Source organism: Heterodontus francisci, chromosome 25 (assembly GCF_036365525.1).
Source record: "Heterodontus francisci isolate sHetFra1 chromosome 25, sHetFra1.hap1, whole genome shotgun sequence".
NCBI lineage: Eukaryota > Metazoa > Chordata > Chondrichthyes > Heterodontiformes > Heterodontidae > Heterodontus > Heterodontus francisci.
This window is the reverse complement of record NC_090395.1, coordinates 55,333,540-55,405,628: the sequence shown is the minus strand read 5'-3', so window position 1 is coordinate 55,405,628 and position 72,089 is coordinate 55,333,540. Positions and strand designations below refer to the sequence as shown.

Sequence of the window (72,089 nt, the reverse complement as noted above, 5' to 3'; positions counted from 1 at the left end):
GACCCTGCATGGGGCAGGCAAGGCCTAAAATACCAGCGTCAGCCAGCGTTTCGGGTTGGAGACACCATTCCCAGTGCCGAAAATGTTTACCGGGCAGGGGGGAGGGTGGGACAACGTTCCCATCTGCTTCCCGATTAAAGCCAATTAAAATTTTAAAGAGCACATAATGAACTCATTAAAGGGGGAGGTGGAAATTTTCACAGGGGTGCATGGGTTACACACACTGTTTGTTGCTGATAAGCTGAAGGGAGGTAGATACAGAGTGGGGAGCCAGTCATAGCCATCCCAGGGAATTACACTGGCCCCATAGAGGGCCAGCGGGGCAGAGGGGGACTTGGCCCTTTGCAAAGGAGATTTCCTTGGCGCTGTGCAGGTGGGGTGAGTGGGCATTCAGCACTCAGGCACTGAACGGGCTTGTCACCCCTGGCATTATGTGGGCAGAAGAGTAGGGGGCAATGCTGCCAATCAGAACAGGCCAGCCACCCATCCATAAGGAAGGTTACAGCTGGCAATGGGAGCACTACTGTCAGACAACACCCTCCACAGGACGGGCAGAATCCTGAGCAGCAGGAGGGCACAGGAGAGGAAAGAGAGGCAGGAAGGCAAGGGAGGCCATATTCTCAACATGGGATCTACCTCGAGATGACCAAGACCCAGTGCTGCAGGAGACTGTGACCCTCCAGGCACAGACATGCGTGACCTCGTCGCTGAAGACCTTGGACCACTGGTTTCCGTGCCCTGCCAATAGCCGTCAAATTCACTGTGGCATTGAACGTCTTCGCTTCTGGCCCCTTTCAAGGATCAGCTGCGGACCTTAGTAACATCGTGCAAACCTCACCATCTCACAGGTTACTGATGCCCTATTTGCTACAGCTGGACAGTACATTCATTTAATGACAGATACGGCCTTGCAGACACAGAGGGCATTGGGTTTCAGTGCCATCACTGGCAGGGTATCATCCCCAGCTGCAGGGTATCATCGATTGCACCCACGTGGCCATCAAGGCACCCAGCAAACATTCAGTCAGATTCATCAATGCGAAGTGCTTCCTCTCCCTCAATGTTCAACTGGCCTGCAGCCAGAAGAGTTTTCTCCATGTGCGCTTTCTTACCTAGTAGCTGCCATGGCTCCTTCATCCTCCATCAGTCCATGCTGCCACAGATCTTCAACCCCTAAAATCTGTGGATGTATCTGAGAGGATAAAGGATCCCTTGAAGAGATGGCTACTGACCCCTCGACGAGAGCCCCAGTCAAAGTCACAAAGGCGATACAACCAATGCCACCTGCTCAATAGGACAATCATTGAGCAGGCCATCGGGCTTCTGAAAATGCGATTCCAATACCTATTCAGGTCGGGCGGTGCCCTCCAATACCCTCCTTCATCCTCTGTCCAAGCATCTCCTGCTGCTGTTGAAGGAAGAAACTCCTTTCCAGTGACTCCTGAAGCCCTGTACCTGTGCCCAGCTGAGTAAGGCTGTGTTTGTCCTCCCATGTCCAAGGCGAACTGACTGCACCTCCCTCTGCCTCAGGCACCTCCTCTTGCCCGCTAATGCCATGATTCTCACCCTGTGCCATCCCACGTACATGTGAGCGAGGCCCCACCGAGGTCAGTGTATCTGCGCTGGTGGACGCTCTGCCGGTAAGGTGTGACGGTGCTTCTTCATCTCCTCCTTGCTCCTCTGGGTCAGCAGAGGGTGGGGAAGGGGATGCCTTGGGTTGGATTTCTGCACATGGGAGACACAGGAAGAGATGATGAGAGATGACCTTGGATAATAGAAGCTGCTGCAGTGCTGAGGCTACCCAATGTTGCTCAGTGCACGACATGCTATCAGATGAGGTGAAGTGCACTGCACCTCCTATAATCACCAGACCCTCCATGAGCTCCCGACTCGCCAGGCCCAACTGCCTCCTCTTTCACTACCCTGGCAATCGCCATTGCTGTCTGCTTCATTAGGGGTATGCAGTACAAGAACAGCACCCCACCTCCCACATGGACCCTCTCCTGGACATTGTGTGACAGATAAGACACTGAATAGCTGTAAGCCATTCTGAGGGGTCAGTATGTGGCCTGGGCACACACCCCTCCTATGTTCAGGAGCAGCATGCACCTCGATGCTTCTTAGTTGATGTGTCTGCTGGAGGGTGCAAGCCCGGAGACCTATCGAAGGATTGGGTGTTTCACTCACCTTGCCAGAAGGTGTGAGGTTGTTGCACCTTTTACGGCATTAAATCCAGGTTCTTCTACATTGGGGAGACCAAACGCAGATTGGGTGACCACTTTGCGGAACACCGCCGCTCAGTCTGAAAGCATGACCCCGAGCTTCCGGTTGCTGGCCATTTCAACACATCCCCCTGCTTTCATGCCCACATCTCTGTCCTGGGATTGCTGCAGTGTTCCAGCGAACATCAACATGAGCTCGAGGAACAGCATCTTATTTACCGATTAGGCACACTAGAGCCTGCCGGACTGAACATTGAGTTCAACAATTTCAGAGCAAGACAGGCCCCCCTTTTTATTTTTATTTTTAGTTATTTTTTCTTTTTTATTTGTTATGTTTGTTTTATTTTAGTTTGTTTCGACTGTGCCTACCCACTTTTTTTTTCATGTTTGTGCTTGGGGCTAGGGCTATTCATTTTTTTGTCAATTAACACCCTCTCTGCACTAACGTTTTGTTCTTCAGTACACAATTAACATACCGTTTGCCTTTGCTCCATGACCTTCTGGTCAGTTATTCTCTGTGACCTTGTCCTATCAACATCTTCCCTTTTGTTAGCTCTTACCCCACCCCCACTTTACTTGCTTAAAACCTTTTACATTTCTAATATTTGCCAGTTCTGATGAAGGGTCACCGATCTGAAACGTTAACTCTGCTTCTCTCTCCACAGATACTGCTAGACCTGCTGAGTATTTCCAGCATTTCTTGTTTGTGATCCATTCTGGCTCCTCTTGCTGGGTGCAGTCCTATCAGTGGCCACCATGCCTGGTGGTGCTGATCGGACTGAGGAGCTGGCGGCCCACTGATTGGCCGGCAGCTCTTGGAGGCGTGACTTCTAGTTTGGCACTGCCTGCCTCAGAGAGGCGGAAGTCCCGACCTAGGCCAATTAAGGGCCTGGGCCATGTAAAATTACAACATCGCTTCCGGGCCCAGTGAAGACAGGCTTGCCCCCAATAGTTTTTGCTGGTGGTCGCAGATGCTCATCAGTCTGCGAACGGACAGCAGATCTGAGCCGAAGATGGCGGCATCTTCCTTGTACAGGGAGGCTTTCACCTGAGTGCCTCCGCTGCCTGGGATTTTCACTCCTCTTATGCCTGCATCGTTCCTAATGGACTCAGTAAAAGGTTCGATACAGCAAACAAACAAGACAGGGGAGAGAGGACAGTCCTGTCTGACTCCAGATTGGATCGGGAAACTTTCTGATTCCCACCCATTGATTGAGACTGCTCTACTGATGTTTGTGTAGAGCAGTTTAATCCAATTGCGGATTCCCTCCCCAAACCCCATTTTGGAGAGCACGTCCATCATGTATGTGTGCGATATCCTGTCAAAAGCCTTCTCCTGATCCTAGCTGATGAGGCAGGTGTCCACCCCCTGTCCCGTACATAGACGATCATATCCCTGAGTAGCGCAAGACTATCAGAGATCTTCCTGCTGGGTACAGTACAGATCTAGTCAGGGTGACTCACCAACTCCAGAGCAGACTTGACCCGACTGGCGATGACTTTGGATAGAATCTTGTAGTCCACATTAAGCAGTGAGATGGGCCGCCAATTTCTGATTTTCACCCTCTCCCCCTTCTGCTTGTAGATGATGCCTTTCCTCATGGATTCTGACATGCTGCCTGCCAGAAGCATACTCTCGTATACTTCCAGCAGGTCTGGGCTGATCCATTCCCACAGAGCCGAAAACAATTCAGCTGGTAAGCCATCACTTCCGCGAGTTTTACCCGTCTCGAAGGACCTGACAACCTTTGTCAAATCGTCCAGAGTTAGTGATTTATCCAGACTGTCCCACATGCTGTCATCTAAGACCTCAGTGATAGATGACAGGAAGGACTGGGAAGCCGTGCTGTCCATGGGCTTCACGTCGTACAGCCCGGCATAAAAGGATTTGCTAATCCTTAGTATGTCAGACTGTGAAGACGTTACCGAGCCCTCCTTTTCCTTCAGGCTGCTGATCACAGAGCTCTCTCTGTGTACCTTTTGGAAGACGAAACACGAGCACGTCTCTTCCTGCTCAACGGAGCAGATTCTGGACTGGAAGATGATCTTGGAGGCCTTCGTGGTAAAGAGTGAGGCCTGCTGGCTCTTCAACTCTTGGAGATCCTCCTTGACCTCGACACCCATCGACTGCAGCTGGAGCAGATTCTGCATTCTTTTCTGGAGTCGGAACATTTCCCTCTGTTTCTCACTTGCCCTCTGAACACCTTTGAGGATAAGAACCTCTTGGTGTTCATCTTGATCGCTTCCCACCAGCGCTCCAGAGACTCAAAGTGTGGGTTCACGGTTCTCCAGCCTTTGTAATCCCTTTTGTGTTCCTCAATGTTCCCTGGGGTTAGCAGTGTAACATTCAGCTTCCATGTCCCTCTGCCAATCCGCAGATCATCCTGCAAGTGACAGTCGGCCAGTAAGAGGCAGTGGTCAGAGAAGAATACCAGCTTGATGTCAGTGGATCTGACCATGAAAGCACGGGACACAAACAGGAAGTCAATCCTGGAATGGCCAGACCCGTCCGGTCTTGACCAGGTGTATCTACGCTGCGCTCCATCTGCAGGTTTGCTGAAGATGTTGTGCAGCTTGGCATCTTTTACTGTTTCTTTAGGAATTTGGACGTAGCATCCAGTTTGCTGTCATCACTGCCAGATCGTCCAGCTGCATCAATGATGCAGTTGAAGTCACCACCTAGAATGACCAGCCTGGATGTCGCTAGCAGCAGTGGGAGCTGCTGGGGGATGGTCAGCCGCTCGCTGCATTGAGCCAGGGCGTACACATCGATTAACCAGAGCAGAGCATTGTTGTACATTACATCTGCTATGAGGAGACGACCGCCCACCACCTCCTTAACTTCGGAGATGGTGAAGTTGCCTCCCCGCAGCAGAATACCCAGGCCAGAGAAATGGGAATCATTTCCCCTTGACCAGATCGATGGCTCATGGGACCACCATCGTGACCATTACCTGTAGGTGCTGAGGCGTGGTATTCCACACTCCTGCAGAAACTGCAGGTCGGTTTTGACTTTGGCAAGGTAGTCCAAGGTCGAAACACATCGCGTAGTGGATTTAATGCTACACACGTTAATCGAAGCAATCTTTATACCCATTTTAAAGTTGGGTTTTGCTTACCACACCAGGTGTCCTTGCCAGTCCCAGTCCTTGGGTACGTGCCTGCATACCCATAGCGTACACAAGCTGTTTCACATTTGTTGTGCTCAGAAACATCTCCTGGTTACTCATGAGGGTGACATCGGGGGGGTGGGGGTTGCTGGTGGTGTCTTTCCCCTTTGTCCCTCCTCGAAAACATCACTGCTCCCAACTTCCCGGAGCTGGAGTGCGCCAGACGCTTCGCGGTCTCCCGAACCTGCGGTGCACTGAGATTGGCTCTTTGGGGTTGGGGTGCACTGTGCCCGTCACAGCTTCCAGTGCCCAGAGCTTCGGGGCTTGCCCTTCCAGCTCATTTGAGTTCTGCTGATTATTTTGCAGTTGCCGTCTTTCCAGCCCTTCCTCGTCCAATGAGGAGGAGCTGCTGTAGTCAGTCTCAGTCGGTAGCCACCTCTTGCCACTGGTTTGGGTGGTGACTTGTTCCTTTTTTGGAGGCTTCTTCTTTGTGGTTTTCATTTTTACCACTTGCCACTGACCTGTTTGTCGATCTGCTGACTCCTCCTCCATTGATTCTGTCTGTAGAGGATTGGTTTCCGGGCATGGGGTAGGTGTTGGGTCACTGGTTGCAGCTACCTCCCCTTTCTTCTCCTTCTCAGATAGACTTTCCTCTCTGCGGGAGGATTGCTTGTCTCCGTCCCAGCACCAGACGCGATCACCGTTCCTTCTCCTGGCCTTTACTTGGACCTTGCCACCTGTGCATGACTGAGGCAGTGTTTGGGGCAGGTTTTGTACAGGTGGCCTGCCTCACCACACAGGTTGCAGCACTTACTCTGTTTAAAGTCCTTGGTCTGATGGCCTTCCTTCTTGCAGTTCTTGCAGACGACTGTGTTGCAGTTGGCCGTCATATGACCAGATTTGCCACAGGTACAACAAACTCTGGGCTGCCCTGCATAGACCAAGAAGCCTCGACTTCTCCCGATAGCGAAGCTGGAAGAGGGATGGATGATGGCTCTGTTGGCATCGACCTTCAAGGTCACCTTGACCCGACGCTTGCTAGTCCAAATCCCAAATGGGTCCTTGACATCAGTACTGCTGCCAGCCACCTCGACGTACCTGGCAAGGAAGGTGAGTACATCCACAATAGGAACATGGGGGTTGTAGAGGTGGATTGTCACTACCTGGTCGCATTGCAACGGCAGCGTCAAAGAGTGGCTCCACTGTGAGGATCGACAGCGGCACCTAGTTTCCCCTCTCGTTGAACACCTTCAGGAACCTGATGCATCCCGCCACATTCTTGAACGTCACGTCAAAATATCCGCTGCTGGCGAAGTCCTGCAGACAGAGGATATCTGCAGCTTGGAATTCACAGCAATCAATATGGATTTTCTTAATGAAGAAGGTATGGTCAGCAGGTGCACCTCCTTCATTATCCTTCACCACCACCTGAACGGTGTTACGCACTCCCTGGCCTGAAGCTCTAGAATTGGTTACAGCCATTTTACACAAAACCTACCTGGAACAGGATCAAAGGCCACTGATCATGGCCTCTCCTCGGCCAGGTAGATCTGGAAAATTCCTCTCAGATCCCTCTAGGTGATCAAAACTAATTCAGGAGATTGCACTGTAGGGAACGAATTCGAGGCATGATGAGTTACATTTACGTACTCATTATCCAAGGAACAAAATGTTAAACCTCAGCCACACAATATTATCTTTCATATTTTGGAATGACTGAAATAATCACAATATACATATAATAAAGCAATAGTTAGAGGCAAGGTTATGCATGCAGAAGGTAACCTCACTTTCCAGTGTAAATGCTGTTGGTTTTATATTGTCTGAGGAGGGTCCATGCCGGATGGATTATCTATGGCAGGGAGAGGCACAAATTTAGTGTGGGAATAGTAGGCAGAAACCCAGAGATCAGGTGGATTGCTGATTTAAAAAAAAGTACAGTCCTCTTCAGCTTGCTTCCAGGCCCTCTCAGACCTTCCAATTTGGTGGAGGGAGGAATCCCAGTGCAAAATCCAGTGCCAGATTCTTGTGCTGTCAATGAAAGTTAAGACCCTTTTAAAATAGAGTAGGGAAAATGAGGTAGGTGGCATGGGAACACCCTTCTCACCACCACCACCCCCCCCAACCACTCAAATGCATTACAACTGGGCCTGCGTATTGTAAGCCTGCTCATTGAGATAAATCCCAGAAATCCTGGGGAAATGAAAAGGGGTCAGAGAACTGATGCAACAGGCCCCCACCATTTTTTCTCGTCATAGTGCCTGGGAAATAAGCTGGACACTACAAAGAGGAAAATTGCTACCATTACAATTACCAACGGTCAAGTCAATCTTTTGCTCAGCACAGTCTGCATAGAGCAGTTGCAGTGATATGGTTTACTGTTTATCTTCTCTTTGATTGTAATACAACTCTGACTTATCACAATTCCAGACTTTTATGGTCTAATTTTCTGTCTTTTGATCCTGACCATAGCAACTTTCATAAAAGCTGTAAATATTGATGACAAATAGAGCTGCTGTGAATACGGTAAAGGAACGTCATGAAATAACACAGGGTGGTTAAGGTTCGGGAAGGAATCCCTGCAACTTTTTCAACATGCTGAGATAAAGGGGTTGTGTCAAAGCAATCCTGAGCTACTGCTCTCTGGGTCTTTAATAAGACCCTACAATGCTAAATAAGGTTAGCTCAAGCCTAAGAGGCACAGGGTTCACTATAAGTCACTGTCAGACAGGAATAAAAATTTGAGGTAGGTTGGTATCATAAATAATGCAAAGGAAATAAAATCCTTCCGTGCATAAATATAAAATTTCAACATTATAGATCACTTATGAATAATAGGCCTTGAAAGTGCAGAGAGATCTGTACAAGCAAGCACTTTCTGAACAGGTGATGGCAAAGCCCCAACCCATAAATGTAATGTTTTAAGTTTTTATTTTAATTTAGGGAGCTCAGGAACTGTCTCTTCAGCAGAGCTGCTGGAACAAAACTCTGACCCCAAACTGGGGACAACACCCAAAGTAGCCTGGGGATCTGCATATAAGTGATCCCTGGGTCAACATTATGGCAGAAGTTAGGTTTGGATGGGGACATTTCCAAGTCAGTCAGAAATATCACTGGTGAATAAAACAATGTTCAGTTGATTAGTTAGCTTGACTCTTTCCCGATCATTATGATTTGTTTATTAATTGAGGTTTGACAGTGTTGAATGGGATGTTTGCATGCTTGATAGCAGGGAAAAGGCCTCCTAAATTACAGAAAATTTTAAAAATTCATTCATTGTAAATAAAGGTAAATGGTTTGGCAGCTCAAGTCAATCTACCCAAAGCACAATGCTTCTGGATCTCACAACCAGTCTGCAAAACTTCCCAAACATATGACCTGTCAGTCAATATTTTCAAATGGATGTCAATTGAATGAGAAAGCAATTTTGCAAGATGTTATTTCAAAGAGCAAAACTGAACTTAAAAAGCAGAATTTAGTTTGATGATATATAAATAGTGCAATGTTATGAGTCCTTTAACTAAGGACTAACTAAACTAGTGGACCCAGGTCCACATTTTCTCACTAATTTATCAACTGTTAAAGAGTTTGTCACGACATTTGTATTGCCAGCTATATAGAGTTCCAGTTTACTCAGCAGTCTGCTATATTCTCGAGCTTAATCTTAGGTTGAATTTTTACCAACATGGTTAGGAAGTTCACATTCTAATTAAATGTCAGCCTCTTGGGCTCAATAACAGAAAATCTAGGGGGTTACTCTATGTTGCTGAATAGGGGCTAAAGGAACATGAATAAAATAACAATATGGATTCATTATGGAGAGTGATATATTATTGTTTAGTTGTTTGACCAGCTCCAAGTGCAGTGCCTTTTAAACAAACTTAATGGGCTGGATATTTTCCCAGATGCAGGAGGTGGTGTTTTTTTGATGCCAGGAAACCCAGAAGAATGGGTTTTATCTGCAGATTTCCAGCCCACTCCCTGTCGGGCAGGAAATCCTTCGCCACAAAGCTGCAATCAAATCGTGTTAAAAGTATGTGGATCTAGTCAGGGGTTGGGCTAGTAGGAGAGCTCATTGTGGGGGAGGAGGGGGGTCTGATCATGGGGGAGTCCAATTGCGTGGCATCACGGGGGTGTTGGATGGAAGAGGTTCGATGGCGGTGTGTGAAAATGGCTGTCAGGGGGTCTGATCCTGGTGGTGGGGGTTGATCCCCAACCCTCAGGGTCTTTGTATGTGGTGGTGGTCTAATGGGAGGAACTTGGAGGGCCGGGGCGGGGAAGCACCTTCTCCTCCTGGCCCACAGTCTTTTCTTTGGAGGCACTTAGCTGCTCCCTGAAGCTATCCTTGCCTCTCTTCAGCTGTTAATTTTCCCTGAAAAGGCAGTCTTACCACTGTTAAACTGCAAAGCAGGAAGCCAGAAGTGCATAGATTGGAGGCAGTTTGGTGTCATGTTTGAGTTTTTTTTTTATTTTATCCTCGGACCCAACAAAAAACCATCTATTTTGGTTGTGAAAATGCACCCACAAATTTCAGGAAATCTTTTTTTACTTGCAGGTCACAAATAAATAAAAAGATTGAACTTTGTTTAGATGTGCAAAATTTGGAGAAGCATTAACAAAATGCAATCTTTACATGATCAAACAGCCCAATGAATGCCCTTCGGTCATTCTTAATATTGCATTGTCCATATGAATGAGATTTGTTTCAGCAAATTGTGGTCACTAATTAGATTGCTTTTTGATGAGATGAGTGATTAATTGGCAGGATGCTTACCATCCTCCTGCCGATTTGTTTATAACAATCCCATTCAGGAAACCTACAACTTCTTGCTCCAAATGATATCATGTCTCCCTTAAAGTCTATATTATCGGAATCTTATGCTGAGCTACAAAACCATAGAATCAAAATAGAATGAACTCATGATCCATATTGCCTTGTATGTTTTAGAGCATGGCTACCCGACCTGAACCCGACTGGGCAAGACGACATGAGTCGGGTTCGGTTTGGGTCGGGTCGGGTCGCTCTTCCGGGTCCGGCATTCAGGCTCGGGTCAGGTCGGGCCGGGTCGGACACAGTGACAGCCAGGATGTCAAGGCGGGAAACGTGCATCCGACTGTGCACTAGTCTGCAGTGAGTGATTCTATCCAAGGAAGAGCACAACCTCTTTAATATAATCAACTTCATTCCGGTGGTCGGGTCGGGTTGGGCTGGGTCGGGTCGGGCACAGGAAAAAAATCAAAGGACTCAGGCCGGGTCGGGCTCCGGTCGGATGTGGTTCTGTCGGGTTCCGGTCAGGTTTCAATTGCAGACCCGAGCAGGCCTTTAATATGTTTTATTTTATTCCAACTGAAAATTCTCTAGAGGATGAAATACAAATAATTACCAATTTTACCCATTTTTTTATCCTGGTTTGACCAACTTGTGCTGAATTATCTCAGTAGACAATATAGAGTGGCACAAAAGGCAAACATGAATTAAAATATCAATGCCATTAGTAGACTACACAAGCTGCCAAGCTGAAGGGAGTGTTGCTAAAGAATGATCACATTGTATGCCGTTGTGTAACTTGTGAGTACAAGAAACCACTTGCCATTTTAAAATAAGTTTGTGGTTTACGTGGCTTTTATCCCTTTTGGCATCAGGAATCCATTTACCAAATTTCAGTTCTTTCATGGTACAAAAGCTGGTCAAGAGCTCCAAAAGCAGAATCTTATCAGAATGAAAGTCTCACACCCCCCAAAAATTCTGCTTGTGATGGTAGTAAATCATTCTGGCAGGAGGCTTCTAATATATCGTAACACAGTTCAAGGTGCAAATAAAAATCATCGATTTGACACTGGAACAGAGTCTTACTTAGAGACGGATGCGTAATGGGATTTATATTGGTAAAAACATAACCAATATGTTGAGGCTTATTTTTATTAATGTGAACCATATTGAAAATGTACAAAGCATACCGGTGAAAATATCCTTCTGGTTAAAATTTTGATAGCGGTTACCATTTTTCTCGCTGCCTTTCTATGATTACTTTTGTAATGAGTAAATAGATCTCCAAAGCAGCAGGAAATTAAATAAAAACTGGGTAAAGGCGATCAATTGGAACATGCTGTTAGGTCCATAATGTTATTAAGGTTAGGATTCTAAAATTCCTTCCTCTGAAATGTTTATCATTTTAGTTTTCTACAGCTGGTGAAAAAAATCCACCCAGGTGCAAGGTCACTGATGAAACCAACCTTTCATGTACATGATCAAAGAGATGAAATTACTTTGGAAATCTGCAAATCATAGGCTCTATTCCAATTAGTGGCTTTACTACTATTCCTGGGGGTGGTCTCCAGTCATTGCATTGAGGTAGCACCAAGTTACAGCAAGCTCCTCAGTATTAATAAATTATTCTATGAATCTACTCAAAATGTATTTTTTATATTTTCACCCAGGGTAATCAGATTCTGTATAATTTATATGAACATTGAACATAAAGCATGAAATATGATTTGAGAAATGCAAAAAAAAATCCCTGATTCACTTCCAGCACTGATTTTAAACTCACTGAAAGAAATTTAGTGAGTAGTTGATGTCTTTAGCATGTCAAAAGATTGCCTTGGTTATTTTCACGAGTCATTGTAATGAAAAGTCGAGTTATTCCAGAATGTAAGAAACTTTAACCACTGTGAGTTTTTTTTAATTGTCTTTTATTATATTATAGCTTAATTAAAAGAGACCTGTCTTCAGAAAAGTTCATTTACAAACAGTCAAAGAACATGAATATTTTTACTATCCACTGTCAATATTGTAGATTGTATTTATACCATGCAGCGTCTAGTAGCATAAAATTATGATATTAATATTTAAAAATATCAGTTTCTGCCACGCATCTCAGAAGCTTGAAATGTATTAGCCCCTCTAAGGTTTCACAATATGAATCTACTACTTTGATATTATCCAAAATCAAGTACAAACTCACTTTCATTTGGTATACAGTTAGAGTAAGATTAAATCCTGTTTAAGGCTAAAACGTCATTCATACCTCTTAGTTTTTTATATATTCAGTTTCTGAGCTATAACTATTTTCATATACAGACCTAATAAAGGATACAATAGACATTTTCAAACATTTGTGCAATATAACATGCATGAATTTAACTGCGAGTTCAAGAGGTTCAATGTTACACAAATCAATATAAAATAATTTGCAAAGCACTATACAATAGTAAAACTAGAATTTTTAACACATTATATTTCATACTTCAATAAAATATCGGCTTCAATTTATAACAACATTTTCTCAAACTTTTGTTTATCCATTTTTGAAATTTTTCGAAAAACATATGTTACAATGGACTCCAAAGCAATTGTTATAAGCTATTGGGTGTAACGCATTATAGAAGATAAAATGAGGCAGTTAGAACATGGCACCCATTATGTAAGGGTGTGGAGATAGGAAGGAGTAATCCAATCTGAAAATTGGAAGAGTGAATTTACAGTGTTTCAAAAACACCTAAGGGCTGAATTTTAACAGCGCGCCGCTCTCTGTAGCGGCATGCTTTGAAGTCGGTGGCCTTCCGACACGGAGGCGCCGCCATAGAGCCCCCACGATATTACACATGGGGGCTCATTTAAATGCAGTGGGTGGAACCGCCATCCCCAATGACGTAGAGGGGGTAGTCCCCGTATCTCCAGCAACGGCGTTACGCGCCACCGCGCAGGCGCCTGCGCCATTTTTAAAGGGCTTCAAGCCCTTAGAAGAAATTTACATGTTTAAAGGTACCTCTTTGTTTCAGGAATGTAGTAATAATCAGTGCACACCTGCAATCGCCTCTCCCATCCCCCCAATGAATGAACATTTGAATTTATACCCCAGCCCCCCCAAAAAATTAGTTCTCACGATCTCTCCCCACCGAACTTTATTTCCTTTGACCCTAGACCCCTTCCCACCATCCCCACAGCCAATAAGGATTGTTTTGCCCGCTCCCCCCATCCTGATAATTTGACTCCTCCCCCGTCCCCACCAGTTACTCGCCTCGGAACTCCATATGGTAAGTTCATTTCAATATTTATTCAACTCATTTTAATATTGAGATGAAGGCCCCGTCGTTTGGCGATAGGGGGGGGGGGGGAGGGGTGGTGGCTGCACCGAGGCCTCGTCGCCACTGGCAATATGCGCCAGAGCCTTCCCGGCGTCGTGGGTCATGGCAGGCCTCTCCCATAAGTATTTTACAGGCCTCCTCACCAAGATCCACGACGTCGAGGCACTGGTAAAGTCCAGCCCCTGGTCCCTGTGTTAGGAAGAAGCAGTTAACCTCTTCAAGATACTAGATAATGGAGGGAGGGAAAGAGAGGTGAATCTTAACAGTGATAGGTTGCGTATATTCAAACTGGGGACAGCGTAAGTGCTGATGTATGTCAACTTTGATGATTAAAGCAAATAAGACTTTATTTAAACAAAGTATTGCTATAATGTGATTTTTGAGTAGATCGTATAAGGTTATGTTATCATAAATTCGCAATTCAGATATTTATTGTCAGTGCAAAGTCTAAACACTTCACAACAATAATAGACTTTCAGCATAAATTGAGGCTGACCAGTCAGACTAATTCTGAAACAAAGTGAAGTGAGACTTCTTGCTCCAAAGTGTTTCCACCTTGCATCATACTGGTGTTGGGATCATTATAGGACCATTAAGAGACCTTTATCCCAATTCGCCAATGTTTCTTCAACAGCACCTCCTGAAAGTGTGACCTCTACCAACTAGAAGGGCAAGGGCAGCAGGCACAAGGGAACACCACTACCTCCAAGTCATACACCATTCTGACTTGGAAATATATCACAATTCCTTTATCATTGCTGGGTCAAAATCCTGGAACTCCCTATCTAGTTGTATTGTGAGAGTACTGTAACCTCATGTGCTGCAGCGGTTCAAGAAGGCAGCTTACCACCACCTTCTCAAAGGCAATTAGTGATATACAATAAATGCTAGTTTTGCCAGCAACACCACATCTCGTGAATGACAAATTTTGAAAAAAAGTTACCAACTGGACTATTTTGCATGAAACTATTTGATTCAGTTGAATTTCTGCAATCCTGAATGCAGCATGGCAACTTTCAATGCTATGCCTTTCTAAGTGATATCCGGTATACTTAAATATTGTTTTGAATTGTACAATGAGTAAGATCTTTAATATTAATTTCAATCCAGAAATATGTTCAATGTTGCATTGTTTACAGAGGTCTTTTTAGCTAATCAAGCCTTGTACTTTCAAATAGGTGAAGGAACAGTTTCTGATAGCATTGCTTCTGGTTTTGCTAGTGCGCATTTTAATTTGTTGTGGACTTTTCTGTTGGAAAAAATAATTACGATAGCACTGACTGATGCATACAGTGAGGAAAAGAAAACTCGGAGGTCTGAGATGAGAGAGGTCTGCATGGTTTTAGCGACAGTCAGGGTGTAAATCCACAGAGTGCTATCAACTCCGAAGAAAAGAACATAAAGAGTAACCAATGTGACCACCGCTTTGGCTGCTCGGGTCTCAACTGTGGAACCCTGGTTTTTGTTTGAGCTCCGAATCCCTTTTACTTGCTGCCTGTGTCTATACAGAACTAGCAAAATGAAAGCACTAGCTAGTACCATAAGGACAATGGGTATAACATCTCTGGAGGTCTGCAGTGCACCATTAGCAAGCTTTACTGTCTGCGATGGGAATTTCACAAAGCAGTACTCAAGATTCACAGCATGTTTATTGCCAGTTGAGTTATTTGCTGAGGAAATAGAAAATAATACAGCTGGGGTACTTAAGGACATATTCAGCAGCCATAGAAAGACAAGAACGGCGCCAAGGTATTTTGCTGCTTGTCGTTTGACAGTGGACCAAGTTGAAGTGACTGGCGCCAAACTAATACATTGAAAACCACTCAGTAAAAATGTCAGCCAGATTGACAAAGATCTGGTGGTTCTGTAAATGAAAATTACAATTTTGCAACCATAATCATCAAACAGTTGCTTTAGCCCAAATGCTGCTGTGGTTTCTGGGATGCACCTTACCAAAACCACTAGTAAATTTACAATGGCTAAGTTGGACACAATTGTATCTGCTGGGAGGAGCTTGTGTTCACAGTAGGCAATGTGGATGAACGTTGCAATGATAGTCAGATTACCTGGAATTCCAATCACTGTTAACAGGAGGTAGAGTGTACCTTTCACAACACTCCTTCCTTCCATAATATCCTTTTCTTTAAATTATTTGTACTTATTAAAAATGTTGTTCTGGTGCCTGTGTTAAACAAAAAGAAATCCATATTATCTTGACAGAAATAATTAAACAAATACAAGCGATCACTTTAACAACTAAATTAGCTATTTAATGCATTTGGCCATTGAATACAATTTATAAGTATGCCTTAAACTTAATTAATATACTATTTTAAGGAGAAGTCTTTGTTTTATTAGCTGTGACCAGATGGTTGCATAATCCATGTGCTGCCTGGTTTAACAAAATTAAAATCCTTTTTAATGTCAAGAAAAGATAATTACTTTTTAAATTAAGAGCTGTTTCAATCAAGATGAACATACTAATACATTTCATTATATTTAAAGGTCAAAATTCTCAGGTAGCATATGCATTTTCATAGGTCACACCTATACACCACTCTTTTTTTTTTACTATATTTCAATTTGTGTTTAACTCTAGATAAGATTTGGAAAAGGTTTTATGAGCCACGTTATATATAATATTATCCACATTTCCAGTTATATGTTCTTAAGAAAACCAGGAAATATTTTGTGATGATGTGAAAGTGGTGGTGATCATAGATGATAGTGAAAATACTTAAGCCCCAAAAACAGAGCTGGCAATGGCACCAAAACCCTTGTTGTGAGGGGAATTCACTGGGTGTCTCCAATGACACTGGTGTTGGCTCTTTTGCCATTAGAGGCAATGCTGTAAAGTAAATGATGTATTTGTTCATGCTATCATAGATTATAGTCACCATGATCGTTTTTCCAATGATGCTGTTGCTTGGGGATCCAAGAATTGAATCTACCTACAAAATAGGGCGGCACAGTGGCGCAGTGGTTAGCACCGCAGCCTCACAGCTCCAGGGACCCCGGTTCGATTCCGGGAACTGCCTGTGTGGAGTTTGCAAGTTCTCCCTGTGTCTGCGTGGGTTTTCTCCGGGTGCTCCGGTTTCCTCCCACAAGCCAAAAGACTTGCAGGTTGATAGGTAAATTGACCATTATAAATTGTCACTAGTATAGGTAGCTGGTAGGGAAATATAGGGACAGGTGGGGATGTTTGTTGGGAATATGGGATTAGTGTAGGATTAGTATAAAATGGGTGGTTGATGTTCGGCACAGACTCGGTGGGCCGAAGGGCCTGTTTCAGTGCTGTATCTCTAATCTAATAAAAAAAAATCTAATAAAAAAAAAATCTAACAACCAGGTGAGAATATTTCCTTACAGAAAAATGGAAAAGATAAATGAACTATTTGCGGAAGGGACCTCAGTACATGATCATAAGTAATGCCAAAGACTATGCTGAGGCATAGGAGTCAAACCTGATGTGCAAAATCTGATGCCAGTTTGTTGCTCCACAGTGATATTTATGTCAGTGTAAAAGAACATATTTCTGTCCTATATTTGTAAATAGGTATAGAACAATGAGAATTTGCAAGAAACATAGAAGAAACAACTGAAAATAGTATGCTCTTGGAAAATTTTCTTTCTGAGTTTTTGTGAGTGATCTGCAAACCTCGTCATAAATTTAAAATGTGCTGTTTTTAATTAAGATGCGTACATTATATTTTGATCTGAGAGCAGTTCAAATGAGAACTGTTGTGAAAAAATTGAAGAAAGTAGTTATAGAAAATTATTATTCACCTAAACCTTTTACTGCATTAAAGCTGCTCTGTAGTGTTGTGCATAGATATATGGATGTGGTTATATTAATGCTCAAATGGTGTCTCAAGATTGGATAATTGTATCAGAGCTATGGCTTTAAGGGATACCCAAAGCTTTCCAAAATCCAGCCTGCTGTTGGGTATCTTGAACAAATAAGAAATAATGAACAAAGAAACACATGATCAATTCAGGAGAAATGTTCATGTTTTGACCCTAGGAATTTGACTTTGATCAAGAGGATAATTTATTCAAAACCAAACCAAATTCACATTGAAGAATTGTAAGCCCTAGGGTGTGATGTATCATTTAACTGATGTTGTTTGCACCATTACATGACTGCAGTCAAGCACTCTATGGGGAAGCCAACAGCAGGATTAAACTTTTGTTGTATTGCCAATTGAATGTCAAGATTTCTGCAAAAATGCATCAGCCTACCAGTCTTTTGTAACTTTGCATCAGGTCCATCCTAATTTGGGAAAAAAGAAAAACTTTTTGTATGGCAATATGGCAGGAGGTCAGGGTAAGAATTAAAAACACTTTGAAAATGGGATCATAAGTCCAAAAGCACTATTAGTAATCCAGCAAGAGAAGGCATATACTTGCAAGTTCTAGCCAAATTACACCAAAGATCATGATACCAGAACTACCATCTCTTCCATTGTCATCTAATTACCTCCAAAAATATATATGTTTGGTTCAGGGCTCAGGTTTTATGTCTTCAACTCCTAGTTTTTTTTTGTTAGTATCAAATCATTTCTTCTGCATTGTCAATTTAGGAGGCTCTGAAACATATACAGAATAAAGTATCATAGAATGGTTATAGCACAGAAGGAGGCCATTTGGCCCATCGTGTCTGTGCCAACTCTTTAAGAGCAATTCAGCTAGTCCCACTCACCCACCTTTTTTCCAGTAGCCCTGGAAATTTTCTCTCTTCAGATAATTATCCAATCACCTTAAATCGGTGTCCTCTGGTTCTCGGTCCTTCGCCAATAGGAATAACTTCTCCCTTTCTACTCCATCCAGACCCCTCATGATTTTGAATACCTTTATCAAATATTCTCTCAACAACAGCTTTGCCAATCTATCCACATAAGTCTCTCATCCCTGCACTATTCTCATGATTCTTTTCTGCACCCTCTCCAATGTCTTCACATCCTTCCTAAAGTGTGGAGCCCAGAATCAGATTTTTCATAGAATCACTGAATTATAGAATGGTTACAGCACCGATGGAGGCCATTTGGCCTGTCATGTCTGTGCTGGCTCTCTGAAGGAACAATTCACCTAGTTCCACTGTCCCGCCTTTTCCCTGTAGCTCTACGTATTCTTCTTTTTCAGATAATAATCCAATTGCCTCTTGAATGCCTCAATTGAACCTGTCTCCACCACACTCTCAGGCAATGCATTCCGGATCCTTACCACTCATCGTCCTCATGTCACCATTGCTTCCTTTGCCAATTACCTTAAATCTGTGCCGTCTGGCTCTCGATCCTTCCGCTAATGGGAACAGTTTCTTCCTATCTACTCTGTCCAGATGTCTAATGATTTTGAATACCTCTATCTCCTCTCAACCTTCTCTTCTCCAAAGAAAACATTACCAACTTCTCCAATCCATCTATGTAACTGAAGTTCCTCGTCCCTGGAACCATTCTTGCAAATCTTTTCTGCACCCTTTCTAATGCTTTCACATCCTTCCTAAAGTTTGGTGCCCAGAACTGGATGCAATACTCCAGTTGAGTCCGAACTATTGTACAAGTTTAACATAACTTCCTTGCTTTTGTACTCCATGCTCCTATTGATAAAGCCTAGGATGCTGCCAAGTTTTGTATTGTCTGCAAATTTTGAAATTGTGCCCTGTACGTCAAGGTCTAGGTCATTAGTTTATATCAGGAAAAGCAGGGGTCCTAACAGTGACTGCTGGAGAACTCCACTATAAACCGTCCTCCAGTCTGAAAAACAACTGTTCACCACTACTGTTTCCTGTCACTCAGCCGATTTAGTATCCATGTTGCTATTGTCCCATTTATTCCATCACTCTAACTTTGCTGGCAAGCCAGTTGTGTGGCACTTGATCAAATGCCTTTTTGAAGTACATGTACACCACATCAACAGGATTTCCCTCATCAACCCTCCCTGTTGCCTTATCAAAAAACTCAAGCAAATTAGTTAAACATGATTCGCCCTTAACAAATCCGTGCTGCCTTTCCTTAATTAACCCACATTTGTCCAAAGATATTAAAAAATGTCATTTAAATAAATATTTTCATGAATCCATAAGCAATATAAACTTGGTTTAAATACATAACCAACCATGTATATCATAAATGCTTCTGTATAGCATATATACTCTGCTGAAGCACCGTAGGAGTTTGTAACACAGAAGGCCATTCAAGCCCACTAAGTCTGTGCTAACTGTGCTAGAGCAATCCAAAACTAATCCTCCTGCATTATTCCTAGTCCTGTATTTTCCTCCGATTCAAATATTTATTCAAATGTCCCTTGAAATTCTGCCTTTCTAAGGATTAATGATGTACTTAAGATAATTTACTGTACAATAATGATATTCATCATGACACTATTTACAGGATTTCAACTAATTAAATATTAAGTGTCCAGATGCCCAATAGCTAGTTTGGTGCATTTATTTTAGTCAAAACAAAGCTTAGATAAGTTTAGCAAGAAATATAAACAGGCATATAGAGTCTTCAACTTTTTTTAAAATCCTGACATTACAACTTAAGACTGGCCTGATCATAACTTACAGCTCTATTCCAACCCTGCCTTCAATGACTGTCTGCTTTCTCAGACTGCAACTCCTTGTGGCACTTGGTGCCTTAACACTTGTCAATATCTCAGAGAATTATATAACTCAGAAGGCGACCATTTATTCAATCGTACCTTGATGGCTCGTTGAAAGATCTATCCAATTAGTCACACTTTTTCCCAATAGCCCATGCGTTTCTTTTTCCCTTTTCAAGTATATATTCAATTCCCATTTGAAAATTACTTTTGAATCTGCTTCCACCACCCTTTCAGGCAGTACATTCCAGATCATAAGTCACTGCGTGGAAAATCTTCTCATCACTCCTCTGGTTCTTTTGTTAATTATTTTAAATTTGTGCTGCCAGTGGAAACAATTTCTCCCTATTCACTATACCAAAACCCTTCATAATTTTGAACACCTCTATTAAATCTCCCCTTAACCTTCTCTTCTCCAAGAAGAACAATTCCAGCTTCTCTAGTCTCGCCACATAACAGAAGTCCCTCATCCCTGTTATCCATGCCACCCTGGTGCCACTCCAGTTCTCCTCCTGAGTCTCATTTGACAGAGCTACAAATCTCACCTTCCATTGTGGTTAGTGTCAAATTCTGTTCTGTCTGTGGGCAGTTTTATACATAACCATACTCTTAATTCCTGAGGCAAAAATTGCAGTTTTTAGGTGCTTTAAACCACCTTTGTCTCCTATCGCCTCATTCTCTTGTTTCATTTCTCTTTGTTTCTTACTTTATATTCAGTACTTTGCTTATAACTTATACTACTTCATAATTAAATATAATTTCTCCTTTTACATAAAATTATTAATGTTCAATTACTTAAATATATTTTAAATACAATTGCAGCCTTTCTGAAATGAAATTATAATCCCTCTGTTTTTAAGAGTAACATACTAGCTTCACTCCTTTCTTTATTAATGTCAGAATTTGGTTTTAAGATATAATTTGAAATATTATCTTTTATATCTTTAATAACTGTAAAATTCACAGACCTTCATTAAAATGCATCACTACATGTACCTATAACTGATATCCAAAGTGAAACATTGATTGCTTTGAAAGAGAATAAAAATAATGCTTACCATTGTTTGTTAGAATGTGATTGAAGGGCTCTTGAATTGTATATATACTCCATTAAAATACATTGGAGAATAGGGGCTCAAGGAAAATAGTTGTATTTAAAATCAGATATATACTACAGGGAATAGGACTCTAGCACCTGCCAGTTAGCCCATGTACCTAAAAACAGGAATATTATTAACTGAACAGAACATCTTAATTAAACAATCAGACAGAAATGAAGGACATATATTCTTCTTCTCCAAATTGTGAGTCTTCACAGTAACTAGATCAGTGGAGATCTTTTGCAGATATTTTCTCCAATCTCATTTTTCAACTAATTTTCCAAAAGTTTAAAAATAATCCATTACTGGCCCACCAACAGTTTCCCCTTTCAAGTGTTGTTCAGTTTTCTACCTTTCTGATGGATATTTTCCATCAGTGAAGATTGTGAACGAGAAAAGTATGCTTCCTTGCTGACCTGGAAAATATCAACAGTGGACAACAGAAATGTACAACTGGCTGTTTGTAGGATGCAGTTATTGATAATATTGCAATGAATGTTAGGACATTATCACACAGGTCTTGTTATATGTCGCTGTGTATGAATCATTCTGTAGGAGGAAGAAAGTAACAAACATCAGGATGTTAACCACTATCTTTTTCAGTAGTCTAATGAGAAATGTTTTCGTTACCTTTCTGTAAAGTTGCTAGCATGTTGTTAAAATGAAAACACTTGTGTTATTTGATCTTCTGCTTCCTAAAATAGAACAGCAACAAGGCAATGCTGTCCCAAAAGAATATTCTATCTTCAAAATGTTACTTAGGTCGCTGCTTAGAACATGGAAAACATTATGCCTGAAATGTCTAAGTATGATAATATAAACAGCTCCACGCTAATTATCACAGTTTTAAATTACAGATGATCTTCCAACAGTCAAAACAAATAATCTAAATAAAGTAAATTGGAATAATTATCCTGTGGAAGATGATCAGGGAGTCCAAATGCAGAAAACAGAGTTTGTTTGTAAAAAATTAATTTGAAACACTATGAAACCTGAAGTAAGTCTTCTTTGCACTCAGATTGCACCATTTTCCACTGCTTCATCAATGATCTTCCCTCCATCATCAGGTCAGAAGTGGGGATGTTCGCTGATGATTGTACTATGTTCAGCACCATTTGCAACTCCTCAGGTACTGAAGCAGACCATGTGCATCTGCAACATGATCTGGACAACATTCAGGCTTGGGCTGATAAGCGACAAGTAACATTCGTGCCACAAAAGTGCGAGGCAATGACTATCTTCAACAATACAGAATCTAACCATCTTCCCTTGACATTCAACAGCATTACCATTGCTGAATCCTCCACTATCAACATCCTAGGGCTTACCATTGACCAGAAACTGAACTGGAGCAGATACATAATACCGTGGCTACAAGAGCAGGTCAGAAGCTAGGAAGTCTGCAGCAAATAACTCACCTCCTCACTCCCCAAAGCCTGTCTACACCATCTACAAGGCACAAGTCATGAGTGTGATGGAATACCCCCCACTTGCCCGGATGACTGCATCTCCAACAACACGCAGGAAGCTCGACACCATCCAGAGCAAAGCAGCCCGCTTGATCGGCACCCCCATCCACCACTTTAAACATTCACTCCTTCCACCACTGATGCACAGTGACAGCAATGTATACCATCTACAAGATGCACTGCCACAACTTACCAAGGCTCCTTCGATAGCACCTTCCAAGCCCACAAGCCCTTCCACCTAGAAGGACAAGGGCAGCAGATGTGTGGGAACACCACCACCTGCAAGTTCTCCTCCAAGCTACACACCATTCTAACTTGGAAATATATCACCGTTCCTTCACTGGCACTGGATCAAAATCCAGGAACTCCCTCCCTAACAGCACTGTGGGTGTGCCCGCACCAGATGGACTGCAACGGTTCAAGAAGGCAGCTCACCACCACCTTCTCAAGGGCAATTAAAGATGGGCAACAAATGCTGGTCTTGCCAATGACATACAGAACACATGAAACAAAGTTATCTGCCAAAGACAGCTTTCAAAGCAAGTTACAATTTCATTAACCCCTTTAATAGACATGTAAAATTTGTGAATTGTGTACATTTCCATGATGCAGAGTGATGAGTTCTTTCATATAGTTTTTCTTTATTCAGTAGAATTACAATATTAAATAAAAGGTAGCTCAATGCTATTACATTAATATAAAATAATTTCATTTTCATAAAATTATATAATTACATGTTTGATTTGTGTCATTCATAGAATATAAAGAGTCTGACTTCTTTTGTTTGGTACTGATCATACCTATACAATCAGTTAGACAATCTCCAAAAATCTCCTGTCTCTGCACTGTTACCTCAGGAGTCAGTACTGATGGCATCCAGCAAACCAGGCAGACAGCTGCGATCCACTGCTACCCATCCCCTGCCAGAACCCCCATGACACAGTCACTCTTTATTGGTAAGAGTTCTCAGGGTTATGGTAAAGAAACATCATAAATATGTCATAATCATAAATATTGCTTTATAACGTTTTGGATTATGTGGCATTTCAGATGAATGCTAGTGCCCTCTAATTGCTACTGTGGCACATTACCTAGTCTGGAGCTAAATGCTACAAATATCACTTGGCAGGCAAGTAAGATCAGTTGTGCAAGAGAATGGTCTCATTTTTATTCTTCAATTTTACCCCCTCCATCTTCTACTAGAATACTGGCTGAGTACAAAATCTCCCACCAAGTTAAAAAATGATTTTAAAAAATTCTCTGCAACTGCAAACAGTTGGTTGTCGGCCAACCATCCCTGGAACTTGAACTCCTTAAACATCTGTGGTCTGATTCTAATAATGGCATAGAGGGAATGTATTTTGATCCATCTCTTTATAGTTGGCACAGGATGAATATGTATCCTCCTCTGAGCGATTCAATTTCCAGTGCATCAAAATGCATCTAATGAAGCTATCCTGATATGCTGCACAGATGCTGTGTCTGGCTTAGAATGGGGCTCTGTACAATTAAAACTCATGAGAACTCAATAGATAAAGAAGTGCTTTAAAGTATTGCACATGCACCTTGCTCTGTAGATCCCGAACCACAGTCAATAGTGATGAACAGGATTAAAGGATAGACATTTCAAATTGTGTTTGGTGCTTAAAATGGAATGAGTACCCTCAACGTTGAAATAAATATTGTTCAAGGAAAAATGTTTTGTTTTAATAACTTTCAGAAGTTTGGGTATACAGTCTTGGGGGAAAATGTAATTAGGCATATTAGCGAGCATGGGGATTGCGATGCACAATTACCCGATTCCCGGTCCAGTTGAGGCAAGCGGCACGCAAACTTTGTGCTGCGTGCCTCATCAACATGATTGTAGTGTGCAGCCTGGCACAAATGTGTTGCTGACTGGCTGCATGTTCAGCAGGAGGCCCAGGTGTGTACGTGCCTAGCACAATATACAGCTAGCTTGCACTTCTTAAAGGCAACCTGCCCCTCTTAAAGGGGAGGTGTACTCAGGCTACAACAGCTGGTGGAACAGTCTCAGAAAGTCTTTGATGGAGACAAGAAGAGTGGTAATGAAGCAACAGGCCAAAGAGAGAAATCCTAGATTTTCTGATGCGGCACTGGAGGCCTTAATCGAGGAAGTCAAAAGGAGGAAAGAGATCATGTTTCCACAGGGGGCCAAGAGGCCTCCCAGACATACCCTGTGAAGGGAATGTGAGCAGGTGGTCAGGGAGGTGAATTGCTGGTGTCTGGTCCTGAGGACCTTCTGCAGTGCCACAAAAAAGTTCAATGACCTCACACGAGTGGTCAAAGTCAGTGAATGCAACTTCAAATGACATCTCCTACCCAACACATCACCAATCTCTCACCCTGCTCAATGCACTGCAGCCCCATCATTCTCCTATCAGCAATGAGGATTCATGTCGAACATTCAGATGCTCTGGGCTGGATTTTATAACCACCGATCTCCGTGACAAGCTTCCAAATGGCGGCCCACACGCCAAAGAGCTGCCAAGAAATCCAAGCGCGCCAGCTCACCCATGAAGTTAATTTGACCCAGCTCCCCCGCCCACACCTCTCCCACGACCCCCCCCCCCCCACCCCCCGCTGCACTGATAAACTTACGTCCTCCCTGCTCCCCACCAGTGTTGCGCCTCATTCCCCCGGATGGGGATTCGAAGGTGTGGGAATGCCAGCTGCCAGGCCGAAGATCGCAGCGGGACATCAGGAGTTTATTTAAACAAATTATTTTAATTGATTTAAATATTCAAATTATGATCCCGTCGCCCAGCAGCGGGATGCCACCACTGTGACTCGATGCCGCCATGAGGATCAGGCTGGGCCCTGCAGCCGCGGGCCTCATCCAGGGCCATCTTCAGGCCCTACTACCACGGATCCTGACATCGAGGACTGTTTGTAATCCAGCCCTATATTTCACCCACAAACAATTACCAAAGATGTAAGTATCCGGCTTTTGCCCAGTGGCTGAGGGCTCTTAAAGTACAGTTCAGCTGTGAGACACTCAGAGAAGTAATTCTGTTGGAGGAATTTAAAAACTCTCTCCCATTCTCAATAAAGACTCATGCAGAGGAGCGGCGGGTCCAGAGAATCCGGCAAGTGGCCGTCCTGAGTTTGTTTTAATTTATGAGTTGGTTTCCCAGGGGAGAACATTTCCTAATCACCGCCACAAATCCGAAAAGGACAAAGGGTGGGAAGGTGATAGAAGCCCAGGCAGTCCTGGGAGAGAAAGGAAAGCAAGAGACACTGGGGGCCCTCCTCCAGCCATAAAGGAAGGTGCTGTGAACAAGACTCAGAGACATGTGTGCTTCCATTGTAATAAGGCAGGGCATTTGAAAGCTGACTGCTAGAAACTAAAGGGGAAACCAGTAGCTTTAATCAGGGCACAACCGCTCAGTGAAGGCGGGGACCTGATGGAAAGCCCAGAAGAACAAGCTGTGGCTTTAACTGCAGTAAGACTGCAACCCAGGAAGCTTACTACAGCCAGTGCAGGAAATTTTAATAGGATTCCTGAAGGTTATCAGGGTTTTGTGTTTGAAGGGAAAGTAACCCCATACCCCTCAAGTGGGGCAAGCAAGCCCATAGTGATTCTCAGGGACACAGGGGCCACTAGATCCCTTTACTGGGAAAAGGCCTGACCTTTCCTCCAGAGAGTACAGTGAACACCAAAATGGTGGTGAATGGTACTGGAGGGCAGTGTATACCTGTACACTGGGTGCACCTGGAGTGCGACCTAGTTTCGGGACCAGTGACCGTAGGGATTGTCCCTAGTTTGCCTGTGGACAGGGTTGACCTGCTCCTAGGTAATAATCTGACGGGGGTGAAGGCCCCTCCAGTAGTGAAAGAAAGACTGTAGGAGGTCAAAAAGACAGAGCAGTGGCAGGAGATGGACCCCTGTAGAGTCCCTGAATGTGCTCAGGCCAAGATCAAACCAGCTCCCGCAGAGGAGACTGCATTGGCACAGCAGGTGAATGACCATGAAGTCTGCCTATCCAAGACTTTCTTTGGAAAGTTAGGAGACCCAGGGAATGAATTAAATGGATTTTCCCTAGCTGAGGTCAGCGAGCCGACCCAGTATTGCGTGAATTAGCACAGGCTGCCCAGTCTGAAAGTGAAGCAGAGGAAGTCCTTGATTGCTGCTATTTAAAAGAATGAGGTACTGATGAGGAAATGGAGTTCTCCTCACAGACCTGAGAGCAAGGAATGGACAGTAGTTCACCAGTTAGTGGTGCCGCAGAGGTATTGGGGAGTAATGTTAAGAAAGGCCCACAAGACTACAGTGGCTGTACCTGCCAGTATAGGAAAGACCAAAGCTCACATAAGAGAGCTGTTTGAACATAGAACATAGAACATAGAACAGTACAGCACAGTACAGGCCCTTCGGCCCACGATGTTGTGCCGAACCTTTAACCTACTCTAAGATCAAACTAACTACCTACCCTTCATTCTACTATCATCCATGTACCTATCCAAGAGTCGCTTAAATGTCCCTAATGTATCTGCTTCTACCACCACCGCTGGCAGCGCATTCCACGCACCCACCACTCTCTGTGTAAAGAAACTACCTCTGACATCTCCCCGAAACCTTCCTCCAATCACCTTAAAATTATGCCCCCTGGTGATAGCCCTTTCCACCCTGGGAAAAAGTCTCTGGCTATCCACTCTATCTATGCCTCTCATCATCTTGTACCCCTCTATCAAGTCACCTCTCATCCTTCTTCGCTCCAATGAGAAAAGCCCTAGCTCCCTCAATCTTTCTTCGTAAGACATGCCCTCCAGTCCAGGCAGCATCCTGTTTGACTGGCCAAAACTCCACAAAGATGTGGTGGAGTACTGCAGGAGTTGCCACATGTGCCAGGTTGAGGGGAAATCCTAACCTACAGTGAAACCTACACCCCTAAGCCCTGTACCGGTGTTAGGAGGACCCTCCAGCAGAGGGCTGGGGAACTGTAAGGGACCCCCACCAAGAACAAAAGGGGACAGGCAGGCACATGGCTGGCAAAAGTTTAGAAAGAGAAGGGGAAAAAGTGACCAAGAGGGCAGGTTAAAGGAAGTCCGGGAGGAATCCCGGATGAAAACCCCTACTATCCCGTCAACCAATCCCAAAATATGTGAAAAGGTAGACCCCACATCCTCCTATGTAAATGCAAGCTCTAGAAGCACTCCGCCAGAGTTGCTAACAGCATCTACAGGAACCTGCAGAGACAAAGAAAGACCTCTAAGGGGCTCAGAAACCATTAGGGTGATGCCTCACCTAGTCAAAGTGCCAAAGGAGCGTGCAGTCAAGTCTGCACGCATACTGCAGGCAGGAATGTCGCAGAGAACAAAGGGGAGATTAACAAAGAATCCTCCCCCACAGGCAGAGAAAAAGGGAACCACCCATCCCCTGAAGTCAAAAGACTTTGCATGACTCAGCAAAGCACTAAAAGAGAATTCAAAATAGACCCTCCCACCACTAACTCTCCTGGAAAAAACATTATCTCAACAAAAACAAAACCCTGTTACAGTAAGACCAGGTGAAGGCTGAAAGGGACCCATAGACACCTTTCTCACCTGGTCGTAACATGTGGAATAGGCTGTTCTGTGCATGGTGGCCCACCAACTGCACAGTCATGGAGTGCTAGCCCTTGGGGTTGCAGTGCATTTCCCCATTAATGTATGGGGTCTGCAGAGCCATGCACGTGCTGTCAGTGACTCCGCACACATTTGGGAATCCCACTAGCCTGGCAAAGTCACATGCCCACTCTTCCTGCTTCTCTCCAGTAATAGAGAAGACTATAAAGTCCCTTTCCTTCTGTACAAGGCCTCTAGCACACCTCTCTAATGCAGCGATGCACGGCGGGCTGCTATATGTTGGCAATGTCACCTACTCCCACCTGCATGGATCCACTGGCATAGAAATTGAGGGCCATGGTGCTCTTCATGGCCACATGAGGTGCTCATCCTCACCTACTGTTTGGCTGTAGGTCTGGTTGGAGGAGGTGACACAGTTCAGTGACCACCTCCTTGGTGAAACGTAACCACCTCAGACATTGCTCCTGGCTGAGATGGAGGTAGGAGAAGTGCTCCCTAAGGACCCTTGGCGGGGAGGGCCTTCTATTGAGTGCCCTGTTGCTCCTCCTCCCCCTGCACCCATCTTTCCCTCTTTGCTGCTGATGATCCATGACCCCATCGTGTTGCAGCCCAAGAGGGACTGCAACTAAAGTCCCCGTTATTTAAAGCAGGCTTTCACCTGAAAGGCCTTCCAACTTTTCTGACCTCCTTGTCGAAGTCCAGCACCACTCCCATGTGAATCCAAAAACTTTACCAAACTTCTTCAGTAACACTCAACACAGTACTTCCCTCACTTTGCAGCAGCGAAAGAAAGTCAAAAGCACCTCACCTGGATGTTCTATGGTGATCCCTTTAAAATAGTACTGATGGAGAGTCTGCAGTGTGGGGGGGTGGGGGGTGGGTGGAGGGTTGGCATTGCAGCCCCCATGCAGCTGGGAGTGCTTAAGAGAGATGTTAACATTACCTGGAAGCTCCCAACAGGGGCCATGTGCCAAATCAGCATTAGACACTAAATACAACAGCAAAGTAGTCCGGATGCTGGAAAACTGAAATAATAAGAGAAAATGCTGGAAATACTGTGGTATGTGATGGGGAGAGGGCAGGATTCTGCCTACCCATTTACACCTCCTCTAGACTCATCTTTTGTTTCTTTATTTGTTCCATTACTATCTCTCTGCCTTTCACTATCATCCCTTTTGTCATTTAATCTCTCCTGCCCTCCAACCTATCATAGGCCTTCCCGTCTGTACTTTCCACCCCTCCCCACTTTCGCTGCCTGGTTTTAAAAACTATTCCATCTCTAAGCACTCCCAGTTCCGACAAAGCTTCACTGACTTGAAAGGTTAACTCTAGTTCTCCCTTCAGCGATGCTGCCAGACGTGCTGAATATTTCCAGCATTTTGTTTTATTTCAGCATTAGATACTGTTCGACATTATGATCCATCCACTCTGCCTGCTTCTGTCAGACTGCATGGCACGCCCGCATTAGCGCCTTACAATCAAGGGTGCGCCACATGGGCCATGCCACATGTGGCCGGAAGCCATCTAGTCAACAGTTTTGGAGCTCCAGTGGCACTACAGAACCGAATTTTGTGATCATCATAGAATCATGGAATAGTACAGCACAGAAGGAGGCCATTTGGCCCACTCAGTCTGCGCCAGCTCTTTTGAAGAGCAATCCAGTTCGTCTCATACCCCCGGTTTTTTCCCCATGTCCCTTGCAAATATTTTTCTAATTCCCTTTTAAAGTCCGTCATTGAATCTGTATCCACCACCCTATCAGGCAGTGCGTTTCAAATCCTAACCACTCGTCGCACAAAAAGGTTTTTCCTCATGTCGTCGCTGTTCTTTGACCAATCACCTTAAATCTGTGCTCTCTGGTTATCGGCCCCTCAGTCATTGGAAACAATTTCTCTTTATTTACCCTATCTAAACCCCTCATGATATTAACAACCTCTATCAAATCTCCTCTTAGCATTCTCTGCTCTAAGGAGAACAACCCCAGAATCTCCAATCTATCCACATTCCGGAAATCCCTCATCTCGGAAGCCATTCTTTAATATGACTTTGATGCTGCTTTTTCCTTTTTAATAATGGCTGTAGCCTTATAATGACCTCATCGCTTATTCGTAAATAACAAATACTTGGAAGTGCCTGAGATCAGGCGTATTGTTCGAAGAGTCTCAAATATGAATACATTTTAAATGCACCTCCAGAGATTCATTCAGCACTAGATTATGTGCTCAAGTCTCTGAAGTGGGGCTTGAATCTACAACCTTCTGACTCGCAGCACTAAGCCAAGACTGAATTATTCAAGATCTTTGCTACTGTCTTGCACAAGGTCTGACTAACAGTCAACATCAAGTGATACTATATTCATGTACAAGCCAGTACTTTCAGAACAAGCAGGCATGAAGAAAGCAGGGTTCCGAAGAAGGGTCACTGACCCGAAACGTTAACTCTGCTTCTCTTTCCACAGATACTGCCAGACCTGCTGAGTGGTTCCAGCATTTCTTGTTTTTATTTTATATTATATATTATGAAGAAAGCATGTTGATTTAATCAATTAACTGTCAGAGCAGTTGCTTTCCAGTTTCAAATTTGTTTTGTTAGAAGAAACAACACTTAAAATCCAATGTAAACATACTTTGTTAACTCTGAGACTTGAACTTATTTCTGTTTTGAAGAATCAGGTAAGTTTTCTTAACATATTTTTCACATTCTTCAGATACCAATGGGCCGACTAAGGTCCCAATATGTCAGACAAGTGTGCCGCCCACCACACTGGTGAAGGAAAACACATAGGCCCACACTTGAAATGGGCATCAGCTCCTTTGTGAATGGCATAACCCGTGTTTGAGGTCCCCACTGCAAGATTGGTTTGCCCTGAGGCAGCCGGCGCTGGTAAAAGCAATCCTGCAACCCTTGGGATCATCTGCTCCAAAAAGGTAAGTTTTTAAAATCTACTTAGATGAATGTTGGATCAAGGGGAACAGGAATGCCCAGGCCAGCACTCAAAGGTTCACCAAACTATTTCCTGGAATGGAGGGATTGTCCTATGAGGAAAGATTAAATAGACTGGGTCTTTATTCTCTAGAGTTTAGAAGAATGAGAGGTGATCTCATTCAAACATACAAAATTCTTACAGGGCTCGGCAGGGTTGATGCAAGAAGGATGCTTCCCCTGGCTGGGGAGTCTAGAACCAGGGGACACAGACTCAGAATAAGAGGCAGGCCATTTAGGACTGAGATGAGGAGGAATTTCTTCACTTAGAGGTTGGTGTATCTTTGGAATTCTCCGCCCCAGAGGCCTGTGGAGGATCAGTTGTTGAGTATGTTCAAGACTGAGATCGATAGATTTCTACATATTGAAAACATCAAGGGTTACAGGGATAATGCAGGAAAATGGTGTTGAAGTAGAAGATCAGTCATGATCTCGTTGAATGGCAGAGCGGGCTACAAAGACTGAATGGCCAACTCCTCTCCTATTTCTTATGTTCCCTCACTCCTGATGGTTGCCTCTCCCTGCCCTGATTGCTGCAGCTCCATGTAATCCCACTGCCAGTACATTCCCCCATCCTTTCGTGACCTCCTGTTTCCTCCTACCTGCCCTCCAAACACCCACCAATCCCCAGCCTCCTATTCCAACCACCAACGCTCTCTTACCTCAGGTACAATAGCCAGATATTGGATTACTCTTGGCCAGCTGGCTGCTCATACCATGAATTCCTCCATGAAATGAGATCTGAGGGCCAATATCAGGAGTGCCTCAGGCCTCAGCAATCAGGCACAGGGAATGTACCCTTCACCACACCCGCAACCACTCCTCCCTCCCAGCCCCTGCACAGCCAAAGAAGGACACGGCCGCATTCCTGCTACTCAGTTATTTCAATAGTACACAAACATGCTGAGACGAACAGTATCTGTGTGTAACCCCAGCTTTATGGTAAGTGAAAGTTTGGGGCACAATGCACCATTTTACTGCCACCCTTTGATACGCTTGGTCCTTTTCTAACACAAGTTTTTAACTTTATATTTACACAAAGCAGGCTTGAAAAAAGTCAAATTTACATATCACAAAGTTCCCAAATGGCATAGTTTCCATCTGACAATTTTTCAGAAAAACACAGAGATAATGTCCATGAAGAATTCACATGCCAATAAAAGCAGCCTTAAAACAGCATTTCTTTAATATTGATGCTTCCTCTAAAATATTTATAATGGTTGTCTCAGCTGTTTATATTGAACTGATGCTTCTTCAGGGACTCAAATTGGCCAGTTCCTGTTCCCATGATATTCTGTTGCTAATTTTCCCTTAGACCTAATTAACAACTGAGGGTGAATGTGGAGATTAGATCACTAATTAACACACAGGGAACTGCATTAATGGACAACTGGGGAAATCCAGTTTACTGCAGCACGGAAAAACACTCAATGATTGAATTTGGAAATATTATGTTTTAATTGTTGCCCACTTCACTGGTAAGAACACCTGCTATATTTTCCTTTGTTCAACATTCATGTTAAATTGCAATGAAGATTTATTTTGCATATTGGCCACCCTCTCCAGCACCTTTAACCTTATGTTCACAGGGAAAAAAGGGCAGCTTTCATAAACAAACCAAGTCCCCAATGAACTGAAGCTTATCTACTTGTTTGTCATAAACAGGATAGCATTCCACTGGACTAACAATTACCCTCACATGATGTGCCAGAACCAACATGGGTTGATGACCACACTTTCCTGACCCTAACAAAACAAGTAAGTACCACACTGACAAAGCATTACATTTCGGCTAAGACTAAATAAGGATAAAAACACAGCAAGAATTCGGCTGCACACTACTTGGTTTGAACGACATAGAATGGGGTAGAAATTAGCCATCATTTCGAGCCAGAAAATGGATGCAAAATTGTCCAATATCATAGGGCCATGCTCTGCACCCCAAGGACACCTGAAAAGCATCTAATTCCATATTGGCCTTGAACGAATTTCAGGCAGCCAGCATATGCTAGTGAGGGGCCTAATGCCTGCCCCTCGGGGAATTTGGGCTGCCCTGAGTAGAGCAGGCATCAGCACTGGCTCTGCTTACCTTTTCCAGACGTAGATGCAGCCAAGCAAGAGGCCAACATCAAAAAGGTAAGATTAAATTTTTTTTTAATTGTATGGAGCCAAAAAGAACAGGAGTGATCCTCCTGACTCCACATCATTCCTGTTGGCTGCTGTCAACTGTGATTGGCCCCCTTCCCATATCCTTCACCCCTATGGCCCTCCCCATCCCCCTAGCCCGGTATATGACCTGAGGGCCACTACTAGTAAGGCAAATGTTCAGACCACAGACAGGTAAGTACATATGGTAGTGCTGCACTCTTTTGCTTATCTATGTGGTCTATTCCAATAAGTAAATTGAAACTGAATTGGAGTTCCTTCTTTTGAATTGAAAAAATAGCTAATTATTGCTGAAAACAGAGACATTTTGTCGAAGCTTTTCATTTTGCACTCATCAGGACAATTCGCAAGAATATCAATGTAAGTGACGCAACAAATTTATACTGTATGAGAAGAGAGTGCTGATTGGTTGGCAAGTGGACTCTGATTGGTAGAGGTGTTGCCATGGACAATGCACCAGTTTATGGTGCCTGACAGTTAACTGTCAAGCTTTGTTTGAAATTTTGAACCAGGCAACTTGACTCTGATTGGTCAAGTCATTCATTCTCTATACTATGTTTTTAGCTCCCCCTTGGTGAATCCTTATTCACCACTTTCCAATTATAAGGCAAAGAAACCAGCACAAACAGGCTTTCTGAGGTTTAAAGAAGAAAAGTTGAAATTTATTAAATTTAAACTCTAATCCAGTTAACGCCTATGGATACACGCCACACCCCATGCTAGCATGCATGTGCGATACACACATGCAAATAGAGACAGAAAAGAGCAGAAGAAAAATAAAGTGGAAAGGTTTGAGGCAATATCTGAAGAGTTGTTGTTACAATTCTTCGAGCTCACTGTAGAGTCCTTTGATTGTAGTTAGATCTTGCTTTTCGTTGGGGCCCAGTATTCTCCTTAAACCTTGTTGTCTGTAGGAGACTTTTCTATCTTGGGGTTCATGTGTCTTCAGTGGATTCAGAGGCTTGTGAGAAAGATATGGGAGCAGACAGGAGAGAGATCTTCTCAGTCCAGGAGCAAACAGCTTTCCCCAAACTGTTTGTATAAATTCAAAATTCAGGTTGCCCAGCAGGTTAGTCATATGACTAGCTGGTTTGACCATGTCCGTTTGTGTATTCAGCCATCTTAGCAGTCAACCTGGAATGCGAGCTCCCCCTTCAATGTCTGGAGATCAAAAGTCCATTGTGGGTTGAATGTCAGAGAATGGCTGCTTTGTCCTTCCAAACACCGTCAGTTAATATGCAAATGCCTTTTCCAGCCATGGCTGATCTGTTTAACAAGTCCTCCCTTCACTCCAGTAACAGTTTAAAATCAATGTTTATGACAAAATTAATGTGCCTTATTCTTGGCAGGTGGGGGCCTAGCTTGACACCTCCACAACCAGCAGAATGAAATGTGACTTGAGAAAAGGCACATTTCATTAAAAGGGTTGAGAAAAATGTAAGATACAGAAAAAAAATATGCATTACTCTCATTCATTCGCATTTATTCATAAATCCTAAAACTTCTCTTGATGCCAGTGCTGCTTTAATTGCCCCCTTTTTGGCATCCCAATAAACATGTGGTTCTTTTTTTTTAAAAAGTCAGTAGTGGGTGAGTCAATCCTGAACTCTCTTTCAGTGCTTTGTTGAGTCATACAAAGGCTTTTGACTTAAAGGGATGGATGATTCGCTTTTTTTCTGACTGTGGGGAAGGATTCTTTGCTAATCTCCCCATTGTCCCAGAGGACACTCCTACCTGCAGGTATTTATGCAGACTCTACTACACACCCTGGTGGCACTTCAACTTGGTGAACCATCAGCCTTACAGTTTCTCTGCCACCTAGAGGTATTTCTTTGCCTCTGCAGGTTCCTGTAAGTGCTGTTAGCAACTCTGGTGGGGTGCTTCTAGTGTCTGCATTTACGTAGGAGTATGTGGGATCTACCTTTTCACATTTTCTGGGTTGGTTGACTGGACAGTAAGGGTTTTCATCTGGGATTCCTCCCGGACTTTCTTTAACCTGCCCTCTTGGTCACTTTTTTCCCTTTTCTGTCTAACCTTCTGCCAGCCTTGTGCCTGCCTGTTCCTTTTTGTTCTCGGTGGGGGTCCCTTACAGTTTACCGGCCCTCTGCTGGAGAGTCCTCCTAACACTTAGGGGTGAGGTTTCACTGTAGGTTGGGGTTTCCCCTCAATCTGGCACATGTGCCAACTCCTGTAGTACTCCGCCACATCTTTGACTCTTATATCAGAACTCTAACATTTATAGTAAATCAATATACTGTCATGCAGGCCCCCACCTGCCAAGAATGAGGCACATTAATTTCACCACATGGACATTAAATTTCAAATTGTTGCTAGGAAGAAGAGAAGACCTGTGACAAGGGGTTGCCAGGCCCCTGGCTGGAAAGACATTTTTGCATATTAACAGACAGTACTTGGAACAAAGGAGCTATCCCCTGCTCCAATACAATCCACAAACAGACGTGGTCAAACCAGTTAGTCACATGACAAACCTGCTTGGCAATCTGTTTTTTTTTTTCTGAATTGTACAGTTTTGAACTGAGAGTCTGCAGAGAGACCTCTTCTGGCTGGCTCACCACAGCCTCTCCTGTCAGTCTGCTCCCATCTCTTTCTCATGGAACACCAAAACCCACTGAAGGCACATGAACCAAGAGAGAAAAGTCTCCTACATTGAACAAGGTTTAAGAAGAAGACTGGGCCCCAACAAAAAGCAAGACCTACCTACAATCAAGGGCTCTATAGCGAGCTCGAAGCACAGTAACAAAAAAACTCTTCAGATATTGCCTCAACCATTTTCACTTTATTTTTTTCTGCTCTTTTCTGTTTCTATCTGCATGTGTGTATTGCATGTGCATGCTAGAGTGGGTATGTTGTGTATCCGTAGGCGTTAACCGAATTGGAGTTTAAGTTTAATAAAATTTCACTTTTCTTCTTTAAACCTGTGAAAGCTTGTTGTGCTGGTTTCTTTGCCTTATAATTGGAAAGCAGTGAACAAGGATACACCAAAGGGGGAAGCTAAAAACACAGTGTGTTTAAAATTAAACCCCGTTACAGTATGACTAGGTGAAGGTTGAAAAGGAACCCCAGACCTCTTTCTCACCTGGTCTTAACAATACCAGAAAGAAAATGAACATTAAATTTGCTTGTAGACATATTAAAGCACAGCAAACAAAGTGACTATCACCCATTAATTATTTGTCACTTAGATAGTGAGGAAAGTGGGATGACACTTATATTGAGATGACATCTGGCTTGGTGTACAGAATCAGTTAAATTATCAGATAAGCTTTGACCAACACAGAATTAAACTGGTGAAAAATAATTTCAGGAAATAATTAATGGCAAATGATTTGTAGACAGACATTAATTTGATTGCTATGCACCAACCATTACATTTCTTAATGTCGCGGATTTAACTATAACAATATAGTACTGACCAAGTATAATTACAATTAAAAGTTTGAAAAGCAACCAATTGTTATAGTTTCACATGTGGTACTTATGCAGACACTGGTAATTACTCCCACAGTGTACTGCAGATTGCAAAAGGTTTCATTAGTGTCCATAAAATGACTATATTTTTGGCACATTGCTAAACCTAGGAATTGCGTGAGGTTGTGTTAATGACTCAAAGCTGCTGATTACTGTGAATAGCATTCCATCATCATATGTTATAAAAGTCCAGCTTAAGACATTAAATTAAAAATTTGTTGCACAGAAAATTAATTTGGAATAATCTAATTCTGCCAGCTGAGACACTGAATGTCACTGTGATGTAAAATGCATTGCAGCAATATTTAAATCTGCAAAAAAAACTGGAATATATGCTGTACATGCATGCCCTCAGGACACAATTATTGAAAATCTTCCAACTAACATTTAAACAAAGTAATAAGATCATTAGTGCTGTTCAGCCTTAATTACATATTAGCTAATTTCAATATGAAGTGCAATTTGATTGAAAATGAATCAATCTGGACTGGATGAAATATCGCTAAATTCATCAAACACTTGAATTTTACCATAATTGGATACTAACGCTGTGATATATATCCGCTTAAAAACAGATGGTGGCACATGTGTACAGAGAGATCATTTCTGGTGGTTTGTAAGGCGAATACATTTGTGTTTCTTTATAGTTTAATGCAATCTTATGCAGCAGACTTTGTTTTTTGGGACTGGGTTTCAAATCTGTTCATGCCTGAATCTAACAAATCAAAAGCCAGGAATAAATGCCCACCTCTGACTTGCACGCTATTTTTCCAGGGCTTGCAAACTCTTGTAATCATTTCGGTTTGATGTATTAGCATAATCTGCACGCAGATTAAATTGTTCAGCAGCTTGGCATAGAAATATTGGAGAGTTCGAAAACTTGGCTGGACATAACCGTCAAATCATAGCTTCAGCTTTTCCCCCGTATCTGTCATCCAGAAAAACAAAAGGGAACAGAATTTCCTCCAGATGCGCAATTCACCCAAATCAGCCGAACCAGAGCAAAAGATCAAGGAGGTTCAAGTGCAGGTTAAGTTCTGCACAAATCGAGTTTCCCAATCTTTTGCACTGGTTTAAAAAACACTGCGCTTTAAGCCAAGCCAGCCCACAAAAATAGCCATACTCTCAGATCGAATGAATCACATGGTGAGTTTCTGCTAATAGCACCCCTTTTCCAACTTTCAAGGAGGCTCTAAAAGTTGAGCTTTTTTTACGTGCAAGGATACTCATAATTTTTTTTAAATAATTAATTTACTAAGGAGCTGACTATTTAAAATTAGGCTACTCACAAGACCTGGACACCCTTCTTAAAAATGCTTATTTTTTGTGATAAATCCATTTTCAACTAGTAATAAAACTGCACTGGGTTACCTCTCTTAATCATATCAAAACATATTTTAATGCAAGAAAATAAACCAATTATGTTCTAAAATGCTGCCTGATTGCATTGGTTCATAGATGAATTTACGCGAAATGCATGTGAGTTTGAGAGGAAAATTGAGAAAAATTCAATTCAGAAAATTTGTGCATTTCTGAGCACAATTTTCACCTGGATTACTGATTGCACATGAACCAGAAACTCTTGCCAAAGCTTTCATCTATCTGCAATCCAGGAGCACCTCATATTTGTATCTGACTTCACGGGTGTCTAAAGCTCTTGAATATTGCTGGAGTAGCCATTCTACGGACTGAACTTTATTAGCGTGCTGCACATTGCAGCGGCACGCTTTGATCATAAGATCATAAGATCATAAGAACTAGGAGCAGGAGTAGGCCGTCCGGCCCCTCGAGCCTGCTCCACCATTCAATAAGATCATGGCTGATCTTTTCGTGGACTCAGATCCACTTACCCGCGCTCTCACTGTATCCCTTAATTCCTTTATTGTTCAAAAAGATATCTACCTTAGCTTTAAAAACGTTTACTGAAGAAGCGTCAACTACTTCACTGGGCAAGGAATTCCATAGATTAACAACCCTCTGGGTGAAGAAGTTCCTTCTTAATTCAGTCCTAAATCTGCTCCCTCTAATCTTGAGGCTATGCCCTCTTGTCCTAGCTTCACCTGCCAGTGGAAACATCCTCTCTACTTGTATCTTATCCATTCCCTTCATAATTTTATATGTTTCCATAAGATCCCCCCTCATTCTTCTGAATTCCAATGAATATAATCCCAATCTACTCAGTCTCTCCTCATAAGCCAACCCCCTCAACTCCGGAATCAACCTAGTGAACCTCTTCTGCACCCTCTCCAGTGCCTTCAGAAACGGAAGTGCCGCTGCTGAGGCCCTGCGATATTTTGCGGGACTCATTTAAATGGAGGGGGCGGAGTGGCTGCCCCCGATGACATAGAGGGGGCGGCCTCTCCTTCCCCGGCAACGGCATCCGGCGACAACACACAGGCACCGATGCCATTTTTAAAGGGCTTCAAGCCCTTAGGAAAAGATTTAATTTTTAATGTCATATTATCATACATTTTCATTTAAAAATAATTAAAAGCTGGGGGCCCTTTTCCAACCCCCACCCCCAATGTTTTTTTTAATTGGCATATATGTAGAAAATGTACTTTATTACCAACCCGAACTTCTCCCGACAACCTCGTCACATTTGCCCTTTAACCCCTTCCCACCATCCCTACAGCCAATAAAAAGTGATTTTTCAGTTCTCCCCCCACCCCCCCACCCGACCTGAAAATTAAACTCCTCCCCCCTCCCCATCAGCGCCTCGCCTTGAATCCCCAAACGGGGATCGGAAGGCACAGGACTTCCGGCCACAGGCCAAAATATCGCTGTGGGACGGCCGCTCAGTCTAGGCAAGTTGTTTACCATTTATTTGCTTTCATCACAATATGCAAATGAAGGCCCCGTCGCTGTCTGGCGGGGGGTGGGGCGCACAGAGGCCTCGCTGCCACCGGTAAAATGCAGCGGGGCCTTCCCAGCGTTGGGGGTCATGGCGGGTCCCTCCCACAAGTATTTTACGGGCCCCCGCCACAACGTCTGACATCAAGGGGCTGGTAAAATTCAGCCCTACATGTGTGAATTTGAACAGGGAATACTCAAAGCTTCTGTCAGTCAGAAAGTGAATGCTCACCAGGTTTATATAAAAATGCACTTAACATTGCTCAACACAAAATGACTAACTTACCTCCCGTTACTCTAATCAAGTCTTTTCTCATCATATACATAGACTATTTCTCCTCCTTTATCTGTAGTACCCGACTTTTTTTTTATAAAATCCTGTTTTCTTCATCATGGGGCATTTGAGATGTCCAGCATTGGCTATGGATGGGATTTCAGATTTTGCTTTTTCCCCTAATGCCCTGGAGATGGTAGCTAACCACACAGTAGACAGCGTTAAACCTGTAAAAAAAAGATTATATCTGAGGCTGCTAACCTTGTTAAAATATTTAAATGACCAACCTGCCTCCTGGGAGCGGGTTGGCTGCCTGTCTCTTGTCCTGCCTCCGTTAAACCCGGAAGTGGCGGGTAGGAGGAGACTTGGGGTGAGGCTTGAGTTTTTAAAAATTTTAACATCTTACCTGAGCCCAACCTACCCATTTCAGGGAGTAGAAATTCACCCCAATGCTTCTTCAGGCCAGCTGCAACTTCATATGCAGAGAGCCAGCTTAAACAGCTTGTGTGAATATTATGCTGGCTGTCAGATTTGTTGAGCAACCTCATGAGTAACTTGAATCTGCTCCTTCATCACTGGCTTCAAGTCCTCCTGCAATTTCCCAAACAGAGCAGTTTGTTGGACTTCAGCCTCAGCAACTTTCCAATAAATCCACACATCTCCTGCCTTCTTGATAAATGACTGAAAATTCAGCTGTGAATTGTGGTAGAGTCCTGCAACTCCAAAGCTGCCTTGAGCTGGAAAAAAAAACAAATCCTCAAAATTCAAGCCAGATGATAATTTCTAAAAATATCAAAATAGCTCGTGGGTCCTACTTCTACCTCAGAATGTTTATCTAATTTGCCCATGGCGAACAATATACTTCATTTGAAATTAAAATGTTGTCAAGAAATTGTGGGCTAATCAGAAAATATGGTGATTATTTTGAGAAAGAATTGTTACAGGCTACCGTGAGCCCTCACTAATCATTCCATCAGTTATTTTTTAGAAAATTTTAAATGGGCTTGCAGTGTAAAAAGATAATGTTACTATTAATTGTACCAATGCAGACATAAAAGCCCTTTCCTCCACCCTAAAACAGAATGTTAAAAAAAACTCCATATATACTGCTATAGTCTTTTCTATGTTTCTAGCTATCCATTGCGGGGATGAGGGGGATTAATCCATTTCAGCATTTCTTTTCTCATTCTGAAGCAATTGGGCAGGCGAGATAGAAATAGAAAATGTGCACTGATTGAGAGGTCCTGTGATTTTCACTTGCAAGAGGACCAGCTGGTCCAGTGGATTTCAAATGGTTAAAAACCATTGACCTCCTTTATAAGGAAGCATAAAAGGCCAAATATTTCAGGGATTACCTGTAAGTAAGCACAGTGACAATGAAACTTCCCTGTGTACTGTTTATTAGAGTTTGCAGATCAACTTTTACACTGTGGGGATTTATAATTTTGCTGCAGGCTCTAATATCAAATGTATACTTACAGTTTAATTAATGTTAAAATTCTGCTCAACTCCTGCTGCTTTTTCTCCTGGCAGCAAAAATAGGCCCCTGGATCCCTCTCAGCTGACAGAACTCTATTTGCAGGAAATGAGCATGAAGTTCTGCACAGTTAATTTCTGTGTACTTGCAAGTTACAGTGAACTGATATTATCAACAAAATGTAAGGTTCAAATCACAGTAAGTCATAAAAATAGCAAATGTAAAGAATATTTATTCTGTTAAAAGAATAAAGGATGCAAAATAAAGGAGGTACTAGACCACTAGAGATTGTAGTTTATCCCAATTTCAGGTCCTGATTTCAAAGTTTCCATGAGATTGTAGAAGGATTTGTAATATATACTTTTAATCAGTCTTACAGAGTTCCATTTGGCGAGCTTTTATGTTTGATGCGCTGCGCTGTGGGACTTCATTGTCTCAGAAATTTTATTTTCAAATAAAGGTTTCATGTTTTGCAAATTTATTTTTTGGATGTTCAACTTTTCTTTCGACAATTTCCTTCCACTATAAGGCATGTTACAGAGGCAGCACAGATATTGAACTTGCCCATATTGCTTGCCAAAATACCTTTCAACTTCCTCAATCCATTCTGATGGTGGTTCTCTGGTTTTAGATTCAGTCTGTGCTGAGATTTACTAAACCACATTGGCTTCCTGAATGAAATGATTTACATCAGAGGCATAAACAATTCAACTCTTTTCAGCCGAAAGATCTTTACAATCTTTGAGCATAAAAATAAAAAAGGCTACAAAACAGTTTCATATATCTTTGATCATACGGGACATATCAGTCTGAATTTTATTGGGGCGCCACGCTCCACAGCAGTGCCCTTTGAACTCGGCAGCACACCCGCATTCGCCGACCGCCGCCGAGCCCCTGTGATATTAATCGTGGGGGCTCATTTCCATAGAGGCTGTGCGCTGCCACACCCCCCCCCCCACAAATATTACGTGGGGAGAGGCGGGACATTCGGGGCAGCGAGGGTTTTGACAGTTTTGCAGCAGGTGCTCAGGCCCTATTTTAAGCGCTCCAGCGCCTGCTTCCTGACAGCTGTCAAAGAAATAATTACCTGACTGCCGAAGATGGGGGCTGCTGTCAATCTGGCAGCAAAGCAGAAAGTGCTGCAGAAATCCAGCAGGTCAGGCAGCATCTGTGGAGAGAGAAGCAGAGTTAACCTGTCCAAGTTCACAGACCTGAAAGTTAACTCTGCTTCACTCTCCACAGATGCTGCCTGACCTGCTGAGTGACCCCAGCACTTTCCACTTTGCTGCCACATACTTACCCTGCTGTGTCCCAGTGTCCTGTGAAGTTGTGATCCTCTTCTCCCACTCAAGTGTAACATTCCTTCTTGTAGGCATGCTGCACCTGGGTGAATAATCATAAATTTGCACATTCCAGGACATGAGACTTAATAGACTACAAAAGGTATTACAGTGGTTTACAGAGAACACACTGACACAAATGGGAGTGCACAGATGTCACAGCAATGTAAATACATCTTTCACTAAATGTCCCTCACCAATATGTGTGTCCTTTTCTCTGTGCGAATGATGTGTGCCAGCATGTAGCGCCAATATCACATCCCTTTGCACTGTTGGCCCTTCAGGAGAACCAACATATACATTAACATCATTACCATGCCACCATTACTCATGAGCATCTCTACGGATGCAGTGTCATGGACATTGGCTCGGTCGGCTGCTTCCTCTAATGGTTTACACAAGGGTGTTGCAGATGTGGACTGGTGCACAGCAGGTGAGCAAGGGTGATGTGTGGCTTGCAGAGCTCATGTCGGTTCCTATGCAGACAGCTTTTGTCTGATAAGCCACTTCCGTACATCCCTAGCTCACTGCGTGCGGAGCCTGGTGCCATCTGCCCACACATGCATCTTTCATGTTGTAGGTCCTCAGCGTCATTATAGTCCGAGGAAGCATCCTGTTAACGTCTCCCCTCAACATGCCAGGCCTGGCCCCTATTGGGTGTGTAGTTGTGCATAGCAGCAAAGAAAGGAGCTGTCCTTTTCGGCCAGTAGTACAGGGCATCACCCTATCCATATAGGCATTGGAGGCGCTCTTTTAGCATGCCAATCTCCTGCTCAATGGTGGTTCTTGTAGCTCAGTGGCTAGTGTTGTATCTCTCCTTTGCAGCAGTGGTGGGGTCTCTCACTGGTGTCGGGAGCCATGTCTGCAAAGGATAGTCCTTATCTCCAAGAAGCCACCCCTCCATCTGAGCCAGTTCAGTGCACAGCGGTGGCAGCCGGGACTGGCACAACCCAGGTGTCATGGCAACTCCCTGAGAAGCAGTCACACATTCGCAGCAAGCATCAGTGGTGATCACATACCAGCTTCACCTAGATTGAGAGGGCTCCTTTAATGGTGACGTCTGCAGGTGGTAGCCTGGCAGGAGGCCTGATGGCCACATGGATGCAGTCTATGAACATTAAAACCTATGGTTCTCTGGCAATGGTGCCAAAACCAATGGCCCTCTGGGCCTGGCTGTGAGAGTCTGTCCTGAAGCGGACATCCTCATTGGCCCTCTGGTGCAGGCCATTGGTGACCTCCCTTATGCAGCGGTGCACTGCTGACTGTGTGACCCAACGAAGGTTACTAGTGGGCCCCTAAAAAAGTGCATAGGCGTCAAGCTTGAGAACCACTGCCACTATGATGAACAAAGACATGGGATGTCCATCGGAGCCCATGGGCTGCAGGTCATCTTTGAGCAGGGCACCTTCTCTACACACGCAATCGCCTCTGACACTGGTGCTCTGATGTCCGATGGTATGTCATGTGGGGCCTGTACATGCATGGCAAACATCATGGCGAGCTCCTCTTGGGGGCTGCTGCTCATGACTGGGGGCCTCTACGTGGATTGCATCTGCCTGTTGATATTGCATCTAGCGCATACCGATCCTCACGAGCAGAGGATCACACAATGTAGGATGAGCCATACCTATTTCCATGTGATAAATAAAGTTGAACCCTTCATGTATTCGAAGGTTCCTAACAGGGCAGGGATTGGTGTTGATGGGTACATCAGTTGCTTTCCTGGATCACCTATGTGGTGTGCCATGTCATTGCCCATCTTGGCCAACACTCAGAGTGGCACAACATGACCATATCAAGAATCTACCAGCTGAATCAATTGCCCCCACCATCCATACAACCTTAATGCTCCTGCCCTTTCTGGCACCCTTCTCCACATACAGGGTGTCTAGTGTGCCATTGCTCCCTCACAAACACAAACAAATACAGAGTATACACTGTTAACGGTGGGATGGTACGCAGTACCTCCCTTCATGCCAGCACAGCATTCCCACCAGTAATCCCAGACTCCCTCCCTTTAAAAATGCAATGTGAGATCCCTGTAATGTCCCTCTCCCTCCTCCCTTTAAGAATGCAGTGTGAGATCCATGTAATGTCCCTCTCCCTCCTCCCTTTAAGAATGCAGTGTGAGATCCCTGTAATGTCCCTCTCCCTCCTCCCTTTAAGAATGCAATGTGAGATCCCTGTAATGTCCCTCTCCCTCCTCCCTTTAAGAATGCAGTGTGAGATCCCTGTAATGTCCCTCTCCCTCCTCCCTTTAAGAACGCAGTGTGAGATCCATGTAATGTCCCTCTCCCTCCTCCCTTTAAGAATGCAGAGTGAGATCCCTGTAATGCCCCACTCCCTCCTCCCTTTAAGAATGCAGAGTGAGACCCCTGTAATGCCCCACTCCCTCCTCCCTTTAAGAATGCAGTGTGAGATCCCTGTAATGTCCCTCTCCCTCCTCCCTTTAAAAATGTAATATGAGATCCCTGTAATGTCCCACTCCCTCCTCCCTTTAAGAATGCAGAGTGAGACCCCTGTAATGCCCCACTCCCTCATACCTTTAAGAATGCAGTGTGAGATTCCTGTAATGTCCCTCTCCCTCCTCCCTTTAAGAATGCAGAGTGAGATCCCTGTAATGTCCCTCTCCCTCCTCTTTTTAGGTATGCAGAGTGAGATCCCTGAAAAGAAACTTACTTTCTGCCGCAATACATTCTGCCTCTGAGGACCCGCCGGCTTTTCCAATCGCGAACAGGACGGCTCGTGATGGCCACCCATTCATCGAAAAATCAGGAAGTGTCAATGGAGAGGCGGCGGGCTGCATAATCAGCAAAGGTACGTACCGTTTACCATATGCTAATTGTGGTGCCGCCACCATGCGGCAGTGGGGGGGGTGGGGGTCGCACAGTGGTCCCACTGCCCCCGGTAATATGCAGCGGGCCCTTCTTGACATCGCGGGTCGAGGCGGGCCTCTCCCCGCAGCATTTTACTGGCCCCCACACCGCAATCCGCAGTGTTGAGGGGCCGATAAAATTCAACCCATCAAGTTTATTGGAGAAAATGTACCTTTACCGACATTTACAAACTATATTCAATTCTTGATTTGGCACTTACCCTTACTCAACAATAGTATCTACTGATCAAGACACACTTACTTGAACATGCCTTACAAGATTTGCCTTCACCTCTTATTCCTCACCAGGGAGACAGTTTCAGAATTATGCCACCTCCTCGAACTTTTTCTTCAGACAGGTGGCAATTTGCCAGTGACTGTCAAAGTGACCACAGTCATGAAGTTTTCATTATTAGATCCTTTCCAGTAAAAGCAGGGATATATGCCAAGTATTTCAATCAGCAGTGCACCATTGTATAAAACAGGTAATGGATGCCTTGTATTTTTTGCCCTGCTAAACAACAATAACCATTGGTGTAGCATCTACAATACAGTAAAATATTACATAGGTTTCACAAAGGGAAAAGGAGCAGGTTAAGATCCTTTATTAGAGAGATAGAGGAAGCTTTTAAAATATAGATAGGGAGATAGATAGAAAGGAGGTGGTTTGGGGAGAGAATTCCAGAGAGTTGGTCCAAAGAGCTGAAAGTCCGGAGGATGCAAGGTGGGGCAGGGGGAGAGGGTTGAACAAGGGATCAGAGTCAGAAGCCAAAGGTCACGGGAGGAGACTTAAGGCTAGAGAAGACTGCAGAGCATAAGGTGGATTTGCAAGTGAGAATTTAAAATTTGGTCCATAAGGGAGTGAATTTAAAATAGTTTTCTGGAGTAATAGATTCGAGAACCAACATGAGAGAAGACCATACTACATTTAGTAATGGCTAATGAGAGAAACTAGTTAATAATCGAACTTTAAGGGAACACCTATCTAATGGTAATCATAAAATGATCAAATTCAAAGTTAGGTTTGAAAAAGGAGAAACTTAAAACAATTACTAAAATTCTAGATCTTGATAAGGCTAACATTAATGGATTGAGACAGAAGTGGCGAACAGCAAACTGGTCAAAATTGTTATTGTGAAAATTATTGTTAACTATTGTTAAAACTACAGATAAATAGTGGGAGGTGTTCAGGGAAGAATTTAGCTTAATACAAGACCAGTATATACACTTCTTAGAGGCAAGAGCTCTACTTACTAAATAAAATAGCCTTACTCAACAAAAGAGATGAGAGATCACATAAAACTAAAGGACAGAGCATGCAAAAATGCAAAGAATAGTGTAGATTAAGGGGCAGGGGGGAGATATAAAGATCAGCAAAGGAAGACAAAAAAGATAGTAACAGCTGCAAGATTAAATACCAAAAAAGAAACTTGCAAGGGATATCAAGATTAACACAAAAAGTCTTTATAGTTATTTTAGAAGAAAAGGGGGTAGTCAGGGCACTTCAAAGAGCAGTCAAGAAGTCAACCACATTGCTGTGGGACTAGAGTTAAGGCAGTGATTTGATTGAGGGTTTTCGGATTTTGAAAATTGATATGGTACATAGAGAGAAACTCTTTCCGCTGATGAGCAGTCTAACCAAGTGGACATAACATTAGAATCAGAGTCAGGTCATTCAGGAGAGAAGTTAAGAAACACTTTGTTATGCAAAGAGTATAACTGTGGAACTCACCTCTACAAAAAGCAGAAGATGCTAGCTCAATCAATAATTTTAAATCTGAGATCAATAGACATTTGTATCAAGGTGGGTCGAAGGTGTTAGGATACAGATCAGCCATGATCTCATTGAGTGGTAAAATAAGATCAAGGGGCTGAATGGATTACTCCTGTTCCTATGCTCCTAAAAGTTGTCAGTCATAAGATATAATAAATCATTTAAAAATGTTTCATTACCTCACATATGTGTGACACCATTGTGATGAAAATGGCAATCCTTTTTTCAGCTCTTCTTCCTCACCAAGAAAAGAAATGCAATGCAATTATAGAGTAGGTCTTTAATATGCAAATAAATATTCCATTCAGCTCTTGTTCGTCTTTCTGATAACTAACTGCAGGATGTAGGCTTGCTATCCAATTATACTTTACAATTAGACAGTAAAAATCTAAACCTACAGATGATTTCATATTTATTAGTGAACACACATAATTGCTTTTGCTATAATTACTCGTTCTCTCCAATTAAAGGATTCTGGAACATTCAGCACATTTGCAATTGCGAACATTAATCATTTTATTTTACAGAATTAATGAACTTTTATTGGGAGAAATGTTAATTGGTGGTTCTTGATGAATTAATGGATAAAGTATAGAATTACTTCACACAATTAAAAAATGTAAGTCATAAGCCGTGAGAGGAGTCACAGTGGTGTGTTCTACTGTCTACATTGATAGTACTTTTGGTTGGGAACAGCAGATTTGTTACACGTGCGAAGGATATTTATGGCACCGACAGTAATGACTCACTACAGACAGTCTGTCAGAAGATAAGGTGAATGACAAAGCCTTTTCTAAATAATGAAGCCTTAAAGATATACATGAGGTACAACAACAACAATCTATATTTATATAGCACCTTTAATGTAATAAAATGTTCCAAGGTGCTTCACAGGTGCATTAAAAAGCAAAATATGACACCAAGCCATTTAAGAAGAAATTAGATCAATGACCAAAAGCTTGGTCAAAAAGGCAGGTTTTAAGAAGTGTCTCAAAGGAGTAAAGTGAGATAGAGAGGTGGAGAGATGGAGAGGTAGTACTAGGCAATTGAAGGCGCTACCACCAATGGTGGAGCAATTAAACTCGGGGATGCTCAAAAGGCCGGCATTAGAGGAGCACAGATAACTCAGGGAGTTGTGGGGCTAGAGGAGATTACAGAGATAAGGAGGGGCGAGGCCATGGAAGGATTTGAAAATAAGGAAGAGAATTTTAAAATCAAGACGCTGCTGGACCAGGAGCCAATGTGGGTCAGCGAGCACAGCGGAAATAGGGGAATGGGACTTGGTGTGAGTTAATAGACAGACAGCAGAGTTTTGGATAATCACGTTTACGGAGAGTAGAATGGGGGAGACCAGCCAGGAGTGTGTTGGAATAGTCAAGTTTAGAGGTAATAAAGGCATGAATGAGAGTTTCAGCAGCAGATGAGCTGAGACAGGGGCTAAGTTGGGTGATGTTATGGAGGTGGAAATAGGTGGTCTTAGTGATGGCATGAATATAAGGTTAGAAGCTCCTCTCGGGGTCATATGTGACACCAAGGTTGTGAACATACTGGCTTAAGCTAAGATGGTTGCCAGGGTGAGGGATGGAGTCAGTAGCTAGGGAATGGAGTTTAGAGTGGGGACCGAAAATGATAATTTCAGTCTTCCAGTGTTTAATTGGAGGAAATCTCTGCTCATCCAGAACTGGATGTTGGATAACAGTCTGATAGTTTAGCAACAGTGGAGGAGTTGAGAGAAGTGGTGGTGAGGTAGAGCTGGGTATCATCAGTGCACATGTGAAAACTAACAGTGTGCTTTCAGATGATGTCATCAAGGGGTAGCATGCAGATGAGAAATAGGAGGGGGCCAACAATCTATCCTTGGGGGACACCCGAAGTAACAGATGTTCAATTGATGTGAAAAAATGGGTGAAAATATGGGGTATACTATGCTAGGGAAAGGGCCAATGAAGCAATAGCATTGAGTGCCACTTTTCAAACCTCCAGCTTCATAAAATTCAAACAGGACAAAATGGTGCAGATAAAATAACTGTAAATAGGACTCTGTTACACCTGGCCATCAGTTAGAGTACCTTTGCTATAGGTTCATACATACATCACATGATACAGGGCCAGAACAGTTTGATTGAGGGTTGAAGGGATTGGGTGCATGAGACTTTTAGGCCTATTTGCTTTTGCTTCCTACCACTACTATTTTTGCACAGTCACTAACCCATTTAAAATACATTCATAAATGCCATTTTCAGGTTCATTAAAACTAATGTGTAAAGCAAATTATCAAGGCAAATCTTCCCTCACATTGTAAACTCGGTTTTTCCAGCAAGTTGTGCATGCTTAAATAAACTACTTTGATTTATTATCAAATGCCCTTAAAATCTATCTCAATGACACAGCCCCAACTGCTTATAGTTGGTGTTAACATGATTAAGTGGAGGGGACTGTACCAACATCACATTCAACAGTCATTTAGCAATTTGTTATGAATTACATCCATTTCTTTTCCCTTTCTACCTTTACTAATCGATGCATATTCCTTGTGTGTTCATGTTTCATATCTGCCTGCATATTTCATGTGTCAGTGTATATTGCTTTAGATTGTTCACATTAAAATCCTTCTGCCATTGGTGAGTCTATCAATTTAATTAGCCTAAATCCTTTGGAATGTCATTAATCTCCTTTCCAATTATTGAAAATAACTCTATGTTGTTTCTTGTCAGAAATAGTCACCATCATAATCATTCATGAATAGTGTAAATAGGAGATGTAGACTATGGGTATGTAGAATTCTACAAGTCATTGCCCCAGCCATAAAATATTTTCAATTTATCATTGTCTTCTGTTTATTTTAAATAGGCCAATTTTCACTCCAGCCAGCTAAGTTGCCATTAATTCCATAACACTTTATTGCCTGTATGAGCCTCAAATGCCAAGCATCTTCTGAAAAGGAGAAAGAAAGGATTGAATTTAATGACCACAGCAGTGGCCCCGGGAGCAGGCCGGAAGCTGGGGGCAACCCCAATGCATCCATTTCTGGAAGCCCGGATGCAATTAGAGTCATTGAATCAGAGAGTTATACAGCACAGAAACAGGCCCTTCGGCCCATCGTGTCTGTGTTTGCCATCAAGCACCTAACTATTCTAATCCCATTTTCCAGCACTAGGCCCATAGCCTTGTAGCAATGGCATTTCAAGTGCTCATCTAAATACTTCTTAAATATTGTGAGGGTTCCTGCCTCCACTACCTCTTCAGGCTGTGTGTTCCAGATTCCAACCACCCACTGAGTGAAAAAAATTTTCCTTAAATCCCCTCTAAACCTCCTGCCCCTTACCTTAAATCTATGCCCCCTGGTTATTGACCCCTCCGCTAAGGGACAAAGTTTCTTCCTATCTAACCTATCAATGCCCTTCATAATTTTGTATACTTCAATCATGTCCCCCCTCAGCCTTCTCTGCTCCAAGGAAAACAACCCTAGCCTATCCAGTCTCTCTTCATAGCTGAAATGCTCCAGCCCAGGCAACGTCCTGGTGGATCTCCTCTGCACCCTCTCCAGGGCAGTCACATCCTTCCTATAGTGTGGTGGCCAGAACTGTACACAGTACTCCAGCTGTGGCTTAACTAGCTTTTTATATAGCTCCATCATAACCTCCCTGCTCTTATATTCTACGCCTCGGCTAATAAGGGCAGGTATCCCATATGCCTTCCTAATCACATTATCTGCATGTGCTGCTGCCTTCAGTGATCTATGGACAAGTACACCAAGGTCCCTCTGACCCTCTGTGCTTCCTAGGGTCCTACTATCCATTGTATATTCCATTGCCTTGTTAGTCCTCCCTAAATGCATCACCTCACACTTCTCAGGATTAAATTCCATTTGCCACTGCTCTGCCCATCTTACCAGCCCATCTATATCGTCCTGTAATCTAAGGCTTTCCTCCTCACTATTTACGATACCACCAATTTTCGTATCATCTGCGAACCTATTCCATAATTCTTTGCACTTCAGGCAATTAACTGCCTGGTGTCAGGGCTTCTGTCCTTTTAAGGGCAACAATCCCACCTCCAAGAGCTGTCAGCTAATCAGAGGGCTGACAGCACATCAGTCCCAGCAGCTCCACCGGGAATTTTTTTTTAAATTAATTCATGGGATGTGGGCGTCACTGGTATGAGAGCATTTATTGCCCATCCCTAATTGCCCTTGAGAAAGTGGTGGTGAGCTGCCTTCTTGAACCGCTGCAGTCCATGTGAGGTAGGTACACCAACAGTGCTGTTAGGAAGGGAGTTCCAGGATTTTGACCCAGCGACAGTGAAGGAACGGCGATATAGTTCCAAGTCAGGATGCTGTGTGACTTGGATGGGAACTTGCAGGTGGTGATGTTTAGTTTAGTTTAGTTTAGAGATACAGCACTGAAACAGGCCCTTTGGCCCACCGAGTCTGTGCCGACCATCAACCACCCATTTATGCTAATCCTATACTAATTCCATATTCCTACCACATCCCCACCTGTCCCTATATTTCCCTACCACCTACCTATACTAGGGGCAATTGCTAACAGCCAATTTACCTATCAACCTGCAAGTCTTTGGCATGTGGGAGGAAACCGGAGCACCCGGAGGAAACCCACGCAGACACAGGGAGAACGTGCAAACTCCACACAGGCAGTACCCAGAAGTGAACCCAGGTCGCTGGAGCTGTGAGGCTGCGGTGCTAACCACTGCGCCACTGTTCCCATGCATCCGCTGTTCTTGTCCTTCTAGTTGGTAGAGGTCACGGGTTTGGAAGGTGCTGTCTAAGGAGCCTTGGTGCGTTGCTGCAGTGCATCTTGTAGATGGTACACACTGCTGCCACTGTGAGTTGGTGGTGGAGGGAGTGAATGTTTGTGGATGGTGTGGCAATCAAGCAGGCTGCTTTGTCCTGGATGGTGTCGAGCTTCTTGAGTGTTGTTGGAGCTGCACCCATCCAGGCTAGTGGAGAGTATTCCATCACACTCCTGACTCATGCCTTGTGGACAGGCTTTGGGAAGTCAGGAGGTGAGTTACTCACTGCAGGATTCCTAGCCTCTGACCTGCTCTTGTAGCCACGGTATTTGTATGACTACTCCAGTTCAGTTTCTGGTCAATGGTAGCCCCTAGGATGTTGATAGTGGTGGTTTCAGCAATGGTAATGCTATTGAATGTCAAGGGGAGATGGTTAGATTCTCTCTTGTTGGAGATGGTCATTGCCTGGCACTTGTGTGGCGCAAATGTTACTTGCCACTTATCAGCTCAAGCCTGGATATTGTCCAGATCTTGCTGCATTTCTACATGGACTGCTTCAGTATTTGAGGAGTCGTGAATGGTGCTGAACATTGTGCAATCATCAGCGAACATCCCTACTTCTGACCTTATGATTGAAGGAAGGTCATTGATGAAGCAGCTGAAGGTGGTTGGGCCAAGGACACTCCCCTGAGGAACTCCTGCAGTGATGTCCTGGAGCTCAGGTGATTGACCTCCACCAACCACAGCCATCTTCCTTTGCGCTAGGTATGACTCTAACCAGCAGAGAATTTTTCCCCTGATTCCCATTGAGTCCAGTTTTGCTCGCGTTCCTTGATGTCATACTCGGTCAAATGCTGCCTTGGTGTCAAGGGCAGTCACTCTCACCTCACCTCTTGAGTTCAGCTCTTTTGTCCATGTTTGAACCAAGGCTGTAATGAAGTCAGGTGCTGAGTGGCACTGTCGGAACCCAAACAGGGTATCACTGAGCAGGTTATTGCGAAGCAAGTGTAGCTTGATGGCACTGTTGATGACACCTTCCATCACTTTGCTGATGATTGAGAGTAGACTGATGGGGCAGTAATTGGCCAGGTTGGACATGTCCTGCTTTTTGTGCACAGGACAGACCCGGGCAATTTTCCACATTGCCGGGTAGATGCCAGTGTTGTAGCTGTGCTGGAACAGCCTGGCTATTGGTGCAGCAAGTTCTGGAGCACAGGTCTTCAGTACTATTGCCAGAATACTGTCAGGACCCATAGCCTTTGCAGTATCCAGTGCCTTCAGTCGTTTCTTGATATCACGCGGAGTGAATTGAATTGGCCGAAGACTTGCATTTGTGTTGCTGGGAAGTTCAGGAGGGGGCCGAGATGGATAATCAACTCGGCACTTCTGGCTGAAGATTGTTGCAAATGCTTCTGCCTTATCTTTCACACTGATGTGCTGGGCTCCCCCATCATTGAGGCTAGGGATATTTGTGGAGTCACCTCCTCCAGTTCGTTGTTGAATTGTCCACCACCATTCATGGCTGGATGTGGCAGGACTGCAGAGTTTAGATCTGATCCGTTGGTTACGGGATCACTTGCCTCTGTCTATTGCATGCTGCTTATGCAGTTTGGCATGCAATTAGTCCTGGGTTGTAGCTTCACCAGGTTGACACCTCATTTTGAGATATGCCTGGTGCTGCTTCTGGCATGCCCTCCTGCATTCTTCATTGAACCAGGGTTGGTCTCCTGGCTTGATGGTTAATGGTAGAGCAGGGGATATGCCGGGCCATGAGGTTACAGATTGTGGTTGAGTACAATTCTGCTGCTGCTGATGGCCCACAGCGCCTCATGGATGCCCAGATTTGCATTGCTAGATCTGTTCGAAATCTATCCCATTTAGCACGGTGATAGTGCCACACAACACGATGGACGGTATCCTCAATGTGAAGGCAGGACCTCGTCTCCAAAAAGACTGTGCGGTGGTCACTCCTACCAATACAGTCATGGACAGATGCATCTGCAGCAGGCAGATTGGTGAGGACAAGGTCAAGTATGTTTTTCCCTTGTGTTTGTTCCCCCACCACCTGCTGCAGACCCAGTCTAGCAGCTATGTCTTTAGAACTCAGCCAGCTCGGTCTGTAGTGGTGCTACCGAGCCACTCTTGGTGATGGACATTGCAGTCCCTCACCCAGAGTACATTTTGTGCCCTTGCCACCTTCAGTGCTTCCTCCAAGTGGTGTTCAACATGGAGGAGTACTGACTCATCAGCTGAGGGAGAGCGGTAGGTGTTAATCAATAGGAGATACCTTGCCCATGTTTGACCTGATGCCATGAGTCTTCATGGTGGCCACAGATGGTACTGCAGCCGGCCAAGTGCAGCAGCAATGGAGGGGGCCACGGAATGAAGGTAAGTGTGTGGGGCTCACTCAAACCAGTCAGGCAGGCCCGGCGAGGTTCGGGGTGGTGGGGGTGGGAGTGGGGCGGTGGGGGAATCGATGGTCATGGAGTGGGGGGAGTATCTGAGGGGGCGGCCCTTGCCTCTGCGGGGCCTTCTGTCGGCCATAGAGTGACCAATCAGGAGGGCACCCCTGTTTTGAGCCCACAAGGATGTCACCAGCTTTTACTGGTGGTCTCCCCAAGTGGCAGAGGCTCCCCCGGTGCTAGTAAAATACCAGCGGCAGTGAGAAGAGGTCTTTAAGTGGCCCCGAATTGTCCACTTTTCAGGGCCACAATTGGCCTCTGCACAAGATGGCCATTCTCAACCTTCCCCACCACTGATAAAATTGCATGACATCAGGAAGGTGACAGGCATGCCACCCCGCTTTCCTTTGCCAATTTACAGCCCCCATGTGTCCCAGCCCATCCCTAGAGGGCTGGTAAAATTCAGCCCAAAGATTTCCATTTTATAGCACCTTTTCTGTCCAAATGTCTTCACAACTAATTAATTTTTTGAATGATAGTCACAGTTTCTGTATACAAATGAGACAGCCAATTTGCAAACAGTAAGGTCCCACCAACAGCAGTGAGATTAATCAATAAATCCATTACTGTTTTGTTGGTTGAGGAATTTGTTTTGCTTGGAACACCAGGAAAATTTCCTCCTTATTTGAAAAACTACCATATTTTCTGGACAGTTGAACAGACAGATGCAGCCTCAGCTTAACAGCCCATCTGAGAAATGGCCCTCCGAAAAGGTGGATTCCTTTCAGTACTGCACTGAAGCATCAGTGTAGATTATACACTGAAGTTATGGAGTTGGATTTGCAATCAAAGCCTTCTGACTCAGATGTGAGCGTGATATTACCGAGTCCAGCTGAAAATCCAAATTGATAACCCTGTCTGCCATTTCAGTCACTTTCCAATAGGTTTGTGGAGTATGACATGTTTTTTTTGGTGAATTGGTATGAAGCTATGGGACTAAGCAATTTAATAATGCCACTATTCATGCAATCGCTTACAGATATCTAAAACTTTAATGGGCCATAGTTCATTGTCAAAGTAACAGTGAGGCTAATGGTACTCGTCGTTATTTATGCGAAAAGGTACGACAACTTTATATGAGGGACATTTGAGTGGCTTCATGAAGATATGCAAAAGTAGCTGTCCAATAGCTTCACAAAAATGGCATCTTATCAGTGAAATGCATTAAACTGCTAATTAATTGTTGCTGCATCTGCGCAGTAGAAGTGACTAAACCCGCCACAGAAAGTTAAATCTTGTCTATTTCAGTCTTTCACTTCTAATGACATGATGATTGGCAATTACTGCCAGTCAACCTCTCTGGCATTTAAAATTAACTATTACAAATGTAGAATTTTGTTCCTTCAGGTTTTAAATGTTGGAGTTTCTGAAAATGTATCATTTACAGTGTATTTTCTTTGATTTTCCCTTTCTGTCTCTTTTTTTCTCTCTCTCATAATCCACTTTCTTTCCCTCTTTATTTCTTTCTGTACCTGAATTGGCATTGAATTCACCCACTCTAAATTATACATCCTTCTCAATTCTTGCTCTGTTAATTTCACAATGCTTCAGTCTGATGGTCTAAGCACTCACATAGGGCAGAATTTTATTTTAACAGACCTGCTGGTAGTGGGTGTGGAGGTGGCAGTGGGTTGCGAACTGGTGAACTCAGCCTTGGCAACAGCATCCTGCTTCCGGTTTTCCCAACCAATGACAGAGTGCAGGTGTGATGGTGGCCAGCACCTGTCAATAAAAGGCTGTGTATTTAAAGGGACCTCAGCAGGGGTCAAAACAGCTGTATCCTGCATTCTTTGTGAAGTAAGCAGGAAGAAAAATGACTACAGGAAGACATGGAAAGGCTGCCCTGGTTCTCTGACTCTTCCCTGGAAGTGATGCTGAAAGCAGTAAGGGCCAGAAGAGAACTGTTGTTTCCCAAAGACAGGAGGAAGAGGCCAGCCACCCAAACCAAGCAGCCATGCAGCTGAGGTAGTGAGCAGTGGGATGTGGTCACTCACAGCTGGATATAGTGCTGCAAGTGGTTTAATGACCTAACAAGGGCAGGAAAGGTGAATGCCATTACACTTTTGAGTTCCACCCAGCACACTCAGGGCTGGATTTTATGAGCCCCACTGAGGAGCGGTTGGAGGCGGGGGTGCACATAGAATCGCGATGGGTGGCGGGGGCAGAGGGCCCGTTGCCACCTCATTGCCAAGGGATTTGCCCAGGGGCGGGATAGGCCAATGACAGCCTTCCCTCCCAGAGGTCAAATGAGGCCCTAGCGCCTCTTCCCACTGCCGCTGGGATCTAACCAGCGGGGGAATGCCTCCGCCATGTGGGGAGGGCACCTTGTAAAACGAGGTGCCTTCCCTACGTGCTTGGATGGAGGAGGACCCTGTTTCATGGGCAATCTGTGGCCTACGAAGGACCCCCACCATCAAAACATACAACTTCATGGACCCTCCCTCTCCCCCTGGACTTCACAGCCAGCCCTTCACTCACCCTTGATGGGCCTTCTGGACTGACCCCGGCAACCCCACCTCACTTATCTGCGGTCCAGGCTTCCAGCGTAGGGCCTGGGTCCAAGGCCTCTGCAGTACCGGCAGTGGAGACTGCTCCTGGTGGTGCTGCCGATATTGCTGAGCTGCTGGCCCTTTGACTGACCAGCAGCTCTTGGAGGCGGGCTCCCCATTTATAAAGGGATAGAGATCACGGTGCCGGAAACTTTGTCTCCGGAACAATGGAAGATCACGCAGGAGGGGGGGGGGGGGTTAAGAAAAGGCCGAGGTGGGGTTCCCCCCCGCCTTTTTAGCCCACTGCTGGGAGCCCCGCCTCCTCCACAAAATCCAGCCCTCTGACTTGCTCAGCATTCTCCTCAGACCAGACCAAAGCTCCACCCATTCCTCTCCAGGCACCTCCTCACATGCCCTTCTGAACAGCCAACACTAACACTCACACTCACCTTATTGACATCTCAAACCCATCGCTCACTGTTACCCTCCACAAATGTGCTCATTCCGTTGCTCCACACATTCTTCTTCTCACACTCATAACACTCTGTTTTCTCATTGCAGGAGAAGAGCATATAAAACTCCAGGGAAAGGAAGAGAACCTGAAGGGATGGACCTGCAGTTGGAGCCACATTGACTGCTGAGGAGGAACAAGCTGTGAACATCCATGGGTGTATGCGATGGAGAAATGGGGATCTCCTTCCTGGTGACAGCATTAGATATTACACATAACACTCAATCATGCTGAATTGAAGTCACCACTAACTGAAATGTCATGATATGCGCAATATGTAGTTTGCACTCTTTCCCCAGGTCAGCAATAACTCATACCTTACATCTCCTAGAGTTTCTTCAAGGGTGACAGAGGAGTAGCAGCTTGAAGAGGCCGAGAAGTTCTCAGAGGAGGGCTAGCACTCTGAAGATGCACTGTCATGTGACCTATATACACAACACCCCACCCACCCTCCCACAAGTGCAGATACACATACCTTGGTGGGTACTACAATAGAAATATCTAGGTTGTCACATGGTGAGGCTCACATCATATATGAGCAGGAGCAGATGTTGGATACAGGGACAGCAGTGGAGTGTCCCCATGCCGGACACTCCAAGCAATGTTCAGCTGAACATAGATGCTGCGCCTCGTGGGTCATACACTGTTAGAGCAGCAATGAGAAATGTGTGTACTTCTGTCAGCATTTCCAGTGGTAGTGCATACTCTATCGAGAGATTGGAGAAGTCTATCTCTAGCATGAGTACCATGATATCGAAGGCAATTGCGCTGATGCTCACCTCCACAGAAAGAGTGGCCACCTGCATGGAGAATCAGACGTGGCAGGCAACCGAGTGCGTGCTGGCCCTCACCAATGGGCTACACAATCAGTCTGACATTTCAAACAGGATGGAGAAAAAACCTTGCCTTGATAGCTCAGTGCCTCACTGAAATGCTGGCAAAGTGCACTCCAGCTCTTGGCTAGCAGGCAAGTGCAGGAAGGCTATGAGAGGGAAGATGGACAAACGGCACATAGAAGTGGAGCGTCTGCTCAAGGTGCTCCCACTTCTCACCCCCTTGCCCTCCCCACTCCTCACAGATCCCCAAATGCTGCCTCCTTCCCTGATGACTGGGATTACCCTGCAGGGGTGCAGGTGAGGCAGTCCTTGGCAGGGACCTCACAGGCTCCAAAATCCACAGGATGTCCACCACAGGCATCTCATCTGTCAGAGCAGGGGAATGAACAGCCTGCAGCATGTTGGAGGAAGGGGAAGCAGATGAGAAAGGTTTATTAGTTACATCTGCAGCTACCTGAAACATGAACTCTTTCCAAGAGGGCGAGGTAGGCTCGCATTGCCAATGGCTGTCAAGGTCACCACAACCCTGAATTTCTTCGCCTCTGGCTCCTTCCAGCGAGCTGCTGGTGACAGCTGCAGGATTTCACAATTTGCTGTCCACAAGTGTATCTCCCAGGTGATGGATGCTACATTTGCCAAGGAAGCCACTGATGCCCACTTTGACATTGATGAGGCCAGTTAGACACAGAGCACTTTGGCTTTAGCTGCAGTGGTTGGGTTCCCACAGGTACAGTGAGTTATTGACTGCACACAAGACACAGCTTCAGATCATCAATAGTATTCATCAATTCAAAGGGATTCCACTCCCTCAATGTTCAGCTGGTATGTGGCCATCAGAAGGTTATCATGCATGTTGGTAATATCATGCTATCCTTGTGGCTTCAGCAAAGCTGGATGCAGGCTGCTTGTTCCCATGCTCTGACAGCTGAGATGTCTGCGATGTCCATCCTCTGGATTTTGGGGTCCCTGGGGGCCATGCCAAAGACTGCCCCAGATGTACCTGTGCAGGGCAAGGCTCAGTCATCGAGGCAGAAGGCAGCAGTTTGGGCTCTGACTGATGGGTAGGGTAAATGACAGCACCTTAAGCAGACTCCCCACTTCATGTGCCCCTTTTCAATCTTCCCTCTCATGGGGTCTTGGGCCCATCAGATCTGCTCTGTGGACCCAATGACATTTTCCCAATCCCAGTTTAATGTGTTGATGATTCAGTTTTCCTCTGTCTACCCTCCTGAGGTACTGCTCACTCCAAGAAACTTTTAATATAAAAATTATTCATATTAATCCTAGAATCTGTAACTGGAATATGATAGGGCTATTTAATGATAATATGGATCAGAACTTACTGAAAAAATGACAGCATGTGAATAATGCACACCATTATTAATATGCAAATTAGCCAGTAACATGTGACAAGGAAGAGCTATCCCGTGAGTTGTGAATTGCTGAGAAAATTCCATTGCTCCGCCATTAGTTTTGCAAAAGCGGCATTTCACCATTAACTTCTGCATGAGTTTCATGTAATTTGCTGCATGTGGACATTAATTACCCATTAAACTAACTATAGAAAGTTCCTCTAGTAACATTGTAAGCACCCTTTTCTTCTACTTTGGCCTCCTTGTCTCAGGAGACAATGGGTAAGCGCCTGGAGGTGGTCAGTGGTTTGTGGAGCAGCGCCTGGAGTGGCTATAAAGGCCAATACTAGAGTGACCGACTCTTCCACAGGTGCTGCAGATAAAATTGGTTGTCGGGGCTGTTACACAGTTGGCTCTCCCCTTGCGCCTCTGTCTTTTTTCCTGCCAACTGCTAAGTCTCTTCGACTCGCCACACTTTAGCCCCGCCTTTATGGCTGCCCGCCAGCTCTGGTGATCGCTGGCAACTGATTCCCATGACTTGTGATCAATGTCACAGGACTTCATGCCGCATTTGCAGACGTCTTTAAAGCGGAGACATGGACGGCCGGTGGGTCTGATACCAGTGGCGTGCTCGCTGTACAATGTGTCCTTGGGGATCCTGCCATCTTCCATGCAGCTCACATGACCAAGCCACCTCAAGCGCCGCTGATCAGTAGGGTGTATATGCTGGGGATGTTGGCCGCCTCGAGGATTTCTGTGTTGGAGATACGGTCCTGCCACCTGATACCAAGGATTCTCTGGAGGCAGCGAAGATGGAATGAATTGAGACGTCGCTCTTGGCTGACATACGTTGTCCAGGCCTTGCTGCCATAGAGCAAGGTACTGAGGACGCAGGCTCGATACACTCGGACTTTTGTGTTCCGTGTCAGTGCGCCATTTTCCCACATTCTCTTGGCCAGTCTGGACATAGCAGTGGAAGCCTTTCCCATGCACTTGTTGATTTCTGCATCGAGAAACAGGTTACTGGTGATAGTTGAGCCGAAGGTAGGTGAACTCTGGAACCACTTCCAGAGCGTGGTCGCCAATATTGATGGATGGAGCATTTCTGACGTCCTGTCCCATGATGTTCATTTTCTTGAGGCTGATGGTTAGGCCAAATTCGTTGCAGGCAGCCGCAAACCTGTCGATGAGACTCTGCAGACACTCTTCAGTGTGAGATGTTAATGCAGCATCGTCAGCAAAGAGGAGTTCCCTGATGAGGACTTTCTGTACTTTGGTCTTCGCTCTTAGATGGGCAAGGTTGAACAACCTGCCACCTGATCTTGTGTGGAGGAAAATTCCTTCTTCTGAAGACTTGAACGCATGTGAGAGCAGCAGGGAGAAGAAAATCCCAAACAGTGTAGGTGCGAGAACACAGCCCTGTTTCACGCCACTCAGGATAGGAAAGGCATCTGATGAGGCGCCGCTATGCTGAATTGTGACTTTCATATTGTCATGGAATGAGGTGATGATACTTAGCAGCTTTGGTGGACATCCGATCTTTTCTAGTGGTCTGAAGAGACCACATCTGCTGACTAGGTCAAAGGCTTTGGTGAGATCAATGAAAGCAACGTAGAGGGGCATCTGTTGTTCGCGGCATTTCTCCTGTAGCTGACGAAGGGAGAACAGCATGTCAATGGTCGATCTCTCTGCTCAAAAGCCACACTGTGCCTCAGGGTAGACACGCTCGGCCAGCTTCTGGAGCCTGTTTAAAGCGACTCGAGCGAAGACTTTCCCCACTATGCTGAGCAGGGAGATTCCACGGTGGTTGTTGCAGTCACCGCAGTCACCTTTGTTTTTATAGAGGGTGATGATATTGGTATCGCGCCTGTCTTGTGGTACTGCTCCCTCGTCCCAGCACAGGCAAAGCAGTTCGTAGAGTGCTGAGAGTATAGCAGGCTTAGCATTCTTGATTCTTTCAGGGGTAATGCCGTCCTTCCCATGGGCTTTTCCGTTGGCTAGAGAATCAATGGCATCACTGAGTTCCGATTTTGTTGGCTGTACGTCCAGCTCATCGATGACTGGCAGCAGCTGAGCTGCATTGAGGGCGGTCTCAGTAACAACCTTCTCCCTGGAGTACAGTTCTAGGTAGTGCTCAACCCAGTGGTCCATTTGCTTGCGTTGGTCAGTGATTGTGTCTCCTGATTTAGATTTGAGGGGGGTGATCTTCTTGATGGTTGGCCCAAAAGCTCTCTTAATGCCATCATACATTCCTCTGATGTTTCCGGTGTCTGAGGCCAGCTGAATATGACTGCAAAGATGTTGCCAGTAGTCATTTGCGCAGCGCCTGGCTGTTCTTTGTGCAGCGCTTCTGGCTGTTTTAAGTGCTACGGATGTTAACTCACTGGGGGCTTTCTTGTAGTTCAGCAGTGCAATGCGCTTAGCGGCTATGACAGGTTCCAGCTCTTCAAAGTGAGATTGAAACCAGTCTGCATTCCGCTTCACATGTTTGCCATAGGTGGTCATAGCTGACTCATAGATGGCGTCTCTGATGTGGCCCCACTTGGTCTCTGCATCCCCTGTGGGAGTGTTTTGAAGGGCTTTTTCAAGTGAATTTAGAAATTTTTGTAACAGCTATGGATAAGAAATTCTGCTCGTGTTGATGCGCGGGTGGCCCTTCTGCTTGGAGTGATGCAGCTTCTTTGGTTTGAGTCTAACCTTGCTGCACACCAGGGAGTGGTCGGTGTCGCAGTCCGCACTGTGGAAGCTGCGTGTGATTTGAACGCTGTTTAAGGAGGCTCGCCTTGTGATGATGAAGTCCAGCTGGTGCCAACGACGTGATCTTGGGTGCCTCCAAGAAACCTGGTGACAGGGTTTAGTGTGAAAGAACGAGTTGGTAATGATAGGTATACAACTCAAGCAGTCTCTGTCCATTCTCATTCATCCTTCCAATGCCATAGCGCCCAAGGCAGGAGGGCCATGAGTCATGATCGGCCCCAACCCTGGCATTAAAGTCTCCCAGCAGGAACAGATGTTCGGTACTGGGGATGCTACTAATGATATTATGGAGTTCCTCGTAGAACTGGTTTTTAGCTTCAGGTGGGGAGCAGAGTGTTGGAGCATAGATGCTGAGCAGATGTACTGGACCAGAGGCGGTGAGCAGTCGGATGGACAGTATGCGTTCTGAGCCATTTGAAGGTGGCTCTATCATGCTGAGCAAAGAGTTTCTGATGGCGAAGCCCACTACATGCTGTCTTGGATCTTCAGGACCCTTTTAACAATATGATAATTGGTAATGATTGCCGATCAATCCCTCTGGCTCAAAAAGTGAACAATTAAGAGTGTGGAGTCACACTCCTTAAGGTAGTGAATGACAAAATTAAAATTTTTAATTCATTTTCCTTACTTTTCCGTCCTGTTTCATTTTTCTCTCTCCATTAATCCAATCTTTCCTTCCCTCTCTTTGTTTCTCTTTCTGTAACGGATTCGACATTGAATTCACCCACTCTAATTCAGCTTCCTTCTCCATCCTTGCACTGTTTATATCTTAATCCTTCTATCTCATTGGTTAGGAAGAGAGACTGTTGGTCCCATCGTTCACATTGGTCCCCACAGCTCTGTTGGATTGCTGCCCGGTTATTCCCTCACACTCCCAGAAGCTTACAGGGAAAACTGTTCTTGAGCTCAAGGGTGCAGAAAAAAGTCTAACTAACTGGCAATGCTGCAAGTTGCCCTGCTCCAGAAAATTCTGGTCATATATTTAACTTCAATATATTTGCAATTATTGACATTTGGTTGAATTACTTACTTTAACATGAAGTTGTTCTTTTCTTCCCTTTCCCCTACTTATAGGAACTAAACTCATTCAGTGTCAGCTGTCACTCCAGCTCCTCCCACAGTAACTCCTACTGATGGTGTGTAACCATGGGCATAAACCTGTCTCCAGGTGACATCACAAAGGATACAGGAGCCAATCACATAGCAGCCGGAAACCATGGGCTGAATTTTGAGGGCTTGTTTGAGATGGGAACAGAGAAGGTGGTGGGGGTGGGGGGGGAGGGGGTACGGTCATGAAATACGGACGGAGGATGTCGGACAGGAAGTCCAATGTCATGACGTTCATGCTAGATTTTACCTTTGGCGGCTGTCATGGAAGGCGGACTTTGCACATTCACAAGGTGGGAAGCCAATTAACGTACTTAACATTCCAATATACTGTAATTTAATTCAACGTTTTGAATTTTTCTGATGGCGCACGAGAACCACATGGATTCAGGGCCTTGCCTGGTGAAAGGAGGTGAACAGGAAGGTGGGAGCTCAGTGTTAGCTTCACTGGGAAGCGAGGGTGGAGGAGGGAGGGCATCAGGAAACTGCCAATACCAGGGTGCCAATGGAGCATTGTCACCTCATCAAAGGTTGCAAGTAAGACGAGGGGGGAGGATCGGTTTGGCCTGAAGGCCTTGCGCTCAGGGAAAGGCAGCCTCTCATGGGCCTCATTCACCCTTATTTTGAGGACCACCTGGAGGAGGAGCAGCAGAGAGGGAGGAGCATGAACCGGCAGGGATGCCACCACCATCTGGGAACACACAGGAGGGCCAGCCTCAGGAATGGGAGGCTAGAGAAGGATGCAGAGGGGCACACTAGCTGGCTCCAGCATACAGAAGAAGTTACCCTCCAGAGAGGGTCTACTGGCAACTAATAACATTTGATTGTATGACTTACTCTAATATTAAATTGTTCGTTTCTTTCCTTTCTAATATTTATTGGGACTAAACTCACTCAGTGTCTCACTCAGAGCGTACTCGAGCTCCTCCCTCAGTAAATCCCACTAACACTGTGTAACTGGGGGGTAGTTTGTGACAACAGGTGACATCACAAAGGAGCCAGTAGTCAATCACACAGCAGCCAGGAACTATGTCACAAAGCACCTCGAGCCCTTCGGGGATATCAAATGACCAAGCCATCAGAGGTACAATTGGAGGGAACATCATGGGCAATAATGGGGTAAAGGTTGATCTGCACTGTCCCAGAAAATAGATCTAATAACTTCATTAAACATTTCTCAGTATTGAAGACACATATTGGGCTGCATTTTATCAGCCCTCTAGGGATGGGCCGGGAGGTGGGGGTCCCATAAAATGGCAAGAGAAGGCAGGGGTGGAGTGCCCGTTGCCTTCCCACCACCATGACATTATACCAGTGGCAGCGAAGGTGGAGGACGGCCCTCCTGCCCAGAGGCCAACTGAGCCACTTAAGTGGCAAATTAAGGGCTTCTTCCTGCCGCTATTTGCATTTTACCAGTGGCGGATGGGCCCTTCGCCACAGAGAAGACCACCTGGTGAACCCTGGCAGCCTCGCTGCGGGCTTTGGGGGGCCCTCCTAATTGGGCACTCTGTGGCCTACTGAGAGGTCCCACAGTGGCAATGGCCACCCCCGCAACCTGCCCACATCACCCTCCCCACCCCTCGCTGTGGTCTGGCTGATTGGCCAGTAGCTCCTGGCAGCGGGTTCTTGTCTTTCAAAGGGGTGGAAACGCTGACAATAACAAATTAGTTGCTGGACAGCCACAAAATGTGGCCAGGGATCCCACAAACAGCCAAGGTGGGGTTGTCCCTGGCTTTTGGGCCCTTCATCAATAGACGGGAAACTGAAAGTTGAAACAGTTAAGTGCCTGTTGATGTATGCCAATCATTTCTGTGCAGAAAAATCAAAACAGCAGATAGAGAAACAGAAAGGGCAATTGTCAGAAAAGGAAGAACAGAGATGCCAAGCTCGGGTGGGGGGTGGCGGGGGGGACCAAAGAGTGGGAAATCAGATGTGATAAGTTGCAAGTTAAAGTAAAGAAGTTACAGTGTCAGCTGAAAACAACTGCTGCTCAGTGCATTCTTGCACTATACAAGAAAATAAGGAACTAAGAGAAGAACTAGCTAGTAGACAGCAAAGTTTGAAAAATACATGAGCCAGATTGATAGTCGCTTTACAGAAGCTGACCTCAAATGCAGAAAGTCCTAAAGTCTGTAAAAGTAAAATAGAGAAGGAAAAATTGAGGACTACCTATGCACGACAATTGGTAGAAAGTTTGATGACCTGGCTAGGGGATGGTGGTAATGACATAGATTGGGATTCCTTGGTGTATGAGATGGCTTATTATCATGCTGATGATATACCACCCCCATACCAAACATTGAGCACCCCCTACTCTGTCAAACCATTGGCATTCCTAATAAAGAATGGCCGATCAGTGGCAGTAGTAATACATCCAGAACATTATAACACAGCAGTTCTACCAGTTAGACAAGATATTCATAACAAACCAGACTCCTCAATAGCAATGCGGCCAGGGCACTGGCAGCCAAACTGAGAGCCATTGATATGGCTTCTGCACCCAAGGATGCTATGCCGAGGATATTAATTTTTACAGCTCAGCATCCTGAATTAGGCAATCAAGGGTCATGTATTATTGGCCACCTATACACCATCTGTGAAATATGCTATACCCACCAACTTGCACAGGACTGCGTCGCCCACTGCTTGTCAATCCTGGCAATGTGCTTTACCAACAGTGCGAGGAATGGATCATGACAGACTGCTAGGACATACAGGCAAAATGCAGCAGTGCTTATTGGAACACCACGGGCAGTTATAACCTGACTGCTTAATGTGTACAATTTAGGAACAGAATCAAATAATGAGGCAACCTAGACCTCCACTCCAGCTCTTCTCAATGACCTAATGGCATTTGTGCTATTTGTCACATAAAGATTTGCAGTCCTATATGTGGTGCACTATATTGTAACACTAAATAGCTATGTGCTACTTCACTATGCTGTAGCAATGCATCAAAACAAAGAGGAAAAAAAGGTTGTCCTCTTCTCCTGCAGACCAGCAGCCTCTGTTTTTCCTTTTATTGGATTAATGGATATGATTTTTTAATGTCAGCATTAGCAACCTCTTCAGTTGAACTTTCTAATGTAGCTCCTACTGATTTTCAATATATTTTTAAGTCACATCTTTCAGTCTTTGATTGAAATAAATTTGAGCCATCCACAAGTTTTGTTGACAAAAGACTTATTATCCAATTTTCGAAGAGGAAAACTGCAGACTCCCACCATATACAGTTCATAAAATATGAACAGTTGTAGAAATTAAGAGGCATTTGGGAAAGTGATATAATGGTATCTGGTTTAGAACCTTTGGTGCACGAAGCTTGCATTTACATTCAACACAGAAGAAGACCTATGATTGAACACATAGCCGGGGTTCCAATTCCATCAAGCAATCTCTCTGTGAAAATGTACTTGTTAAGTTGCTACCAATCCATCACTTGGACACTTTAAAGTTAAGCGTCAAACACTTTGCCACCTCATGAATTGAACTTCACGTTGTAAAAGCTTTTCTTTCCTTGATTACATTGATTGTGTCATGTGTTTATAGAAAATTTACGGGCCAGCTTCATTGAAGACACAAGTGGGCTTTCTAAGTACCTCCACTTAAGGGCTTGTGATTTTTAATTTGTTCAAGTCATCAAACAGTCCTGGTGCTCATTTATTAGAACGTCTATATTCAGTTCCTCTTAACCTGTGTTTAAAACCAGAATATGCTTTTTTTATTGACAGTACTAGCATTATCTTCAGCTGAAGTTTTCAAAGTAGCTCATATTGAAAAATATTGTCCTAAGCAATGTTATGTTATGTCAACTGCTCCAGAGCACCAGACACTGACAGCATACACTTCAATGCGACTTTTTCCGTTAAACATGGGGAACAATACTCATCTCACTACTATTAGGTGTGGTAGCAAGATGAATTTGAAAAAAATTTACTTCTCGTGGGGCCAGGAGAAGCATTCATAGTAAAAAATCATTAGACAAGCAGACGTAAAAAAGTATTTATGGAGCAGCCTGCCCTGGTCACTTTAAGGACTACTGGTTCGGCTGCTCTTCTTGTCCAAGGCCCACCCTAAGCATTTTTGAGAGGGCCTCAAAACAGCTGGCCAGTGCTCCTGCAGGAGCCTCATCAAATTATTTCAGTTCAAATCCTATGTCATATTTAGGATGCCAGTGCAATGTTGGTCTTCTACACAGTGAAACTGAGCACTGAGTGGCTGAACCAGTGGTCCTTAAAGTCCTCCTGATAACAGGTCTGAGTCAGTCCAATGCACAATTTCCCAATACATAAAAACATATGAATTAGGAGCAGGAGTCGGCCGCTCAGCCCCTTGAGCCTACTCCGCCATTCAATAAGTTCATGGCTGAACTGATTACTCCACATTCCCACTTACCCCTGATAACCTTCCACCCCTTTGCTTGTCAAGAATCTAACTACCTCTGCCTTAAAAATATTCAAAGACTCTGCTTCCATCGCCTTTTGAGGAAGAGAATTCCAAAGACTTACAACCCTCTGAGAGAAAAAATGTCTCCTCATCTCTGTCTTAAATGGGCAACCCTTTATTTTTAATCAGTGACCCCTAGTTCTAGATTCTCCCACAAGGGAAACATCCTTTCCACATCAACCCTGTCAAGACCCCTCAGGATATTATACGTTTCAATCAAGTTGCCTCTTACTCTTCTAAATTCCAGCGGATACCAGCCTAGCCTGTCCAATCTTTCCTCATAAGACAGCCCACCCATTCCAGTTATTAGTCCAGTAAACCTTCTCTGAACTGCTTTCAACGCATTGACATCCTTCGTTATATAAGTAGACCAGTACTGTAGACAGTACTCCAGATGTGGTCTCACCCATGCCCTGTATAGCTGAAGCATAAACTCCCTACTTTTGTATTCAATTCCCCTCGCGATAAATGATAACATTCTATTAGCTTTCCTACTTATGTGCTGTACCTGCAAGTGCAATTCATGCACTAGGACACCCAGATCCCTCTGCATCTCAGAGCTCTGCAATCTCTCACCATTCAGATAATGTGCTTCTTTTTTATGCTTCCTGCCAAAGTGGACAATTTCACACTTTCCCACATTATACTCCATTTGCCAGGTCTTTGCCCACTCATTTAACCTATCTATATCCCTTTGTAGCTCCCTTATGTCCTCTTCACAACATACTTTCCTACCTATCTTTGTGTCATCAGCAAATTTAGCAACCATACCTTCGGTCCCTTCATCTAAGTCATTTATATAAATTGTAAAAAGTTGAGGCCCCAGCACAGATCCCTGTGGCACACCCACTCGTTACATCTTGCCAACCAGAAAATGATCCATTTATGCCTACTCTCTGTTTCCTGTTAGCTATCCAATCTTCTATCCATGCCGATATGTTACCCCCTACACGATGAGCTTCTATTTTCTGCAATAACCTTTGATGTGGCACCTTATCAAATGCCTTCTGGAAATCTAAGTACAATAAATCCATCAGTTCCCCTTTATCCACAGCACATGTAACTCCCTCAAAGAACTCCAATAATTGGTTAAAGATAATTTCCCTTTCACAAAACCACGTTGACTCTGCCTGATTACCATGAATTTTTCTAAATGCCCTCCTATAACGTCTTTAATAATGGCTTCTAACATTTTCCCTAAGACAGATGTTAAGCTAACAGGCCTGTAATTTCCTGCTTTCTGTCTCCCTCCCTTTTTGAATAAAGGAGTTACATTCGCTATTTTCCAATCTAATGGAACCTTCCCTGAAACTAGGGAATTTTGGAAAATTAAAACTAACACATCAATTATCTCACTAGCCACTTCTTTTAACACCCTAGGATGAAGTCCATCAGGACCCGGGCACCTCTCAGCCTGCAGCTCCAACAATTTGCTCAGTACCCTTCCCTGGTGATTGTAATTTTCATGAGTTCCCCCCTCTCTTCCATTTCCTGACTTACAGCTAATACTGGGATGTTACTTGTATCCTCAATAGTGAAGAGCGATGCAAAATATCTGTTCAATTCATCTGCCATCTCCTTATTAACCATTATTAATGTCCCAGGCTCGCTTTCTATAGGACCAACACTCACATTCTTAACTTTTCATTTTTAAATATCTATAGAAACTCTTACTATCTGTCTTTATATTTCTAGCTAGCTTTCTCTCGTACTCTAATTTTACCTTCCTTATCAATCTTTTAGTCATTCTTTGCTGTTTTTTATATCCTGTCCAATATTTACAGACTTAGTGATTGGGTCAGTGATTGAGTCTTGGCGACAGGTCGACAAAAAGCACAAGTTTTCTGAGTGTTGGTGAATCGAACAGACAAATCTTCAAAAACTCTTCAAGTAGATTTTAGCTAATTCCTAAAGTTTGTGAGGAGATAAGGATAGAGTTGTGTATATAACTGTTGTTTAAAGAGATGAAGGCGAGTATTTAAATTTACAACCTTTTGTTAATTTCTCTTTTGAAAAGATAGATCATAGAACTATTATGGTTAAAATATACAATATTGTTACATATACACTTGTTCATTGTAACCTGTCTCTAGATGCAGAAATCAACAAGCGCATGGGAAAGGCTTCCACTGCTATGTCCAGACTGGCCAAGAGAGTGTGGGAAAATGGCGCAGTGACACGGAACACAAAAGTCCGAGTGTATCAGGCCTGTGTCCTCAGTACCTTGCTCTATGGCAGCGAGGCCTGGACAACGTATGCCAGCCAAGAGCGACGTCTCAATTCAGTCCATCTTCGCTGCCTCTGGAGAATACTTGGCATCAGGTGGCAGGACCGTATCTCCAACACAGAAGTCCTCGAGGCGGCCAACATCCCCAGCTTATACACACTACTGAGTCAGCGGCGCTTGAGATGGCTTGGCCATGTGAGCCACATGGAAGATGGCAGGATCCCCAAAGACACATTGTACAGCGAGCTCGCCACTGGTATCAGACCCATCGGCCGTCCATGTCTCCGCTTTAAAGACGTCTGCAAACGCGACATGAAATCCTGTGACATTGATCACAAGTCGTGGGAGTCAGTTGCCAGCGTTCGCCAGAGCTGGCGGGCAGCCATAAAGGCAGGGCTAAAGTGTGGCGAGTTGAAGAGACTTAGCAGTTGGCAGGAAAAAAGACAGAGGCGCAAGGGGAGAGCCAACTGTGCAACAGCCCCGACAAACAAATTTCTCTGCAGTACCTGTGGAAGAGCCTGTCACTCTAGAATTGGCCTTTATAGCCACTCCAGGTGCTGCTTCACAAACTACTGACCACCTCCAGGCGCTTATCCATTGTCTCTCGAGATAAGGAGACCAAAGAAGAGAAGAAGAAGGACACTTGTTCATTGTTTAATAAATATCTTTAATAGTTTAAAACTAGAATGAGGTCTGATGTGATGTTCTATCAATTAAGTGACTGATTGTGTTGGAAGCATAAGACTAATTTCAATTGCTTAAAAATAATTGACAGATGAAGATTTTTTGTTTATTGTCCTAATTTGTTAACAAATATTTCACATCAGAGGTAAGGCGAGTGAAGACACTCTTAAAGGACAATGGGAGTCAGGACTGACTTTTGAGAGGGATTTAACATAGGAGAACTGAAAAATCTATGATAAAGAAGGGTTCAAAAGACTCCAAAATTTAATCTTTATATTTTGATAATTTTGAACTCATATGCAATCAGTCAGTCAAAAACAAAAGATCATTAGCTGAGAAGATGGCAGATGGAACAATTGTCCCTTCAATTACACTGTATGCTATTTTTTAAAGCTTTTAACATAACTCGGATTTGCTTCATCTCCCAGGAATTATCAGATGTGTGCTTTCTATTGCTTCATAAGTTACAAAATGTGATGGCAATTGTCTTGAAAGGGAAATAAGGATAAATTGCAATGTGTTCAATCGAAGCATAGCTTTCAAAATACAAGATTGCAATTTCCAGTATTTAATCATTTCAAATTATATTTTTCTAATTTATTCATTCATGGGATTTGTGTAGAACTGGCACTGCCAGAATTTATTGCCCATCCCTACTTGCCCTTGAGAAGGTAGTGATGAGCTGCCTTCTTGAACTGCTGCAGTCTGTTTGATGATGGTGCACTCAAAATGCTGCCAGGTAGGGTGTTTCATGATTTTGACCCAGCGACATTGAAGGAACGGCAATATATTTCCAAGTAAGGTTTTTTTTATTCATTCATGGAATGTGGGCATGACTGGCTATGCCAGCATTTATTGCCCATCCCTAATTACCCTTGAGAAGGTGGTGGTGAGCTGCCTTCTTGAACCGCTGCAGTCCATGTGAGGTAGGTACACCAACAGTGCTGTTAGGAAGGGAGTTCCAGGATTTTGGCCCAACGACAGTGAAGGAACAGCGATATAGTTCCAAGTCAGGATGGTGTGTGACTTGGAGGGGAATTTGCAGGTGGTGATGTTCC

At 44.2% G+C, this 72,089-nt stretch overlaps 1 protein-coding gene across 1 annotated transcript; it reads right to left on the bottom strand.

Moving 5' to 3' along the window:
• Nucleotides 1-14,590: 14,590 nt before the first annotated feature.
• ora2 (olfactory receptor class A related 2) lies at nucleotides 14,591-40,388 on the bottom strand. Its single transcript, XM_068057589.1, has 4 exons — nucleotides 40,349-40,388; nucleotides 39,955-40,169; nucleotides 17,663-17,693; nucleotides 14,591-15,602 (listed from the first exon to the last, which is right to left on the bottom strand). The coding sequence occupies exon 4, from the start codon at nucleotides 15,548-15,550 to the stop codon at nucleotides 14,591-14,593; it is 960 nt and encodes a 319-aa protein (XP_067913690.1). The 5' UTR covers nucleotides 15,551-15,602; nucleotides 17,663-17,693; nucleotides 39,955-40,169; nucleotides 40,349-40,388.
• Nucleotides 40,389-72,089: the final 31,701 nt, after the last annotated feature.

What these genes read in the sequence shown, in the direction of transcription:
- ora2 (XM_068057589.1), bottom strand. Translation starts at nt 15,550, where the DNA reads ATGGAAGGAAGGAGTGTTGTGAAAGGTACACTCTACCTCCTGTTAACA.